This window comes from Balaenoptera acutorostrata, chromosome 7 (assembly GCF_949987535.1).
Source record: "Balaenoptera acutorostrata chromosome 7, mBalAcu1.1, whole genome shotgun sequence".
NCBI lineage: Eukaryota > Metazoa > Chordata > Mammalia > Artiodactyla > Balaenopteridae > Balaenoptera > Balaenoptera acutorostrata.
The window spans coordinates 40327152-40399240 of record NC_080070.1 but is presented as its reverse complement, the minus strand read 5'-3'; the positions used below and the strand labels follow the sequence as shown (position 1 = coordinate 40399240).

At 35.1% G+C, this 72089-nt stretch overlaps 1 pseudogene; it reads left to right on the top strand.

The window, feature by feature from the left end:
• Positions 1 to 41367: 41367 nt before the first annotated feature.
• LOC103007752 (akirin-1-like) lies at positions 41368 to 60860 on the top strand (annotated as a pseudogene).
• Positions 60861 to 72089: the final 11229 nt, after the last annotated feature.

Sequence of the window (72089 nt, the reverse complement as noted above, 5' to 3'; positions counted from 1 at the left end):
ACAGAATAAATGATGGCAAAGAAGGAAATCTAGGAGCTCTTGGAGAGGTCTGGTGATTACAATGAAAAAGTAGTGGGGACAATAGATGGGAGGTCTGAGAATTGCTGGAGCCATAATAAGTTGGCTAGAAAAATGGGAGGTGCTAGAAAGCACAGACTGGTTGAATTCAAGGTTTCAGAGGTAGTACTGTGTTTTTTTAATTTTCAAAGGCTTCATGTTTATTTATTGAACATGTAGGAGACACTTTCACCACTCCAAAGTTAAATTACATATGTCCTAATTAGAATATCCATAAACAGAGGTAGTAGTCTTATTGGTGATTGTATTAGTCAGGATTCTCCAGAAAAATGGAACCAATAGATGATTGATAGATAGACAGAGATAGAGACACAGTCATTTCTTGATATCCACAGGGGATTGGTTCCAGGACCTACCACAGATACCAAAATCTGTGGATACTTAAGTTCCTTATATAAAATGGTGTAGTATTTCCATATAATCTACACACATCCTTCTCTACACTTTAAATCATCTCTAGATTACTTAAAATAACTAATACAGTGTAAATACTATGTAAATAGTTGCTGGAGCACAGCAAATTCAAGTTTTGTTTTTTTGGAATTTTTTAAAAGATATTTTTGATCTGCAGTTTGTTTGCAGAACCCTCAGATAGGATAGCTGACTTTATAGATTTAGATATAGATAGATATATAGATATATATATAAAGACATAGATAAGAGATTTATTCTAGGAATTGGCTCACACAGTTGTGGAGACTGAGAAGTCCCACAATCTACTGCCTGCAAGCTGGAGAACCAGGAAATGTTGTGGTATAATTCAGTTTGAGTCTGTAGGTGTGAGAACCAGGGGAACCATGGGTTAAGTCCTGAAGTCTGGACCTCCAATGTCCTAGAGTAGAAGAAGATGGCTGTCCCAGCTCAAGAAGAGAGAAAGGATTTGACCTACATTCATCTTTTGCTCTGTTTGGGCCCTCAATGGATTAGATGATCCCCACTCGTATCAGTGAGGGCAGATCTTTTTTACTTGGTCTACCAAATTAAATGCTAATCTATTCCAGAAACACCCTCTCAGACACACCCAAAATAATGTTTTACAGTAAGTCCCCTACATACGAACGAGTTCCGTTCCGAGAGCACGTTCGTAAGTCCAATTTGTTTGTAAGTCCAACAAAGTTAGCCTAGGTACCCAAATAACACAATCAGCTATATAGTACTATACTGCAATAGGTTTATAATACTTTTCACACAAATGATACATAAAAAACAAATAAAAAATAAAAAAACATTTTTAATCTTACACTACAGTACCTTGAAAAGTACAGTAGTAAGTACAACAGCTGGCATACGGGGGCTGGCATTGAGTGAACAGGCAAGAAGAATTACTGACTGGAGGAGAGAGAGGAGGTAGGAGATGGTAGAGCTGAAGGATTGTCAGCAATAGGAGATGGAGGGCAAGCTGCAAGTTCACTCATACCTTAAGTGACTGGGCGTGCGAAGGCATGTTCACATCTTTGAAATTTCGCAACTTGAAGGTTCGTATACAGGGGACTTACTGTACTAGCTATTTGGGCATCCTTAGCCCAGTCAAGTTGACACATAAAGTTAACCACCACAGTAAAGCGGTAGGGACTACCTACAGTTCCCCCAAATCTACTGTCTCCTTCTTTCTTGTAGCAGTAGACTCACCCCAGTTTCACCTAGGCACATAGATACCAAACTACAGTCTATACTTCCCAGCCCTCTCTCAAGCTATCTGTGGCTACAGAATTGATGAGTGCTACCTCTAGATCATCTCTGTAAAAGAAAACTACCTTCCTGGACTCTACCCTGTCCATCTCAAAAAATAAACTCCTGTAGTCTATAATGCAGACATGTGAAATTCAGCTTCCACCTTGAGGATGAGGACACCCCTGCGGAGAATGGTATAATGGCACCATGGAAAAACCTGGGTCCCTGAGTGACCTAATGGGCAGAGCTGTCCCTCCAAACTAGATCATCTATCTCTTAATTGTTATGTGACAAAAAAATAAAAACTTCTCTAAGCACTGGCAGTTGTGGTTCTTTTATCAAGTCAACTGCTAGTAGTTACCCAGACACCATGCTTCTCAAACTATGGAGTTAGCAGCATTGGTGCTGCCTAAGATCTTGTTAGAACTATACACTCTAAGACCCTACTCCAAACTTACTAAATCGGGCTACATTTTAATCAGGTTCCCAGGTGATGATTATACACATTAAAGTTTGACAAGCATTGCCCTAACGCTTAAGATTTTGAACATAGAAATCTAATCCTTAGGATTTAGGCATGAACATGTCCAGAAAGTGTTAAAGTGGGATGGATAGAAAATTATTGTAATTAAGGAGATTAAGTAAATGAGAATCTAGGATGCTAACAATATATGTATGGGGTGGTTGAATAATCACCTAGACTGATCACATAGAATGATGAGAGGAAATGTTAGAAAAAGGGTGATCCAGATCTCAAATTTTTAGTTAGGAGAGTATGATCCTTAATTCTATGTGGCAACTTGACTGGGCCCCAGGGTGCCCAGAAATTTGGTGAAATATTATTCTACATGTGTCTGTGAGAGCATTCTAGATTAGATTAACATTTGAACTGGCAGACTGAGTAAAGAAGATTGTCCTCCCTATTGTGGGTGGGACTTACCTAATCAATTGAATGGAATAGGAAAAAAAAAATTTTAAAGGCTAAGGTGAAACTCCTCTTGTTTGACTACTTGAGATGGAACATCAGTATTTTCCTTTCTTTGGACTCAAATAGAAAAATCAATTCTCCTTGGTTCCCAAACATGCCGGCTTTCAGACTGGAACTTACCCCATCAGTTCTCCTGGATCTCCAGCTTGCTTACTGCAGATCTTGAGGACTTCTCAGCCTTTATAATCACAGAAGCCAATTTCTTATAATAAATCTTCATTGGTTCTGTTTCTCTAGAGAACGCCAACACAGGAAGGAAGTCACCAGGAAGACATTTGTAAATGATGACAAGGAAGGATAATTTAAAAAATCTGAATATATACTTTTTGGAAGAGCTGGGATTTTTGAAGTATTGAGGAAAAATTACTCAAAAGCAATAGTGAAGAACAAAGATTTTTACTACCACTAAATTATGTTTTGGAATAATTGTGCTGTGAGTGAAAAAAAGCAAATACCCCTTGAAATAATTGCAGTGGAGCCATATCTTTGGGATATAGTAATATTTTAACTAGAGCACACTGGTGAAGGGACTATTAATAGAACAGTTTAGGAAATAGGGCTGGTTGGTGATGAGAAATGGTGGGTTCCAAAGAAGACCATGGAAGTATTTGAGGGTGAGGGAAGAGAGGTAGGTGGAAGAAGAGTCTGGATTAGGGGCTATACAACTCAGTATAGTAATAAATGTTCATATGATGATGAATAATAAAAGAGAGGCTTCTGATAGTAGTTGAAGAGAACTTAGAGAGTAAGAATGACGCACCTCCAAGAAAACTCTTAGAGGAAATAAGAGATCAATTCAAATACAGATGTTTTAATTGGAGAAGAGGGACGATTATTTATTCCAGTAGTTCAAAGAGATTAAGTACACCTAGAGAAGGCAAGCTCTCTTAAGAGGCTTCTCAAAATACTATGTCAGCTTAGGAATGAGACCTAGGGTAACCAATATGACCCGCTGCAGGAGGCACTGAAGCTACAGGGGGTTATCAGTGATCAAAGTCTTGTGGTGACCCAGAAGCACTAGGAGAGTTGAAAACTTAAGGGAGGCTAAGAATTCTAATGTTGTTGGCAACTGGACTAACATATGCCAAATACTTGGAAACCATTTCTCTAAAACACTATATAAGTGTATTTGTGTTATCTATAAAGTATGTCAATCCAGAGTGATTTATTCCTGAATAATTCCTGAGAGTTGTTTTGCTCTATAATACGTCTATAGGCACATCTTCCTATAATCACTCAGCAAGTAAGTTTTCAGAATGTACTGTTACTTAAGGAACTTCATGAATTTATGAATGGATGGAGAAACATGTAAACACCCCAAATCACATTTTTATTTTGCCAATTATTTGAATTATGGATAGGTAGTTTGGCAAGTATTTTCTTATACCATAAAAGATATATTTTAATTGGAAGCTAAAAGCTATCACTCAACCTTGGCAAGTGGAAGATGCCAGATAATTTACTATTCAGTTAAACTAACTACTTTGAGATATTTATAATAATTGTGCCAAAGTACTGACAGAATAATTTTGCTCAAAACTTTCAGCCTTTATTTGTGTTTAATCTCATACAGGATTTCTGCAGCAGATGGATTTTTTAAATCATTATTATTGATTTCAGAATCTTCCTTAATATTTATGTGCTAACAGAAACATATTTCTGACTAAGGAAACTAAAAGCTTCATACTTAAGTTATAAGATTAGATGAATCTTTTCACTATCATTACTTATATATCTCTAGTCTTCTGAACCTCACCTATGCCTTGTCTTCATAATTTAGAATACTCAGCTTAATGACTAGTTGACAACACAAAACATTGAACAGTTTCAATTCATTTAAAAAAATTATCACAAGGTTATTGAATTAATTGCATGGCTTGAATTTGTAAAATACCACTCAAGGCAACAAAAAATGAATAACGATTCTAGTTTGTAACAAAATTTATTTTCAAATATTCCCTGTTTGTTTATGAAAAATGAAGCACTGAGGTATTCCCTCAAGTCTTCACTCTGATTATAATTTTATTGGCTCTCAATTTAGAAAATCCTTTGATCTTCCCCTTGACATCACCAAACACACCTTTATTTCAGTAAAAGATGTCTTCATAGTGAAATTGTCTATTTATTTTACTCTTTCCACTTCTCTTGCTACACACACACGCACACACATGCACAGAAACACAAACACATACTCAAAAACAGAGAAAACATAATTTCTGTCTGAAATAAGAAGAAAATTAAAATGAGGCTTGGGTTTATTTTCTCTGCCTTAAGGCCTTGTTGCCTTTCCCAGTATAAGTGTTGTTTGGCCAAACAAAACAAAAACATGGTCTTAAAAGTCTGATAGAGTTGGGTTCAACTTTTGGTTGTATTAATGACATACAGTTGGATAAGTTTTAAAACTACTTAGAATCTCAGTGTTTTCCTATGTAAAATGAGAATATATATGACTTCTTCTATTGATACCTGTGACAAGAAATTGTTTTGAGATTTTCAACTTTTCCACTATGGTCCTCCCAAAGGCAAAAGAGAGTAAATTCAGATAGACCTCTGAAAGGAAAGCTAAAATAAATTCAAAATTTATTTGAAGTTTACATCAATATGGAAGGATAAAACATTTATATATGGGAATACTTAGCTTCTTTCTTTCCCTTTTCCCACTGCATGATTATCTCATCCTCTGCTCCATAAAGCAATAAACGATCAGAAACTATGAGGCGCATTATACTTGAAAATCAATCAGAACAAAGACTACTATGTCATACCTTCACTTGGAGAGTTGCACAATAAAGTATAAAAATATTATAGGAAGCATATTGTGCATAACTCTGAATGGCAAGAAAGAGAGAGTTGATAGAAGTTCAGATTTGGGGGAACATAATGGCATGAACAAGAAGGTTCTTTGCTTTTGTAACTCCCTGGAGTTTTAAGATGCCAAGGAATAGGAAAGGAGCAAAGGTATTAAGAGTAGCAGTAAGAGTTGCATTAATGTTGTAGTGTTGTATTAAGAGTTGTAATGTTTGAAACATTACTGAACTACAGGTCTCATTACTTTCTAAGAACACTAAGATGATTATGTATATTGCAAAGTGCTCTATTATATATTCACTTTTATTTTAATATGAAGTTATTCATAAAAGTCTTTGTAGAAAATTGATATCACAGGAAGGTTATGATTTCAAGGGCCAGCATCTTTGTTGGTAAAAAATTTTAATGAATATCTTACCTGCTTAGCATATTGCTGGCCACACTATAGTGGATTATAAATATTAGCTCCTATTCTGAGTCTATATTTGTGATGATTAATGGTATGTGTCAACTTGGTTAGACAATTGTGTCCAGATAACTGATCAAACATTATTCTGGATGTTTCTGTGAGGGTGTTTTTGCATGAGATTAACATTTCAATCAGTGGACTTTGAGTAAAGTAGATTGGCCTTTATAATATGAATGAGCCTCATTCAGTCAGTTGAAGGTCAAACAGACTGACCTCCTCAAAGCAAGAAGGAATTCTGCAGCAGATGGCCTTTGGACTTGAACTGCAACATTGGCTCTTCCTGGGTCTCCAGTCTGCTGACCTACCTTACATATTTTGGACTTGCCAGTCTCCATAAACATCTGAGCCAATTCCTTAAAATATATTTATTTAATTATAATATATTTTAAATAATAAATATAAATAAATATATGTATTTATTTATATTTTAATAGATATATGAATACATATTCATATTTATGTATTTTAATATATTTATATACATATTTTTAAATAAATAAATGCATATATATATATACACACACAACCTATTGATTCTATTTCTCTGAACAAACCTAATATAATAGTCAATGACAAAATCATTTACAACCTATTAGAAGACACTGATCCAGTAATCTCTTGTAAGTTTCAAAGACTCCTGAACACATCTGAATTAAAATTAGGACCTTTTATGGACTGAATTATGTCTCTCCAAAATTCATATGTTGTAATCCTAACCCTTAGTACCTCAGAATGTGACTGTATTTGGAGATAGGACCTTTAAAGAGGTAACTAAGCTAAAATGAAGTCATATGTGAGGGACCTAATCCAATATGACTGGTGTCCTTATAAGAAGAGATTAGAACACCAACACACACAGAGGGAGGACCACGTGAAGACACGAGGAGAAGTCAGCCATCTAGAAGGCAAAGAGTGGCCCTAGAATTCAACCTTGCTAATACTTTGATCCCAGACTTCTGGCCTTCAGAACAGTGACAAAACAAATTTCTGTTGTTTAAGCCACCCTATCTGTGGTCTTTTGTTATGACAACCCTAGCAAACTAGTACAGGTCCCAAAATCATTTTGGGTAACAGGACAATTATTCCCTGACCCATATCACAGAGCTCCATACCAAATTTAATCAGCAAGAGATGTAGGTATTGAGTAGATCTGAGGCAGGAGACAGATGGGCCCCAAGGGCAAACGGTTTGAGTTGGTTCCTTGTGGACCGATACTCTGAGACAGAAATAACAGGACAATTGAGAGAGGAGGCTGGGCCCTGCTCAGACAGAAGATAAGACACCACACATTCCTCATTCTTGAAGTCAGGAGACCTCCCCGACTACACATGCGCAGAAAGGCACCTTGGAGGTCAAAAGGGGAGTGATGCCAAGTGATGGCAACTAATGCTCACTACCCATAGGCCTCTTCGGTAGACTCCATCTTGGCTAAGAGATGCATGTGCACACGTGGGAAAATTCTGAGCTATACCAAATACGGACTTTGAACCAGGAAAATCAAAATGATTGGCCAGAGGAAACCTGAAAGAAATGCCCCATAAAAGTTATTCCAACTGCCATGAGGGTGTGACTCTCTCTCTGAGCCCACCTGTCTGTCTATCCACATGTACTGTTTTCTTTTTTCTCCTAATAAATACGTTACTTGTTTCACTACTTTCCGTCTTTGTGGGAATTCTTTTTCTGCAAAGCCACAGGGCCAGGGCCTTGTCACTGACCACTGATCTAGTGGCTAGGATTCGGTGCTCTCACCACCGCGACCCGACCTCAATCACTGACTGGGAACTGAAACCCTGCTCCAAGCCACTGCAGGCCGAGGCCGCCTGAGATCAGATCCAGCAGTAAATAGTAGATTCTGAGGCTGTTTAAATATGCCATTTATTTAAGACATAATATATTTTAAAGCATACAGTTTTTAAGTTAAAGCCTTAGGTAACACACCAAAAATGTTCATGATAACCTCTGTAAGTACAAATTGCATGCAGATTTCATTGCCTTCTCCTTCAAAACGTGGTCTTGCAGTTGGACTGAGGTAGGCAGGCAAGGCTACTGAGAAAACGATAAAGGATGACCTGATCTTTATGATCTGCTATTTAAGGAATTGCTACTTATCATTTCTGAAGCAGCCAGTCCTTTTCCCTTTAAGATGAAACAGTAAACATTTGAATCACTCTCTTGACAGCCCTCCTAATATCAAAATATCTTTTATTTCCCCTGGTTACCAGTCATACTAAGGTTTATAAAATGTTTGAAGCATTTAAAGGTCTCACGTGGAACATACAAGTCGCTCTGTTTGTTGAATGTGCCTAAGAAGACAAGTGATGTATCACTGCAAAAATTTTATAGGAAGATTATTTATTTAATGAAACAGCCCTGAGTGTAAAAGTATCTCTCTCTCTCACACACACACACACACACACACACATAGAAATCTCAATATCACAAGCTGTAGTTCTAAATCAAATGATCTAAAATATATTTAGTGAAAACTTTTTTTTCATGAGTTTTGAGCTTTCATTTTACTTTACTATTGAGTATAACTTCAATCTTAGGAAATGTTTATCATTTAACTAGTAGCATTTTCAAATAAAGCCATACACAAAATACAGAATTGAACCTGACTTCTTCCAATAATCTTTCAATAAAACTTTTCTGTACTTCAATTTTGCAGGAAATCAAACTAGTTTGCAAATACTGACATAAGTAGCATTATGGAGTACATCCCATCAAAAAAATTTAAGATACCTTTGTGTATTAGAAAATGTACTATTTAACAACATCATAAAACTTTATCGTTCTACTAAACATTTTCATTTTAATTAACCTCTTCTGATTTTTCTAAAATTAAACTTTTCCTCAAGAAGTTTACTGCTTTTCAATATTTCTTTACCCTAAAACTATGTCTCCCACTACATTCTAGTCTATTAAGAATGTTAGTTCGCAACTCCCTCTTAGGGGTTTTTAAGGAAAAAATTGAAATACTTATTTTTGTTTAGATTTTGCATTTAAGTTAAAGACATTTTATATTGTTACAATAAATTTGAAACCTACAGTTCTTAATAGGCAGTCTGAAGTAGGTTTAGAAGTTATAACGTTTAACGTGTGGTATTTATTTGAGTGTATCCAAACCACTAGACTAGCTTATTCAAATCCTGTATGTAATCAGCAGCATTTTAAATGTAGTGCAGGAAATGACTAGCTTTACAATTTATTGTACTGTCCAGGTTATTGTATTATACAGAATTTCTTTCACTTTTTTTGTGACACTTGCAGATATTAATGACTAATTATTAGCTTTAAAAAATTAGATCCAATACTCAACATCTATGATATTTGCTCTTCTGTGAACTTACTGAATCATTTCGATTAAATCACTTAACTTCTCTGTGCATTTCATCTTACTTCCATAAGAAAACTCCTTAAATAGATTAAATAAATGTGGGTTCATCTGTTTTAAGACTGCCGAATAAAATGTACCAACTTATCCTATATAGAGTTTATAACTAAATTTAAGGTAATTTAATCATGTCTTGTATCAGTTCAAAGAAAATCCTATGAGCAAAAATCTATTATGGTTTTTACCTTTAGTTTAAAAAAATTACATTAAAGATTTATTTATGTAAGTGCTTTTTTTCAATTCCTATTGACTTCATAGAATCCAAACATTTAGTATCACTAGTTTTGAAAGTTGTTTCAAATCTGTTATATAAAGTAATTCTGCAAAATGCATACTAATAATGCAGACATTATAATCTTTGTTAAATAAATGATTAATAAATGAACTGACAGCTCAATAAATAAGAGGAAGAAAAAGTAAAACCACTATAGAAATGAAAGTTAAATTGAAAGGAGAATTAAGGAGAACAAACATTGCTGAAAACTGAAGTAAGGTAAACAGTGGATAGAAATGAAAGAGAAAGGAATAAAAGTTAAATTCACATGACTAATTTGGAATAATTTGAAAGATAACTATGATACATAAAAGACGTCAAGGAAAGAAAAGCCAATGTACTCATAATTGTTATTATGAGATAATCATATTGATGATGAAAAATATTTACAGTTATAATCAAAGAAAATATCCCAGAAATGAAAGAAAACATGAATCTATAGACTAAAAAAGAATATTCCATATGTCAGGAAAATCTGACCATAGGCCAGTCAGAGAGAAGCTACTAACAGGTTGAGAAAATAAGAGAAATAGTATGGCTTGTATGTTGCTGGGAGATGTTGAGATTTCAGTTTGGGAATGAGAAAGTTTTTTTTCTTGATCATAAAACATTGCAGTAGAAAAAGAAACATGACTCAATGAAATCTCCTTACAAATATGCTAATAATATTATTGCCTGGGAAACACGGAGTAGAAAAGTCATTATCTATAGAATGTATTTAGCAGAATGTACTTCGAATGAACTAGGATAGTTCATAAAATTTAACCCTGAAATCTATGGATTTATGGAAAATGACTTCTTGGAATAATGTTATTTAAGGTTTGTTAATTATCAGTGAATAAAATGGGGATGTTTTATGACCAAATTAGTTCTCCTTTGTTCTTCATGTGTAATTTAGAGTCCTCATACATTAAATCTGTGCCAGAATGCATCAAGAAAGACTCTAAAGAACAGCACTGGTGGTCCTGGATATCTCTATCTTGTTTTTTCAAGTACCTATATCCTTGAAATGATAGAGTTTAACACTGGGTAAGATCTCTGATCCATGTGAATATGATTCGACAATCCAGTCTTCATATTAACTCCAGTTGGCACCGGAAGCAGAATTTTCTTTCAGTCCCAGGAATCATAATGGCTAGGCATTTTTGATAAAGAAAAATAAAGGATTTAAAAATGAGGATTTGATGCCAAGATGGCTGTCTAGCTAATCTTTATTTAAAGTAGACAAATTCTTTGTTCAAAGCAGCAAAATCTTTGTTTAAAGAGGCAGAATATGGGGACAAGTCTTTCCAATGGGATTTTGAGGAAACTGACCTAGAAACATGAGACTGGCTTACTGGATAGTTAGAGTGTGTTAGGCAGAAGGAAAATTAGTGAAAATTTCTATTACCTGTCTTTTGCTAGCAGCCTTGATAAAACCTAAACCAAAGAAGTAGGAAGCTGAAGCAGTGGCAAAAATAACAGTAAAGGCAGTTTTTTCCTATTTCTGGAAAGTCTTTTCATGCTTCAGTGGATAGCTAGGCAGATGTGATTTTCACTCACAAAATAACTCAAGACCATTGATTAATTAAAAAAAAAAAAAAAAGCAATACCAAAAAACTATACAGTTTGTGGTAGCCCCAGCCAAATACCCTTGGAATTCTGAGAGTATACTGATAAATGTTAAGATACTTACAAAAGAGATCAACAGAAACTTGATTAATCATTATTGGTACAAGTTCTGAGAATTAATGATTAAAGAGACCATCACAAACTTTGGAGACTGATAAATGACAACAAACTTTTGTGAGCAGATGCTTCTGATGGTATGACAACAAACTTGCTAAAATGAGTGAAATAAGGAGTTTGGCAGACTTAACCTGAGAGAGTTAAGTCCCACCTCTTGTCAACTCTAGTGGAATATTCCTTCCTAAGCAGCAAGAATATCATGAACACAGTAGACCCTACCCTACACTACAACCAGATGGATGGATATACCTAATTTAGTGCCCTTGATGTTATGATATATACTGTGATAGTCACATCTCTAGAGCTACCTTAGCTACCTGAGTTCATCAAATCTGTGAAAGTCACATCCCCAGAGCTACTTAACTACCTGAGTTCATGAAATAAGCAAGCATGTGAGTGCTTTAGTTTATGCACTAATGGGAAAAGAGAGGGAACAACTAATGTGACAAAGAACTTTCCCAGTGTCAATGGAAAAATAATTGCTTGAAAATGGCCATGGGACGAATTTACCATGGTCAAGGGAACTGGCATATCTGGCAAGTGAATTTTGTTGGCCCTCTATTGCTAGGTTCAAATGACTGCAAAGTGTTAGCTAGGATTAACACTTTAATCTAGGCTTTCCTTACCATGTGTAACAGAAGCAATCTCAGAGAATATTGTCTAACTGCATATATCACTTTTGATGACAATACATAGTTAACTGCTATCAATTTATATAAATGGGCAAGGAAATACATTACACAACCTACCATTCATCATCAGAGCAGTGGTCTCACTGAAAATTGGAATGGGCAACTTTAAAACTAGTTATTAAAACTGGTGATAAAAAAGATCCGAAGGTTTGGCTTCATTGTTTAAAAAACTGTCATTAGGTTGAATATGAAGAGAAGTAAGATAGAGACTCCACTAATATGATTTCTAAAAATAAGTAGTAGAAATAAAGGGACTAGGGAGGAGGAAATTGCATATCTTTATTCTCAAGATTCACAAAATCTTTGGCTTTGTTACAGTATACCCAAGGAAGGTGATATAATGGCTAAGACACAATATTCATATCATAAAATTTGATATCAAATAATTAATGTATTTTAGGATGTGCCAAAATGTTACTCTTTTCACCAGATTAGGACAAATGTTGAATTTATTCTATCAGCAAGCAGTGAGAAATCATCTTGTGAATTTTCCCCAGTCAGATTTAATATCAGCCCAGTGGTGAGGCCAAGGAGAAATGATAGTGAGTCTGCTATAATTGTAAACCCTATTGTTAAGTATTATGTTAAGCTATGCAACCTGACCAAAAGAGAACTTTGTGGCTCAACTGAAAATATGCTGATATTATAGAAAACAGAAGAGGCGCTTATAAGTGGATCATATTTCCTGGGTAAAATGAACTCACACTATTTCTATAAGAATGTTCCAGAGCAAGAGAACAATACTTTTTGCTATATCTCAGATCTGGTACTGATTATTGGCTAAGGTGGGAAAAACAAACAACCTCTCCCCCCGAAGACACCTGTTTTCCTCAGAAAGGTACTGGACTCATACTAATTCATATATTTGCCCAAAAAACACATAGAGTATTGGAGAAAAGTAATAACTTAATGATTTCAATAACATTCAATAACTCAATTTACTGATAGCCAAATACAGTAATCATTGGACAAATATTTTATAGGCTATATTTATTATTATGAATATTTTTCCAGATGACCCAAGAGAAATTACCAGTGAATCATATAAGATGGTGGATGTTGAACAGCAGAGTTTCTGAACTTTATCAAGTCATAATTTATGATGATATGTTGCTAACACAGTAATGATAGGAAATGGATTGCTGCTGCATGGTCAATATATCAGAGCTTGACTTGCTCCTTTTCATATACCAAATGTACATAGGGATGGAATGCATTTAAGGAAGGTATAAATATCACCATGGCATTCCTAGAAAAATTACACATACAGTTAAATATCTACATCAACACATACTAAAAAGTTTGAATAACTACAGATGACGAAAGCAAAAGAATAATTGAGCTGGAATTCTTACTCCGCATTAGGAGTAAGTTGGATAGTTTAAATACTAGTGTTCAATGGAATGTTTGTAAGATTATTATTTTGCACAAAATGTTTCAGAAAAATGGTGTAAAAATTATTAAAATAAACCTGAGAAATATGTAGCAAGGAGATATTGGCCAAGATAAGAGTTTAGACTGGGAAAAATAAGAACAAGACTGCAATTTATTCTTTCCCTTCATTGGAAGACACCTGGGTAAGAAAGAAAGACAACTCAGACAGACCCCTGGTAAACACACTAATAACAGAAACCTCCTGGAAGACATGCTAATTGTACGGACTAGCAGGAGTGCCCTTATCTATGGAATACTTAAAGCAAAAAGTACCTGAGTCCCGGCTTTTGGTAAATGTCACATAAAATACATAACTCTAAAAAGAAGATTACTTAGTGACTGACAGTGCTCCCTTTTAGATAAGTGATGTCCAGCATAATACATTATGGAGAGACCTCATATGTTAAATCCAGGCCAGAGCAATTCTAATGTAGGAAAATGGATCCAAGAAACTCTGTTATGATCCCAGATATATCCATGTTTTATCGATGTCTCACCCTAGCAAATTTTGATACTTTGTGAGATCTCTTTTCTTGCGAGTCTGATTTGACCCTCTGATCATTCGTCTTGTGTAATGCTGTGTAATGGGCCAACCTTGTTCACATACCATGCATTCAACTGAGACAAGAAAGGCCATGCCTTGGATAGAAAGCTCATGCCCTTGAAGAAGGACTACTCTAGAGTCATTCTTCCAAAATGCCTACAAAACTTAGTTAAAAGGAGTCATTCGTTAGTTACAAGAATTTAAAAGATTCTTGCTTTATAGGCAGAGCCAGCTACATAATTTGCTGGCCTCAGTGCAAAATGAAAATGTGGGGCCCCTTATTCAAAAAGCAGGAAAAATGCCATTAAATGTAATAAAACATGAAACTTAAAAAAAAAAGAATTTAAAAGATTCTTGTTATTACAAAATCAGGTATTAGTAAGAGCCTTTTTACGCTACATGTTTTGCATCCTATTCAGGTGTTATGGCTAAATGACATTCAAAAAAAATAATTCAGTTCCCTTGTGTGTGTTTTATTTCTAAGTATTTAATAAAATTGTATTGAGATATAATGACACCACTATCATTTTAACTGAAAATCTGCTAAAGATATTTTATAGCATCTTTCTTTCTTCTAGACTTGCTCAGCATAAAACATTACATTTTTAAGCACCTTAAGGCTTTCAACAGCTCTACATCCTTTAGGAGGAAGAAGTGGCCCATTTAGCCTAATTCTATTGATTCACTGAAACCAAGAGAGCAGTGAATCTTGACTTACTTTATGCCATGGTATATATCCCTGCATTACATTGCCACCTTTCTGCCAGAGACATAATCCCTCCAACCCCCTGGCTCCTAGACAAAAAGTTCTACAAACACTTTTATCTAAGTAGCAGCTGCTCCCCATTTGAGGTTGTGGACCTCTGGAGTTTATATACGCTGCCACACTTCCTCCTACAGCATTACAAACAGAGCTGAAGTGCCTCAAAAGGCTCTCAGAACAAGGCAGAATGCAGCTGTTTAGAAACAAAGGGATAACTGCTGCTTTGAATGGGACAATTAATGATCTTCCACTGTTATGTAAATATTAATAAGCCCACTTGCCTAAATAAGTGTTAATTTAAAAACGACAGTCCACACCTCTTTTATTATCTGTCCCCATGCTTCTTATAACTCGGAACGCATGTCCTTCTTGTTATGGAGTATTCTCCACTTTAAGTGGCTTATTCTTGGTTTTAACATTTATGAAGTTCCTTTATACATACACAAAACAACCATAAGGAAATGCAATGGCAACAATTACACTGGGTATGGTGCTCTCTAGGTTTTGATCCCGAGTGATCCACTTTATTCATCTGGTATCTGAAAACTCCCCTCCTTTTTTCCAGAAATTTAATCATTAGGACTCAAATCTTAGTCTTTAGTTTAGTGTGTCTTGTGTTACAGACGCAAGTTAACTCTCCTCTGCACACCAATTTGGCTAACAAATTACTGGAAAACCAAGCCTTTGAATTATGGTTGACTTTTTTTCACAAGTACTTCCATGTTACCAAAAAAACTTAGCTGGGGATTTTTCAAACCAGCTTGATTCAACTTTAATTTTACACGTATTTTACACTTTAGACTCTAAACCTTTCTCAGATATTTAATGCTTTTCATCATGTGAATGGATGAGGTTTCCCTCGGAAGCATGTTACCATTTTCTCTATTTTTATATACTGTATCTGTATCTGAATCCTCCTCTCTGGAGGCAAAATCATGATTAACCATCTTCAATCTGAGTGTAGTTCTTTGTCTACAATTTTTCTGCTTGTTATTGGGACATTGGTGAACTGATCATTGAACAGATATATTTCGGAAAATTAACCTACAGCAAGACGTTTGATGATATTGCCAAGGGCATATATTTTAGTATTAGATTCCATTGTCAAAGAGGGCAGAAAGAACATTCATATATATATACACACAAACACATATATATACACACACATATAAATAGCTATTTCTGAAAGACAGAAGTCTTTATCACTAGAAAAAAATTTATTGGGGCATAATACACATACCATAAAATTCACCATTTGGAAGTGTACAATTCACTGTTTTTTAATACATTCACAAGATGAAACATCTCCACCATCTAATTTCTGAACATTTTCATTACTCTAGAAAGGAACCCTGTACCCATTAGTAGTCACTTCCCATTCCTCTGCTACTAACCCCTGACAACCACTGATCTAATTTCTATCTCTATGGATTTGCTATTCTGTACATTTCATGTAAATAGAATCATACGATACACGGCCCTTTATGACTGGCTTCTTTCATCCAGCATAATATTTATACGGTTCATCCGTGTTTTACCATGTATGAACGCTTCATTCCTTTTTATGGCTGAATAATATTTCATTGTACAGATGTATCACATTTGTTTATCTATTAATCAGTTGATGGACATTTGGATTAGACTGTTTCCACTTTTTGGTAATTATGAATAATGTTGCTATAAATATTTGCGTATAAGTTTTTGTTTGAACATCTGTTTCTAATTTGTTTGGATATATACTTAAGAGTGGAGTTGCTGTGTCATATGGTAATGCTAACCTTTTGAGGAATTTCCAAACTATTTTCCACAGTTTGCACCATTGTACATTCCACCAGCAATAATGAGGGTTCCAATTTCTCCACTTTCTCACCAACATTTGTTATTTTACTTTTAAAAATTTTTATAGCCATACTGGTGGGTATGAAGTGGTATCTCATTGTTGTTCTGATTTCCATTTCCCTAGTGACTACTGATGTTGAGTGTCTTCTCATGTGCTTATTGGACATTTGTATAACTTCTTTGGAGAAATGTTTATTCAAATCCTTTGCCTATTTTATACTTGGGTTATTTGTCTTTTTCTTAAGGTGTAAGAGGCCTTTATATAACTGGCTATTAAACCCTTATCAGATATATGATTTGCAAATACTTTCTCCCATTCTTTGGATTGTCTTTTCACTTTCTTGATAATGTCCTTTAACATGCAAAACTATTATTTGTTATTAAAGTCTAATTTACCTATAGTTTATTTGGTTGCTTGTGTTATTGCTCTCAAATCTAAGAAAGCTTTGGCTAATTCAGGATCATAAAGTTTACCCCTATATTTACCTTTAATAGATTTATAATTATAGCTTTTACAGTTAAGTCTTTGGTCCATTTTGAATTAATTTTTGCATATAATGTGAAATAGTAGTTCAAATTCATTCCTGTGCATGTGGATATCCCAGTACCATTGGCTGAAATACTATTCTCTCCTCATTGAATGGTATTAACACCCATGCCAAAAATCAATTAGGCACTGATGAGTTTACTTCTGGACTCTCAATTATATTCCATTGATCTATATGTCTATTCCATTACTATCATGGAACCATAGTAATTATGACAGTCATGGTAACTATAACTTTGTAGTAGACTTTAAAATTGACAAGTGTGAGTCTTCCAACTTTGTTCTTCATTTTCCAGATTGTTTTGGCTATCCTGGGACCCTGTTTATGGGTCAGACTTTCTTATTTCTTTTCATGTCTCATAATCTTGTTGAAAACTGAACATTTTAAATAGTACAATGTGGCAGCTCAGGAAATCAGATTATCCCTAGCCCAAGGTTGGTTTGTGTTGCTACTTGTTGTAATTGTTGTTGTTTGTTTAGTGGCATTTCTGAACCAATCCTGCAAAGACTGTATATTTGTCAAGTGTGCCACTAACATCTGTACTCAGCTTGCTTAGTAGTCAGTTAATAATTGGCCAGAGATTTCCTTACGTATCTAGAACCAATGAGTTTCTGAATCTTTGCCAAGGGGCTCTGGGTGGATGTTGGGATATGCTTTCCACACTCAACCAGGTAATTAACAATTCTTTCTTAGCCTCTACTTCCTGCTTATAAAGAGCACTTAGGTCAGTTAAAAGTAAGATCTTAGAACCTTCTCAGATCTTTCCTGAACATGTGTACAAACCTATACGTGGACATGGCCTTCTAGATTCTCAAGAATTTTGAAGCTTTCCAAGACACCTATGAACAGCCCATTCTCAGTTTAACCTTTTTGGTTAGTGTACTGTTTGCCCCACTCCCTTGAAGGGGTTAATGTCAAAACATTCAACAAACGCCGAAGTAGGAGAAGATTTTAACACAGAGTGAATCTGATAAAGTCAAATAAAGTCAGTTCTTTCATGTGGAAACTTTCAGGGAACTACAGAACAGGGCAAATAATGACTCCTTCCTCAGAATAAGGCTTTGAGAGAGCTCCAGCTGTGCTCTGCTCCTTCCAAGACTGGGAATGTGAGCTGTTATTTTTCAAGGCTGCTGCAGAGCTGAGGAGTGGGACATTGAACTAAGGCAAGTTAAAACACCACAAAGCTCTCTGTTTTAACCAAAATTCAGCCAGTTTTTTTGATTAAATGGTCCCCAGGCTGCTGCAAGCCTTTCATTAATTTCTAGAGTTCTCTAAAAGTTGATTCTGATCACTTTTGCCAGGTTTATTTTGTGTTGCATAAAGGAGTGAACTTTCTGGGGTCTTTGCCATTTTCACTGATGCCACCACCTATAACTTTTTATTCCTTAAAATAATGTATATATTATAATCTTTGAAGTCAAATATTCATCTCTTGGTTAAAGACCAACTCAAAAGATGTCAAAGTCTTTTTGAGGGTAGAGTATGCATAATTAAAAATAAATGTTTTTAGGAAATTTTATTCAGAATAAATTTAAAAACTAAAGATTTCTATTAGAATTGTCACCTGAAAAGATAATCTATATTCAGACGGAATTTGGATGATATAGTCAGTGACTCTCAGTAAGAGTCTTCATAAGATGTTTATTTAGTAATAAATATGTCATCAAAGCCAGGCATAGAATTTTTAAAAGAGTTGCAGTAGAGCTACATGATTTCCATAGGGGATTCAGAACCTTTTAAGGGTAATTTTGTCTGACATTTTCTCTGTCAAGTTATTATGTATGCCAGATAACTGAAATATTTTACATCCATATGGCCCTCGGATTTTTTTACAAGTTCTAAGTTATTACATGCTGAGTAAATCATCCTTTATGTTAAAGCCAATCATACAAAAAGCATAAAAACCCCATGTAGAACCTAGGGATTTTCATGCTTAAAACTGACACATTACAATATTTACTGGGAATCTTGAAAAAAATCCAGTTCAAATTTTTTGTCTCTTCCTCTAAATTTAGGCACTATGCTCTACGCTGAGTAAGTAAAGATGATTGATATAGTTGATACTTTCTGAGAGCTTCTAGATGGGAAGACAAAAAATAATGTCATTTAAATATAAATAATTTATTATAGGCATTCACTATATCCTAAGTGATCCCAGAAAAAGGAGTACGTGTCATGAAACCAGGAAAGGTTACACAAGGGAGAAGACATTTAAGCTAAATTTTGCAAAATGAATAGAAATGTGTAATCAAAAATCAAGCCAAGAGTATTCCAAAAACAGGGAACGGTATACATATGTAAAATATTATTGTTTTCTTATGCTGCAACCATTTATTTATTTTCCTCCTGAAAAACCTGATTTTGCTTTCAGATACTTACCCCACTTCCATATTGTCTCATGGGAATCTGAACTAACATGTACCTAGAGAAGTGGGCCTGACTGATCTAAGTTTAATGAAATGGAAAATGTGGCCCAAGTCTGACCAAAGAGATGCAAAAGAAAGTTTAATGAGGGGCTTCTCAAAAAAGTTTGGTAGTTCCTAAGTGAAAATCAAGGGAATGATAATCATTTTTATTCCTCTAGAAATTGTCATATCTGAATATAATGTTTAGAATTTATGCAGCATCTTGCCATGCATCTAAAATTATAGCCAACACTGAAATTGATGAAACTGAGAACAGAAAAAATACTAGATCCTCAATGATATCTTTGAAGCCTGAATCAATCAACACTGAAGGAACCCTATCTCTGGACCTCTATATCTACTACTTGATATCCTCCTAACTCATATATGCTCTGAAATACACACACACACAAGGATATATATATATATACACATAAATAGGGATATATATGCATATATTTAGGGATATATTATGTATATCCATAAGTAGGTATGTCCACTGGTATGCTAAATGAGGCAAAAGTTAATTATAATATTTTTTACAAAGATAATTTGATTTCACATTGAGCAGAAGTCATAATTAATTTCAATATCCAATGACAATACCCTATTTCTTTTTGAATCAGTATTGGAAAATCTCAGCTGATAACCATCCCCTCTGTCACCTGCTCCCAGCATCATGCTATGACATATCACATGACATATCAGAAAACTGAAGATTTCGACCATCATGTGAGTGACTGAAAGAAGGAAATGCATTATGTAGGTTCTGCATGAGTAATTATTTGATAGAAAATCAAAGATATGTAAAACCCTTTGACTCATACCTCCAAATATCCTAAAACTTCTTCCTCAAAAATTTTAAATAACCAGGTAGAGACTAGCCCAGGAAGTGAGAGGCATTTCCAAATCTGTCTGACTTCGGCATTATTTTTTAGAGATATGGTGATAAAATACATGCAGATAATGGCTCATGTGTTACAACTTCACAAAATGTCACGTTACTCATCAGCCTAATTGATTAATTAAATACTTTCTGTGCTTCTACCAGATATGTGGTATTTTTGCTAAGCATTGGTAATAGAGGTTTCAATAAAATAGTAAAATTCCTGTGATTATGGATTTTAAGATCTAATGAGTAAGACAACCATTAAACAGATAATCACAATTATTTAATTATGATAGTCATGAGTGGCAAAAAAATACTTTCAGAGCTTGCTTGTGGTCTTGTAACTAGAAAGGTAAACTAGTTGAAGAAGAAGAGAAAGAGAAGACATTTTCTACTCCCCAGAGTCCTTCAGAATTACATAGCCTGAAGCATAGTGTAATGAGAGCTACAACATCTTCAGTCACTTGAGGATACTTCTGTTAAGCTATTTTTAATATTTTCCTAGCTTATGAATCGTTTATGGAGAAATAGATGGAAGTATTCTCCTGGACTCAGGAGGTATCATAAGTCTTAGTAAAATTATCATTTATAAAAGTGAAAAATGATTTATTATACTCTTGGAGATAAGTAGCAAAAAATTACCACCTGGCATCCTTCTGATTTTCCAACTAAGTAGTAAAATTAAATAAAATGAGTCTCTCCATTAGTAATTTTAAATAAATCACTTCTCACTGCAGTCCAGGTATAGTATACTATTTACAAGACAGCTCGGATAAAGAACTGATTAAAATTTACAAAGGAAATGAATGAGAAAACAAAGGGTTGTTTTGTTTCTTTCTCTGTTTTTAACAATGAAGATTTTTCAGAAAATGTATCTGATACCAAAATTTTAATCAGATCTTTTTGAAGTAGGACTAATGAACTGAAATGAGAGTCTACACACACACACACACACACACACACACACACACACAAACATATGGACACACAAATCCATGGTGTTAATTCTTCTGTGTTCTAAGAGGTAATTAACATAACCATTATTCTATCTTTTAGTGTTATTATCAAGGCTACCCTAAACTCAGAGATAAATAAAGGCAAGTAGAGACTGTGAAAGATCTCCTAGTAGATCTTTCTTGCTTCAAAAGGTCCTATGACATTTCTCATTTATTCTTTAGTGAAACTACCAAACTACTTAAGACAAAATATTTTGCACTTTTAAGACTTTTCAATGTCTACTTCTAGAAATCAGGGTGAAAAATGTTTAGCCATTTCAAATGGGCATAGTGTAAAGCCATATACTACTACTCTTGTATGCATTTACTGTTACCTCCAAATTCCTCTTTCCATCTGATAACTAGATGTGGTGGTTTAAGTAGCCTTCAATAGAACTAAATAATTATGCCATTAGGTCATACGATCTAGAATGATTATCACCACTTCTCAAGTGAATACCAAATCCTAGGCATTATTCCACGAATTTTTATAAAATATCTTTAATCCTCCAAATTACACTAGAAAACAAATAATATTTGTCTTCTTTATGTAAATGACAAATTCAAATATTCCAAAAAGCTAACTTACTCATGGCAACACAGTATAGACCAGAGAAGGAAAAGCCATACTTCAAACGCAGGACTCCCCAAGCAAACTCTCCAAAAGTGAAAAGAGGTAACAGTTTCATGGGAAAAAAATTAAGGATGGATTTCTATTTTTAAAAAAGCACATATGTCTCTAACTCTTTAATCACATTTTTGATATAATGGAACTTTTTAAATGTATCAGAAGTGATTTTCCAAGAAAGAATATAGACAATTTTTCAAAAGTCTCTGAAGTAATAAATAATAGAGAATGTAATATTTAGGATTAAAATGAGGCTAAAAGGTGAAGGAGAAAGTTTTGTTTGATTTGATTTAGAATGAGGATAGTGGCAATTTAGAATGAGACTGGGAAAGCTGGAGGAAACGTTTTAGGTATTTGGATGAAATTGAGAATAGTTATTAAAGAATGTGGAGAAAACTAAAAGGTAGTTTTTAATAATTAGAAATATAAAGCAGTTATATTTTAGATAGAGGGGCAACAGCAACAATACTTTGTGTGGTAAGAAATAGATACATAGTGCCGAATGAGAGAATTCCAAGAGCAAGGGAAAGAGACTAGTGAATAGCTAACATATGACAGAAGCTAGAGTAGCTAACTTTATTGATACACTAGAATGTAGTCATGTATACTTCTGAAGCTTCAGCAGGAAAAAAAGGGCAGAAACTTGGAAGCAAATAGAATGTTTAAATTCAAAGGCTGACTGCTGTCCAGGCAGAACTTGTAAATCCACTACTAATTCTCTCAGTCCCATGTAAACTAGTTACAAAACGACTATAAATTGCTGCTAAATATTCCCCTTAAAATTCCTAATGAACCTCTAGGCACCTTGACAAAAGGGCCGTCACGGCACACAGCGATAACACAGAGCTGTTGAATAGCTACATGACAGGGAAAACAGCAGTGATGACTATTCTGAAAGCTTATATCCATCAAGATTTAGACGGAGCTCTGTAAACTATACTGCCATTTCAAGAGCAATGTGACACTGAAAACCCTCATATTAAAATGCTAGGCATTTAGCAGCAATTATCTAATGGATTTTCACTTCCATGGATTTATTCCAAATTTCTTATTTCTAAATGAGAATTGTGTAGCCGGATTTTTCTTTGGGAACTTGTGTGAAGGAGGGGCCCTGCTGTTCTGCTTCTCTGAGCAGAGCTTAGAGGAAAGCATTTCACAGGATGATACAGAAGAGAAGGTGGAAGTGTGCGTGACTATCACTTGTTGTCATCCAAGTTGTATTTTATGTATTAGCTGTGCTGAATAATACACGGTTGGAATAATACACACTAAAATTCTTATAAAAGGCCCTCACTCTGCATATGTACTGGCTGCATTTCAAGATAAATTAACTGCCCCTCTTTTTTTATTCCCAAGTAGAACGCCTACAAACTGAAATTTGTATTAATGTGGTATATAAACCATACATTCAATTCCATGGAGATTTTTTTCCTTATTAATACTAGAAGCCTTCTCAGATGACTAAATAATTTGGTTTTCTATTTTTAAGAGAAATAGAAAGTAGAAAAATCATAAACTCTTACTAGTCCTGTCTCTGGGTAAGAAAAAGATGAAGCTTTAAATTTAAAAATTTCTTAGTTTGGATTCCAGGGAAAACAGAGCTGGAATGGAGAACAGATGCACTGACACTTTATTTGGAAAGTGTAAAGCCAGGGCAGCAAGAGTGTGGAAATGGGGAAATGAGGTAAGGGAAGATATGAAGCAATGTGTAGTTATGTGCTACCATGCTGGCTACTGCTTAGCAGGTCACCCAGCAGAGATACACACTTGGCCTCAAGAGTCATCTATGAAAGGAGAAAAGAAATGCATTGTATCTTCCCCTCCCATTCTCCTGTTTCCCACTGGCTGAAGTTGCACCATTGGGAAGTAATTCCCCTACACTTCCATGTTACATCATTGGGCCCTTTCAGCTGCTATTTCAGATGTCAGATATCATGTTCTACAATGTGTTTTTTCATCCAAATCCAAAAGAAGGGGAAGGTGATAGAATCTCAGGGCATGTGGCTGGCCACTGTGCTCCATGGGAGCGGCTAAGAAGAACAGTCAAGCACCCCTAGGGGAGTGAGTGGTCAGCACCACATGGTAGAAACTTTGGGGTTCAAAGGAGTTGGTTAGGCACTTGAAGCAGAGCAAATAACTGAGGAGATGCCAAGGAATCCCAGAAGATGCATAAAATTTGAGTCTGATACTAATAAATTACACACACAAAAATTCATTGATAATAATGAGGATTTATATTTGGCGAATAATAAGTAAAACAGAGCCCAGTATTGCTACTTTTTAAGGATTTGTTGAATAAATGACCAGAGTGAGCAGACACAAGGAAAATTGCTTCCTGAATCAGCAATGAAAATAGGACGTGATTTGCTAACTCTTGTTTTGATTTGGAGGAGTGACTGGTTTGGGGTTTATATTTGTTTTATCTTTTGGAGTACAGGAGTTTGATTGAAATGTTTACTGTAAGGAATCATAAGAAAGGATGGAAGGTAACTGTCACTTTACGGAAAATAATAGTTATAAGTAATGCAACTACAGCACAACTGGATTATACTTGATAGCATATAGTGAAAATAAAAAGTGGAAAGTCACCAGAGGAAACCTCTGTTATAAAAATTCTTTCATTTTTATCATTCAACGAAACTGTTTTGAAATAAAAAACCTGCCAGGTTAAATACCTCACAAAATTCTTTTAAGTTTTGGCACTGTGTTGGGATTTTACTTCCACATATAAGTTAGTTTTGTTTTCTCTAGTTGTGTATTTCTCCAGAGATAAAGTTAGAGACAGAAAATTTTATAAAGGCCCTCACGTGACTGGCTGCTATGTTGAGCTAAAATATTAAGCATTTTCAAAACATGTATTTGTAATTCTATTAGAATATTTGGGAGGTAGGCAAAATAACTCTCAGAAAGTAGATAATATATCATTAGGAGTTCTGCCTAACATACACTAGAGCCTTATTATTCAGACTCCATATTTGTGAATTCACCAACTCACTAAAATGTATTTATAACTCCAAAAGCAATACTCAGAGCAGTTTCATGGACATTCATGGACATAACACATAGTGGCAAAAATTTTGAATTGCCCGGTGTGTATTTTCCCAGCTGAGGTCAAACAAGGCAACACTCTGCCTTCTTGTTCCAGCTCATTCTGTAAACAAGTGTCCTTCTCACAGTCTATTTAGTGTCACATTTTCCACATTTTTGTGCATGCTGTTGGTGATTTCACTGCTTTAAACGGCCCTGAAGCATACTGGTGACCTACCACCTAGTGCTACTAAGCCCAAGAATGCTGTGACGTGCCTACTGGAGAAAATGTGCGTGTTAGATAAGCTTCATCCAGGCATGACTGTAGTGCTATTGGCCTTGAGCTTAACCTTAATAAATCAGCAGTATATATTAAATAAGGTGCCTTTAAACAGAACCACACATAAAATAAAGTTATGTACTGATCAGTTGAAGAACATGTTGCAACCAGAGGCTCACAGGAACTTAACTCTGAATTTCCTCTAGGAGCAATGATTCAATATTTGATAATTCAGTGTTCTTGGTGATGTAATAGAAAAAAACTCCCAGGAATAATGAAAACTGACTGTATTTGGAAAAGAGAAACAATTGAAAATCTATTAAGATTATTCCACACTCTATTTGAAGACTTGATTTGGGGTGAGATCTGACAGTGACAGGTTGCAGAATGGTAGGGAGCAAACTTTCTGTCAATTCCATTCTTCCTTTGCTCTCTTCTCTACAAAGAGTTCATAAGTTAATCAGTAGAAAATACTTAGGATAATGATAGGGTAGAGAAGGTCCAGTAAATGGCATTCTTCTTCTCAAGTTCAAAACTAATTTTGAGACGTAAACACAGGCATCAGATAAACAGAATTCAAAATGTGAGCTTTACTTCTGACAAAACTTATATGAAAGGACACACATTAGATGCTCAGCTAAATGGCTTTCTAATTCTGAAGTCCCAGATTTAGATGCACACACACATCTAGGCATAGGCAGTGCTAACAAATTTCAGGGACCCCTTAAACAGGGTCAGAATCTCTTCTGCAAATTTATAGGCTGAAAGAGAAGAGACGAGAAATGCTCCTCTAAAATAAAATGAGAGAAGAGTAAAAGTCAGAGGAAGGCTGAGCTAATACTGCACTCATCAAACAGATAATTCACCCCTTCTGCCCTGGGGACGAATAACTGCTGCAAGGTTCTAGAAATGTCTTCCTCCACATGGAATCAGGAAATGAGGGAGAGGAGGGCTCTTACCACATCAGAAGACATTTCGCTGCACTGTAAAAACAAGTCACTTAATAAAATTCTGACTGCATGATGGTACCATACAGGTCTACTGACCTCTACAGAAAAAGCTGGAAATCGTCATGAAAAGAATGATCATTTAGAACTTTAAGTGTCTTAAAATGCCAAGTCACAAATCCATCTAGATAAATCAGATTTACAGGTTAGCTTTAATTATTATAGGATGAAGAATTCCTCCATGTTATAAAAATTAATATTACTGTAGTCTAAATATGCACTATGCACCATGAGAATGCACGGTGCAACATCAGTAACTATCATCTAAACTAGATGAGGTTTCGTCCATTCAAATTGACTGGAAACACATCCTAGAAGGAATTTATTCTGTCCCAATTACTGAATTTTTTTAAGGTCGCAACATTAAAAAATAAAGTATAGTTAGGCACTCATGGTTTTTAAACCACAGTTATAATTACTACCCCCAATACTTTAAGGCTAAATTTTAAGTAATACTTCATAAATGTAATTAACTAATTAATTAAGTAAGTAATAGAGTATGGCTTTACTAATGAGTCAGATAGATAAGTGCCTTTTGTACAAGAGTGTAATTGCACTCCTACCTTTTTTTTAAGTGCCTCAGCCACGTCCTGATTTAGGACTTCCTAAACCCATCCACAAGCGAGTTGCTGATTTATATAACCATATCTAAATTAGATGTTACATAGAGGTTTTTTTTTAGAGTTCTGTTTGCAATATCTCATATTAAGTTAAATATTAAGTATGTTTTGGTTTACAATGGAATATGCTGTGAAACAGAGATAATTCTATAACAATACTCCAGAATTCATTAGAAGAATATTTTTATTTACTAACTTACCTTTCAGAGTACAATGAAGTGATTGAGCCATAGTATTAATTAAGCTCCTACTCCTTTAACTCTATGTAGAAATAATAATAAGGCCATAAAACATAAGCCTTCTCCTCGTGATATAACAGAGTTGAGAAAAGAGGACCACAATATAGCTGGAGAACAAAAGGAGCAGTTTACTCTACACACAGACTGGAGCCGCTGGATTTCAATTGACTTCCACCACGTTTATATGATATTCATGAGACATACAGTTCACCTCTATCTTTAATATGGCAGCCAACATCACAGAGACTATATGATAATATCGTCCTCTGAGTACAGGGTTTGAAGAATCGGGAAATTAGTAGTAATTGTTACTTTCTCTTTATCCACATTATCTCAATATAAAATTTTGTCTTCCTTTCTTAAGTGTCATGTGCATTAAAACAAAACAAACAGATAGAAATACAAAAAAAATCCTCAATTCCATTTGAAATACCTAACAGGTCCAGAAAGGAGTTGGATACTTTAGCCCAGAAACCATTTGTGATGCTCATTCTTTGATGTAGAGTTTAGTACAGATTGGAGCAACTTCTCAAATGAAGGAAATGATTGTATTGATCAGAAAGAAATCTATCCAACTATTATTCTTTTTGATTCAGATAGGAACTTTGATATTAGGAGAATCTCAGAAGACCATGAAAATTTATAAAGAAATCTCAGTTTATTAAATCTATTAAAATATTATTAATAAGAATGAGTTAAATTATATATTTTAAGTTTTATACATATTCAATGGAAAAGTCTATTTTTATATTATTTTGAGATTTTTTGCAAAATTTAATGGAAATATTGAATTGAGTGCAGACATAATTTCCTCACTGCACTGTAGTGAGGACTTTGTCATAAGGCAAGTGATCTTAAAACTGTGGAATTATTTCTGTATTATCCATTCAGTTCCACTGGTATATTTGCTTATACTTACACCATGCAGTTTTAATTTTTACATCTGAGTACATAAGTATTCTAATTTTGTTCTACTTTATCAAGATGGTCATTTTGGCACCTACCATTTGCATACTAATTTTAAAATTGACTTTTCAATATAAGCATGTATAAGTAATCTGAAAACTTGACTAAAATTGTTTGAAATTTATATTTTAATTTTGTAAGATTTGACACATTTAAACTATTGAGTGTTCTTATCTATGAAAACGATATATTCTGATATTTTTGATAATATAAATGATGTTTCTAAGTTTTCATTTTCTATTTGTTTGTTGCAGCGTAGAGGATACATTTGATTTTTTACATTGATCTTATATCCATAAATCTTGTAAAATTCACTTTTTAATCTATAAACTCTCTCTGTAGCTTCTTTTAGTTTTCTTTATACATACAATCATATTTTCTGCAAAGAATAAGTATATTTAATTCTTTCTAATCTTAATGTCTTATAATGCAATGACTAGAACATCCAATATAATTCTGAATAAAAATAACAATAGTGGACATTCCCATCAAATTTATATCTTAGGAAAAACTTTTACTATCTCACTGCTGTAAAATTTGTACTACGGGGACTTCCCTGATGGCACAGTGTTTAAGAATCCACCTGCCAGTGCATGGGACATGGGTTCGATCCCTGGTCCAGGAAGATCTCACAGCAGGCGGAGCAACTAAGCCCCTGTGCCACAACTACTCAGCCTGTGCTCTAGAGCCTGCAAGCCACAACTACTGAGCCCACATGCCACAACTACTGAAGCACGTGCGCCTCGAGCCCATGGTCCAAAACAAAGAGAAGCCACCGCAATGAGAAGCCCACGCACGGCAACGAAGAATAGCCCCCGCTCGCCACAACTAGAGAAAGCCCGTGCCCAGCAATGAAGACCCAACACAGCCAATAAATAAATAAATAAATATTTGTATGACAAACAAGTTAGAAGAGCTCTTTTGTGATTCATTTTTCTCCACATTCCCTGGAGGGCAGGTAATGCAGGATAAACAATGTTACAATAAGTAAAGATAAAGATTAAAATATCCTGTAAAGACAAGACATCCCTGGTTCCATATTGTTTATGGCAAACTAAACTATTATTTCTAGACTTCTGAGTCATGGATTCCTGTATAATATCATGTAAGCTCTAGATCTCTGGGCTATAAAATAGACATGTATTATAATCTAAATGATCCCTTCTCTGAGGAGTGCCCCATTAAAATTACTTAGTATATGAAAATACTAATATACTGGGCCAAGAGGAACACTGCTCGATGTCCCAGATCTCTCTCTCTCTCTCTCTCTGCTTCATCTGAACCTCCTCATTGCCTGTATCCTTGAAATGTTTAGTAAGGTTGGTACCTTATAACATTTCTGATTCATCTGAGTATGATTTGAAAATCTGATCCTGCTTAATGTTAAAATGGCCAGAAAGAAGGAAAATGGCTGTCATAATGTGATGCATTTTATCATAAATTACTTTTTCTACCTCTTTTGGGATAATCATGTGGGTTTCCTACTGTATTCTGTTAATGAGGTGATTTACACTAAATCGTTCTCAAATGTTAAACTGACCTTACATTCCTGGGATAAGCCACATCAGTTGTAATATGTGTGTGTTTGTGTGTTTCACTGCAATCTGATCACTCTGTGTCTCAACTGACATAGTTAATCTGTTAACATTTAATGTAATAACTGATATATTTGGATATATGTTGGGATTTAAATTTATCATCTCATCATTTGTTTTCTATGTCTATATTTTCTGTTATTTATTTATTTTGGACTAATCAAGTTATTATCATTGTTATCATTACTATTATTATTTCATTTTGTCTCCCCTTTAGCTTCTTAGTTTTACAACCTTTCATTATTCCTCTGGTGATTGCTGTAGATATTTTAGAACACAACCTTTAACTTATTACAGTTTACCTTAAATTAATAATCTTAAACTTCTCAAATAATGCAAAAGTATTACAGCATTTAACTCCATTTACATGATTGCTGCCTTATTGCTATTGTCACCATATATTTTAATTAAATGTGTATTTTAAAATCAGAAAAGACCTTATATTGTCATTGTTTTAAATAGCCAATACCCATTTTGAGTTAACCCTATATTTAATTTTCCTGTTTCTCTTTATTACATTTCTGTTTCTCTTACTACATTTTTGTGTTTCCTGCAAGGCTCATTTTCTTGATTGAAAAAAAAATCCCTTTAATATTTAATACAAACAGCTTTTCTGATTACATATTCTCTTAGTGTTTCTTTGTGTGAAAATAGAATTCAGGGTTGGATGTTATTTAAGTGCTTTATAAATATGTGATTTCATTGTCTTCCAGATTTTGTTGTTTATGTGAAATAGTCTTTCATTAGTCTTATTTTACTTCTTTGAAAGTAATATGTCAGTTTTTCTCTGACTGCTTTAAAATTTTTCTCATGGTATTTGGTTGTCAGATAATAAATTTTGGATGCCTAAGTATGGTTTTCTCCATATATATCCTGCTTAGAGTTTAGACCATAGCATATCTATGGATTTGTTTGTTAGTATTAAAAGCTTATGTTTCAGTGCTTATTAAATATTAATTCTGTCAAATTCTGTCTCTTCTGCTTCTAGGCTCTCAAATATACGTACATCAGAAATATTCACCATGTCCCATATGTGTCATATTTTATTTTAAGTTTTTTTCCTCCACATTTTTTTTTCTTGCTTTCCTTCAACCTGGATATTCTTTACTGACTGAACTTCCTCTTCTCTACTCTCTTCTGTCACATCTAATATTCTTTGAAGTACTTTTGTAAAATGCTTAATTATATTTATTGTATATTTTAGTATTGAATTTCCATCTGATTCACTTTTTTAGGAGATTATAGATCTTTGGTAAAATTTTCCCTATTTTTTTATGCCAGATCATCATAGTTTTATTTTCTGTGAAATAACTTCAATATCTAGATTTCTTAGAGATTTTATTTCTTTTTTTTCTCTTGGTTTTGTATCCTTTGGTCTTGTTTATTGTTAAGGTTGGTAACTTTTTTATTGAATTGACAATATTTTGCAGGAAAAATATTATAGAGACTTGATGATATTATCTTCCTTTAGATAGTATTAAATTTACTTTTAGCAGAAGATAAAAAAAAGTAGGCAGATCACTTTGATCTAGCTGTGTTGGATTTTAGCCTTTCATTGGGCTGCACTATTTCCAGTTTGCACTATTCTCAATGCTTACTCTTACTCCTAAAACACGGTAGTTACTCTGAGCAAAATTCTCTGTGGTCTAAGCTAAAAGCTTGAAGTATTTAGCAAGACCCCTGCATTTCTGAAGGGTTCTTAAACTCAAACTACATATTACCAACATTGTGAGATTATTTATATATGTGATCATGCACCTGGTGATTTCTACTTGTTTTCATACAGTGTTCTTTGCACCTGCAGTATTCCTTGCATATACAAGAAACAACAAACACGCCAGGGAAAATTGTGAACAGTATTTTCCCTCTCTTTGAGATCTCAGCCCCTGAAAATCCTAAATGCCTTGACTGCCTGGAGATCCATGCTCTGTCTCCTCTGGTAAGAATGCTTCAGACCCTAAGCAACATGCTTTTGGATTGACCTTTAGGCCATGCATTAAGAATTATCATTTTCCTGAGGGAAAAGATTATGCGAACGTGAGAATCTGTGAGAAATACATCAGTGTATTTCTCATCTCTCTAGCAGAAAAGAAACCAAACCCCACCCCCTTCAAGTTCTGTGTGCCTTAGTCAATCTCTTATGCTTTGAAACATTTCTTTTATATTTTGTGTCCTATTGTTCTGTTTTACATTCATGAAAGACCTAATCGGATATAAACTGTTCTGTCATGGCTAGATGCAGAAGCTATCATTATGACATTTTTATTGTCAAATTTCTCCTAAATAATAATACAACCAATGACCTCAGATTTGTTAAGTAAATTAAATAACACAGTAGATTCATTTACCCAAAGGGAAAGCTATAAAAGTCAAAAGTCAATTTTTATTTTTATTTTCATTATTTTTATACTCTCTGATTTCCCAAATATCTATAAACTGATGCCTCTGATTTTTGTGAGGGATGTAGAAATAAAAGAGACCTAATTTTCATCAATCTAATATCACGTCTATTTCAAAAAAAAAAGGTCATATGTTGTATGATTCCATTTGCTTGAAATATTCAGAATAGGTAAATATGTAAAGACGGAATGCAGACTGGTGGTTGTCAGGGACTGAGGGAAGGGTGAAGTGAAGAGTAAATGCTTAATGGATATGAAGTTTTATTTAGGAATGATAGAAATGTTTTGAACTAGATAGATGTGATGGTTGCATAACATTGTAAATGTACTTAATGCTCCTGAATTGCTCACTTTAAAATGGTTAATTGTAGCCAGGTCATGGAAGCAACCTAAATGCCCATTGACAGACGAATGGATAAAGATGTGGTACATATATACAATGGAATATTACTCAGCCATAAGAAGGAACGAAACTGGGTCATTTGTAGAGACGTGGATGAATCTAGAGACTGTCATACAGAATGAAGTCAGAAAGAGAAAAACAAATATCGTATATTAACACATATATGTGGAACCTAGAAAAATGGTACAGATGAACCAGTTTGCAGGGCAGAAATTTAGACACAGATGTAGAGAACAAACGTACGGACACCAAGGGGGGAAAGCAGCGGGGGGGGGGGGGGGGGCGTGGGGGGTGGTGGTGGTGTGATGAATTGGGAGATTGGGATTGACATATATACACTAATATGTATAAAATGGATAACTAATAAGAACCTACTGTATAAAAAATAAATAAAATAACATTCAAAAATTCAATAAAATAAAATGATTAATTGCATGTTATGTAAATTTTATCTCAAACACATTTTATATATGGACATATATTAAAGCTGTTATTACTTTCAAAAAATAAATAAAAGTGAGTTCTTTTAGAAGCAATAATAATAAATTACCAAAATCTGAAAACCTACAGTAATCCTAGAACCATAAAGAAAATATAGAGAAAAAAAATTTTAATGCATTTTGTTTGAGGAAAAAGGCGAAGACTATCAAGGGCAAGGTACATAAGGAAAGACTTCTTGTGAAGAAAATAACAAAAGGAATATTAGCTTTCAGTAGGACCTTGCATTGCTATTGTGGGAAACAAAGAAAAATATCAGTATTTAATATAATTCTGAGCCTTCTTATCAGTACTAATAACTCATTATAATAGGACAGTTAAGCTTTCTCATGATCCCCTGGTTAATACACAAAATTTCCAGAGAGAAAGGACATGGCATGTATGACTTTATCCATATGTAAAATGTCTTAGTACAAAATGACTATAGAAAAAAAGCCATGATTGAAAATATTCAATCAACAACTTCCACCACTTCCATATTCCATTATCTATCCCCAAATTATCCTCAGAAACTCACAATTTAGGCTTCCCAAATAACCTACACTTTATGAATACTAACATGATTTTTATATGTATGTGCATACCTGATCCCACAGACACAATCAGAAAGCGGCAACATTCATTCCTATTTAAGAACCTTCTAAGCACTATACAAATTGGCTACTTCACTACTTTTATCCAAGAAAAATTATTAAGTCAAACTAGAAATTGGCACAGATGCAGATATAACAGTCAATCCAGAGACAATATATGAGAAGACTTAGGTTAACTCCCTAGAGAGTTTAATAAGCAAGATAAGTTACAGGCTTCCACAGAATGCATTAGAGATATGTCATCCATTGGCAGATGCTTTTAAAATGAAAGCCTTGTTCGAAATGAGGGATCTCTGTGATACTAAAAGGATGCCAAGTAACACCAGAATGTCCTGGAATTGCAGAAACTACTTTTATCTCAACAGTGGGAGCATTTGACTTCTTGGAAGAGCAGTGGTTCTATCAAAAACATTGTTTGAAAATTATGGGAAAAAAAGAGAACAGTACAACATATTAATGCTCACCATATGACAAACCACATGCCATCTACATTCCTCAAGCCATATTTCCAAAGAACACTGATAGAACTAATGTAGAATATTGCAGCATATTTTATTTAGGAAAACTCATAGAACCAAATTTTTAGGTTATTTGTCACTATGGTTAGGATATTCCAGCAAGGCAGAGCAACTTGTCTGGTATAATCTATATACTAAGCATCTAAATATTTCTCATCACAAAAACCAGACCTTATCATGAATTTTAAGCTATAAAAGTGAGGTTTAAAACTAAAGAAAAAGATCACCAGGAATCAAGTCATCTTCCTCAAGTCCTCATTTATTTCAGATTCTCACGGAAGTAATTAAAGAAATAAAAATATCAGGGAAAAGTCCGTATGGGCATTCTAAGCTTAAAAAGGGAATTATCCACTTTTCAAACACAGTATTGTATTAGTTTCCCACTGCTGTGTAACAACTTACCACCAACTTAGTGGCTTAAAATAGCACCCATTTGGTAGCATATATCTACAGTCCAAGCCTGGCTTAATGGGAGTCTCTGCTTTAAATCTTGCAAAGCTAAAAATAAGGTGTCAGCCTGTCTTAATTCCTTTCTGGAGCTTGTGTTTTTGTTTTCCCAAGCTTATTCAGCTTACACCCTTCCTTTTCTATATACTTGACCTTCTCTGTAGGAAGTTCAAAAAAGTTCTCAACATAGCTGCCCCTTTCTTCTAGGTTAGCAGGATAGTGTCTCTCTCATGCTTCAACTTCTTTTAAAGGGCTTGCCTGATTCGTCAGTCTCACCCAGGTTAATCTCACTTTTGATTAACTCAGAGTCAACTGACCAGTAACGTTGTAATAGGAGTGATATCCCATCATATACATAGGTCTTGCCCACTTTAAAGGGGAGACAATTTTATAGGGTGTGTTCTCCAAAGTATGGGAATCCTGGAAGCCATCTTAGAATTCTACCTACCATAAGATCTTAAAGAAGAGTGCCCGGCAAGTAAGACAACATTTAGGGAGGAAGTAACTAGTCTTGGATCCATTGTATTTGAAATAAGTAGAAAGAATAAGTAGTGGCACCCATTATGAAATTCAGTTTGGTATGTAAAGGGACCACATATGAGAATGTTTTAGGGGGCCACTAAAAAGTACACCATGTGATAGAGCTCAGAGCTTGAATACAGAGCAAGACAGGATCTCCCAGCAGAGTTTACAGTTTTTCAAGACACTGGGATTCCCTAAAGAGGACAGGACTGATGAAGCTGGATTACTTTAACACATTCTTCTTCCTTTGCTTAAGAACTGGTCACCATCACTTTTCCCATAATTCTAAGAACCCTAGAATTTTATGGCTTAACTTTATCACTAATTTCCTTGCTTTAACTTGTGCAATTACTCTTGCAGAGGGATGGTTAAAAGTGATTTTCCATCTATTACTCATATATTCACTGGTATATTATGCTGAGACTGAATGGGTGAATGAGGATGATTGCTTATTAAGGTTAACTCTAAAATTCCCTTACTTAACATCTCTATATAAACGTTTTATGACTTTAAATTTAGAAAGATTCACTTTCATTCTAAGTCTTTCAAATTTGCCTTGCCCTTGAACAAGCTAGGATCAAATTTGCTATTTTAACTATCTAAATAAATAAGTAGAATATTGGATTCCAATATAAATGTATTATTAGGGTTTAATTTGAGAGATAATTAAGATTTATAGGTAAATCTTTTAAAAATTAAAACCCTTTCATCATTTCCGCTGGAGAGAAAAGAAGAATTATTTTTTCTATCATCTTAAAAATCCCCTTTTAGACAGCAAATATTTGAATTGCTAATCGTTTCATTTTTGTTTACAAATACTTCTGTACAAAAGTTAAAATAATAGAAGGATAATAGAATAATCTATTGTTTACATCATCACATTACAGAAACAGAACTAAAGTTTAGAATTATTAAAAATAATCTACCTCACATTTCTTATTTGCTATCAGAAAATTTAACATTCAAATAATAATAAGCTCTTCAAGTGAAGACACTGAGACAAGATCAGTGCACATATGTAGAAATTATCCACATCTAACTTGTCTAAAGAAAGGATCCTCAGGTACAATAAATTACTTAATATCAATAAAATATCTTGAAAAATGTTGATTCCATCTTATCCTACAAGAGTTATGATTTTCTAATTCCATTTGGATCTGGTTTTCAGAAAACCAGAAATCCTGCCCGGTGGAATGTTCAGATGAGTCAAGAGCAACCTAGCTTTCCATAAGTCTCTACCAGTTTGGTCTTAGCATTTAAGAGCTCTGATGAGCAAAAAGAAAGTAAGAATAACTAGAGGAGCTTCCCTGGTGGCGCAATGGTTGGGAATCTGCCTGCCAGTGCGGGGGACGCGGGTTCGAGCCCTGGTCTGGGAAGATCCCACATGCCGCGGAGCGACTAAGCCCGTGAGCCACAACCACTGAGCCTGCGCATCTGGAGCCTGTGCTCCGCAACAAGAGAGGCCGCGACAGTGAGAGGCCCGCGCACAGCGATGAAGAGTGGCCCCCACTTGCCCCAACTAGAGAAAGCCCTCGCACAGAAACGAAGACCCAACACAGCCAAAAAATAAATATAAATAAATTAATTAATTAAAAAAAAAAAAAGAATAACTAGAAACATTAAAAATCAGCATAATTCCAGCCTCTAAGTAGTGGCAGAAGTGTATATTCTGGGCCAACAAGCAAAATTTTGCCAAAGCTCCCCACCCTCTGGCTCCAGTTAATCCTGCTAATACCATTGGGAAAAGAGGGGTAGGGGTGGGGGTAGGCTGCGTCCTCAAATACTCTGGACTTTGATGAAGGAGTTGGGCCATGAATGGTCCTCTCATGAAATAATTTTTCGTGTAGTAATTGGATTGTACTTTGTAGAATGACAATTCTGTAAGACAGAGATAGGATCCCAGGCAATAATTCCTTTAATCCTCAAAGGTTATCTGATGTCCTTCAGAGATGCCACTGAAAGGTCATCAGTAGTAATCAAGCTGGAAAGATTACTCTTGACTTTATAGGAAGGATGAATTTCATTTTCATTTCATTTTCTAAATAAGAATCTACAGGACTTAGAAAAAGTCAACTCTTCTGAAGGATTAGATTCTTTTCGTGGTTCTTTATTGACCTCATTTTCAAAAGGCTGTTTGATTTCTAAGCCACAGTTTCTGTATGGTTGTTTTTACGTGCAATGATTCATCAACTGCCATGTGCCCCAGATAAATTTAACAACTGTTCACTATAACAGGCAGAGCCTTATTTTTAACAGAAATAACTGAAAAGGCACCAGGGGCTTCTTGAGAGCTCTGACTATGCCATTGCAAGAACACCATTTCCTGAATCAAGTCAATAATAGAGCAGCATGAGAAATAGGTTCTGAGCAACATAATTTTTCAGGGGAACAAGAGATACCATGTAATATTTGCAGTATACTTTGTGATCTTCAAAAAAAGGGGAAGTATATAAAATGTCCTTCCCAACCAAGTCCAGTTGTTTACCAGGAACATTTCAGGGCTCCATCTGCCTGTTCATGATTCCAATTATTGTAGGAAAATAACTCATGCCCTGCTCATTGAAATTCCTTGTTTTATTATATAGTGACAATATTATCTACTCTGAGCAATCTACTATTAACCCATACTGATCTGTGGGGCAATGATAATTACCACGGTATGAGAACTAGGTTTTAAAAGGCTTTGCTATTACTTTAAAATACATGCATGTGCTTTTTGTGACTCCTTTATTTCAGCTATTCAAGCAGGCAAGCATATACTCTAAATATGATAAGGGGAATGAGTTTATTTGAATGAAAATGTAATATTTTGTAACAAACAAAGCAAAAGAATAAGTTTGTTCTTGCACATTTAGTTATTTATGTGAAGAAAAATGCACTCCTGAGAAAACTGGTAATGGGGACAGGCACAAGCAAAACATAATTCCAAAGCTGCAGTTTGAACAGCAGTTATTTTTATTGACTCTTGTGCGTAAAAATATGTAGTTCTTGATTTGTTGAAGATTGTGCCTTGAACCACTTGTTTTGTCACTTCAGGTCTTCATTTCTCTTGCTTTGCTTATACCTTCCTTTTCTCCTTTTTTTTTTTTTTTTTTTTTTTCCCCTACCTAACTCACTGTAAAGACTTATTACTGGGAGAGAAGATTGTAAAATGAAAAGTGGTATTGGTGAGAACAGGATTATTTTTCCTTCCTAAGGCTGAACTGTGACTTCACAGTGGCATAGTAGAAAAACGTAGGAATACCCTGTCCTAGTTTTCTAAGAAAATTGCTTTGGAACATTTTCTAAGATCAATTCATTAATAGTAGAGCTTATTAAGAAACACTTTGCTACCCTTAGCCCATGTTCTTTTAAAAATACAAATGAAATGGCCTGTCAGACTTTCCAGTCTGTTTTCTGACCAGATAAAACTGTTAAATTATAAAGTTTCTTTTCATGGTTAACCTGTTTTTGCATGAACAACCTCAGTAAAATGGTTTACCAAGGATATCATAGTTATAACATGTCCATGGGGGTTGTGAAAATAAAAATACCCCAACTATCTCATAGTAGTCACCTCTGAAATTATACTATTTTATCCTGTTAAAACTGTTGCAAATGGGACAAATACACATTTTATTTTAAATAGCATTTTGCATTTTATTTTAAATAGCATTTTGCATTTTATTTTGCTTCTTTATCAATAATTGATAAATTTTGAGTGTTTATTTAATTCCTTATAATGATGCCATGGACACGCTATCATTCCTAAATTGTTAGTGCATGCTTATATAGAAACAAGAAATAAAATGGATGACGCGAAGCATATTGAAAAGACTGCAAGTGACTTCTTGGATATGTAAATAGATGGCTGAATTAATTTCTGACCATCACAATGATAAATTATGTTCTTATTTCAAAGGCTTATGTCAAGTAAACAAAATTCTGTTTGCTCCCTTTCTTCTTACACTTTGGCTTCTTTCTCATAAGTTCTATGTCCTATTATTAGAAGAAAAATTAAATCCCTTGAATCTAAATTAGTCAAGTTATAAATTGTATTTTGTCATGAGTTTTCCAGGACTCCTAAATAGATCTAAAAGTAAGTATATTTTTACGTGTCATTTTATCAGTTATATATATACATATTAACTTTTTGTTGGTAGTTCTCTTTACTATAGCAACAACAGAATCCCTTCTCTTTTTCTTACCAAGTTAACTGTCTGCCTATGCTATTTTTCTAGAAATCTGTGCTTAAGCTCAAGTTCTTAATAATTTGTTAATAGTTAAAACAACACAATAAAACAACCAATATATGAATATTTCATGTAGTATATAGGCATACCTTGTCTTACTGCACTTTGCTTAACTGTGCTTCACAGATATTGAATGTTGTGCAAATTGAAGGTTTCTGGCAAGCCTGCATTGAGCAAGTCTATCTGCATCATTTTTCCAACAGCATTTGCTCACTTCATGTCTTTGTGTCACATTTTGGTAATTCTCATAATATTTCAAAATTTTTTGTTATTGTTATATTTGTTATGGTGATCTGTGGCCACTGATCTTTGATGTTACTATTGTAATTGTTCTGGGGCACCATAAACTGTGCCCATAATAAGACAGCAAACTTAATCGATAAATGTGTGTGTTCTGACTGCTCTACCAACGGGCCGTTCCCCCATCTCTCTCCCTCTGCTCAGGCCTTCCTATTCCCTGAGACACAACAATACTGAAATTAGGCCAATTAATAAACATACAATGTCCTCTAAGTAGTCAAGTGGAAGGATGAGGTGCATGACTCTCACTTTAAATCAAAGCTAAAAAGGATTAAGCCTAGTGAGGAAGGTATGTCAAAAGCTCAGATAGGCTGAAAGCTAGGCCTCCCTCGTGCCAAACAGTTAGCCAAGTTGTGACTGCAAAGGAAACATTCTTGAAGGCAATTAAAAGTGCTACTCCAGCGAATGCACAAATGATAAGAAAGCAAAACAGCCTCATTGCTGGTAGAAGAAAGTTTTAGTGGTCTGTATAGAAGATCAAACCAGCCACAACATTCTCTTAAGCTGAACCATGATCCAGAGCAAGGCCCTAACTTCTCTCCAGTTCTATCAAGGCTGCAAAAGGTAAGGAAGCTGCAGAAGAAAAGTCTGAAGCTAGCAAAGTTTGGTTTATGAGCTTGACGGAAAGAAGCTGTTTTTGTAACATCAAAGTGCAAGGTGAAGCAGCAAGTGCTTATACAGAAGCTGCACCAAGTTATTCAGAAGATCTAACTAAGATAATGAATGAAGGTGGCTAGACTAAGCAACAGCCTTACATTGGAAGAAGATGCTATCTAGGACTTCCATAGCTAGAGAGTAGAAGTTAATGCCTGGCTTTGAAGGTGACTCTCCTATTAGTGGCTAATGCAGCTGGTGACTTTAAGTTGAAGCCAATGCTCATTCACCATTCCTGAAAATCCCAGGGTCCTTAAGAATTATGCTATATCTACTCTGCCTGTGCTCTATAAATGGAACAACAAAGCCTGAATGACAGCACATCTGTTTAAAACATGGTTTCCTGAATATTTTAGGCCCACTGTTTACTGCTCAGGAAAAAAAATCCTTTAAAAACATTACTGCTCACTGACAATGCACCTGGTCACCCAAGAGCTCTGATGGAGATGTACAATGAGCCTTATGTTGTTTTAATGCCTGCTAACACATCATCCATTCTGCAGCCCACGGATCAAGAAGTCATTTCTACTTTCAAGTCTTATTACTTAATAAATACATTTCATAAGGCTATAGCTGCCATAGATAGTGATTCCTCTGATGGATCTCGCAAAATAAATTGAAAACCTTCTGGAAAGGATTCACAGTTCTAGATACCATTAAGAATATTTGTGATTCATTGGACGAGTTCAAAATATCAACATTAACAGGAACTTGGAAGAAGTTGAAACCAATGCACATGGATGACTTTGAAGGGTTCAAGACTTCAGTGGAGGAAGTAACTGCAGATGTGGTGGGAAAAGCAAGAGAACTAGAATTAGACATGGAGCCTGAAGATGTGACTGAATTGATACAATCTTATGATAAAACTAACAGATGAGGAGGCACTTTTTATGGATGAGCAAACAAAGTGGTTTCTTGAAATGGAATCTACTTTTGGTGAAGCTGCTGTGAATATTGCTGAAATGACAATAAAGGATGAAGAATATTATATAAACTTAGTTGATAAAGTGGAAGCAGGGTTTGAAATGATTGACTCCAATTTTAAAAGAAGTTCTATTGTGGGTAAAATGCTACCAAACAGCGTTACATGCTACTGAGAGATCCTTCGTGAAAGGGAGAGCCAACTGATGCCACAAATTTCATTGCTGTCTTGTTTTAAGAAGTCACCACAGGGCTTCCCTGGTGGCGCAGTGGTTGAGAATCCTCCTGCCAATGCAGGGGACACGGGTTCGAGCCCTGGTCTGGGAGGATCCCACATGCCGCGGAGCAACTGGGCCCGTGAGCCACAATTACTGAGCCTGCGCGTCTGGAGCCTGTGCTCCGCAACGAGAGAGGCCGCGATAGTGAGAGGCCCGCGCAACGCGATGAAGAGTGGTCCCCACTTGCCACAACTAGAGAAAGCCCTCGCACAGAAACGAAGACCCAACACAGCAATCAATCAATAAATAAGAACGTGAATTTCTAAAAAAAAAAAGAAGTCACCACAGCCACCTCCGCCTCCTTCAGCAACCACCGCCCCGACCAGTCAGCAGCCAGCAAAAAGATTATGACTCCCTGAAGGTTCAGATGACAGCACTTTTTAGCACTAAGGTATTCTTTAATTAAGGTAGGTACATTGGTTTTTTTAGACATAACACTATTGCACACGATAGACTACAGTACAATGTAAACATAACTTTTACATGCACTGGAAAACCGAAAATTTGTGTGACTGGCTTTATTTTGATATTCCCGTTATGACATATACCTATAAACATCTCATTTGAACCTCATAACAACCACAAAAGTTAAGTACATATTATTATTAAACCATTTGATAGATAAGAAAAGTGAGGTTATAAGAGGTAAATGTTATTTTTCTTAATGTCACTTAGCTGATAAATATCAGAAGAAGAACACAAGTGCAGGTATTCAGACTCAAAATTTCAGTATGCACTAGTCTCTGATAGGATTTGCAAATATAAAGATGAATGAAATATGTCCTGTCCTTCAGGAGCACACAATCTGTTGGCATATAATTATGCTTAGTGTTCTGTGGGTGGGGGAAATGGTGGAAGCTTTTAATTCAGTTTGACCTAGTCTGAAAGAATTACTGAAAACTGTCATCCTGAACTGAGCCTTTAAGACTGAATAGGAGTTTGCCAGATAAAGACTATTGGAATGGGATAGGGATATTCTTTCCCAAATAACAAAACAACATGAGGCAGGAAGGAGAGTAGACTCAATTTCAGAAAGGTAGAAGAGGAATGAAATAGCAAGTGTCAGTAGATGAGCTGGAGAGTTAAGGTAACTGAGGAATTTGAATGAAAGGGTTTTTATCCGGTATGTTATAAGTAACTATTAAAGGGCTTTAAGAAAGTAAGGATGACATTGCATTTTTTCAATAGATTTCTGGTAAGTGTGAATATATTTGAGGAAATGAGCCTAGGGGCAGGAGGTCCAGTTAGTTGTCTATAAAAATTACCCAGTAAGGGATGTTAAAGGCCTGGATTAGGATAACAGGAGTAGGATTGGACAGGAAAAGATATTTGAACAAGATTAAGTGGGTAGGAGTTTACAAATGATTGGATCTGGGAATGAGTGATTCTAGGTTGATAGAGTGAATGGAAGATAATGGGATCCCCAACTGAATAAAGGAGTACATGAAAAGCCAGTTTTAGAAAAGAAAAAGTGCTTAATTTGGGACAGAATTAGTGATGTTAAACATGTTCTTATGAATCTAGACCTTCAGAACAGCAGGTGAAAAACTTGGTACTACATAAATTTGGAAGTCCCCTAAATATTTGTGAACATTAAAAATGAGAGTAAATTATATCTTCCAACAATTGCATATCACGTGAGAAGGGCAATGAGCAGAAAAAATAAATCTGAAGAACACTAAGAATTAAGTATCAGAGCAAAAAAAAAATCGGAAAATATGAGGAATAAATGGCACGGTATCAGTAGAGTTTCAAGAAGAAAGGGATGGTCAACAACTTCAAATATAGATAGTTTCAGTAACTGAAGGTGATATTTGGATTTGGCAAAGGTTACAACTTTTTTGATAAAAAATCATCTTCAGGGGTTTCCCTGGTGGCGCAGTGGTTGAGAATCCGCCTGCCAATGCAGGGGACACGGGTTCGAGCCCTGGTCTGGGAAGATCCCACATGTCACGGAGCAACTAAGCCCATGAGCCACAACTACCGAGCCTGCGCGTCTGGAGCTTGTGCTCTGCAACAAGAGAGGCCGCGACAGTGAGAGGCCTGCGCACCGTGATGAAGAGTGGCCCCCGCTCGCCACAACTAGAGAAAGCCCTCGCACAGAAACGAAGACCCAACACAGCCAAAAATAAATAAAATTTTAAAAAAAAATGGGACCTGGAAGGCATATTTAAAAAAAAAAAAAATCATCTTCAGAGGTTTGTTCTTCCTTTGAATCCTCTGGGGAAATTCTTCTTTCCCTAGCACTACAGAATGGTGATTGTTTTTCTTGCTTTATGAATTCTGCAATGAGGTGCAGAGAATGACGTCAGTAAGATAAGGATTCCCTGGCCCCCTCACTGTCTACTTCCATCTTGGCAGTTTCCACTCTCAGTTTGAATCCCTGAATGGAAATATAATGCTCAATAAACAACTTCTGACTGTGGGATTCTTAAACCAAGCTAGTAAGTCAGATGCAGTCTGTAATTCAGCTCTGTATGAATGGAGGACTACATATCCCAGAACACTGCTGCACGTAATCCACACACTCCTCTTGACTTTTTGCTTGTCGACAATGTTCTCTCTGCGTAGACTTTTCCTCCTAGGAGGTACTGCCATTATATTAACACCTATTTCTGTTCCTGGTGGTTAGTGCAGTGAATATACACTATTTTTTTTTTTATTGCCTGGCACCTAAAGCCCCTCTTTAAAATGGAAACTTCGTCACCTTTTGAATCCTGGTGAGAGGAAGAGTTCAGAACTTCTACTGAAGTTGACGGTTTCAGCTACTTGCTCTCCCAGTGTTCAGATGACTTGCCTGATTTCTCTCAGATCCATTTCCTTCCTTCCTCTGCTCAGCTACCTCTGTATCACAAGAAACTACAACAAACTTCTGGAGAGGTTAGGCCAATGGAAGGCACTGATGGATGCTTGGAACTTGGAAGGCATGCAGAAGCTAGGCAGGGTAATTGTGTCTCTATTATTCTGTCACAGGCAGCATCTCTGTCACATCTCGTCCATAGCTCAGTCTCCCGGGACAATTTATCCCTCAGGGTCTCAACTTTCTCCAGGCATTCCTTAATTTCTTTTTAGTTCCAATCAAATCTCCCTCTCTTCTGAGCTCTGGTAACACCCATTTTTCCTCTAGCCCCAGGAGTGTTACTAGCTTCCTTTTGTTCCTTAATTTCTGGATGGGCTCACTGTCTTCCGTTTGGCTACTCAGCTCTTCCAACCCTGCATTACAGATCCAATATATTTGTAAGACTAAATGGTTTCTTGGTCTTATAACTAGACTAGACCCTGACTACCTCACTCAGCCTCCTCTGTAGCTGGGGTGCAGGTCTGTGTCTCAGAACCCATCAATCATACGCATTTACTCTGGACTTTGGAAAGGTTGCTGTTGCCATGATAAAGAGACAGCTAGACAGAGAACCCTCTCTGGCTGTTACATGAGTTTCAATGTTGGCTGCAGTGTTAGTGATGCTAGTGATGGTGTCCACTGCCCCATTCCATTATTTTCAGGGGTACAAGCTGCAGTGTCCTGTGGCTTGGAGCATTGTTACCTCCTCACAGAGTTTCTCAGCCTTCTAGGAAATTCTATACACTATGCTTCTAATAAATTCTTTGCCTAAGACAAGAGAATTAGTTTCTCTTGCTTGCCACTAAGAACACTGACTGATACTATTGAATCCTAGGAGTTACAGTCTTAAAACCAATATAGAATAAGAAAATGTAGGCAATTCCCTGGTGGTCCAGTGGTTAGTACTCTGCACTTTCACTGCCCGGGTTCGCTGGGGAACTAAGATCCCGCAAGACGCACGGCGCGTCTAAAAAAAACAAAATGTGAGAGAAATAGTTTTAAGAAATGAGCCTGATTCTGGCCAGCTCTGACAGTTCCAGTGCAATTCTACCTGACAACATCCTTGAGTCCCAGATTTAGGGACAGCAATTTGGGATGTTCTGGGTCAGAAGGCAGAGCAGGTATAGTACAGAGGTATCTGTAAATCTCTCCAGACACCAACTTAGTTCTTCTCTTTAGTTTGTAGCATTGTTGCCCAGATTTGTGTATCTACATTCAGGGCTATTTCAGTGGAAATTTAGGAGATGACTTGGCATTGCTCATTAGCCAAAATGTCACCGCAGTGCCCAGTCCCTATAAGTCATGCTGCAATTGATTGTTTATTTGGCTGTCTCTCTAATGGGACAATGAGCTCCTTAGCAACAAACACTGTGTCACTTTGCTCCACATTCTAAGACCTAGCAGAGAACAGGAAAGATATTCAGCAAATATTTACTGAACAAATGAATGGATTCTGGAAAACCAGACTGAGAAACTAAAATTTTGTTCTGTTTTGTTTCTGAAAATACAGTCACTGAATTTAGAACATTGTGTTTGGAAAGAGTACACAATGCTTTTTAGTTCAGCTATTCTCCAGACTCCTCCAGGCTTCCTCCCTCATATTTCTTTACAATACCCCTCTTGTGATTGTTCAATAAAACGTCATCTCCACGAAAACCTCCTTGTAAAGTGTCAGTTATTCCTTCCTCTGTGGTACAATATCACTTTGTACTTATGCTGATTATAAGAATTGTTGTATCAAACTGTGTAATTTGTCTAATTGTCTGTATCCTCTATTAGACTTAGAATATTTCAATGACCAGAACCATGGTGCAGAACCTGCATCAATCCTTTGCACAATCTCAGGCATATTTTATTTTATTTTATTTTTTTTTTTTTATTTTTTTTTTATTTTTTTTTTCAGGCATATTTTAGGACCAAGGTTCTTCATAGATTAGTTGGAGGGATTCAATGAGACTGATTTTCTTTTTAATGCATGCAAAATTTCATGCAGACACATGCTCTTTTTTGAAGAAAAGGTCCATTTAGTGTTTTTAAATGTTTGTTGTATTTAATGTAATCAATCTACATATCAAATATGTTTTTGTTTGATTATATTTTAATTTTTTCAATACAAACTGCAATACAACACTAAATCTGATACAGTGTTGTTTTCATGGGCATTCTTTCCATAGTAAAATGTAAAATGTTGGGATAAAAGAAGAGAAAGAAAAACAAGGAGAAAATAATCTGTTCTCTAGATTATTGTTCTACAGATTATTACTTTTATTATAATGTTCTACCCCATCTCCTTTCTCTCCACTAGGCAAGGGATTTCTCCACACTGTGCTAAGATGTTACCTATTATGAAATGAGATGGAAAGAAAAGCACTGAAGTAATAGTTCTGACTTGACTCCATTGAGGCATTAAAGTCATTTCAACTAAATACTCAATTTAAAAATATATTGCTGATTTTTCTCACCAGAGTTTTTCAGTCCACAGTTCTTTATTTGAACTACTTGAGGTCAGATGGGTTTTCAAATGCTGTATTTTTTCTAAATACTAAAAAGGTAATAAAACGCATTTACTGCCTATTAAGCAGCACCCTAGCAGAATCTGGGACAGCATCCCAAGATCCAACACACTAAAAATGCTGTAGAAAACTGTATGGATATTCAGACTGAGAAAGATAAGTAAAGACTATAAATAAACCAATGTCATTCTTTGAAGTCAAATTTTGAAGCCAAATTAGGTCAGGTTTTGCAGCCAAAAAAAAATTAGTTTTCAGACTTATTTGGATCTTGGAAATCAAGGTTTGTATTCAACTTGCACTACTGGGCTCCTTATCATGAATTTTTCAATTGAATTATTTTTCTTAAACTGTATCAACTTCAAACTCATAATGGAGCTTATGGAATGCTATCACTGCCAAAAGAATAGTAGGTGAAAAATAATGAGTTATAGGGAGTGTGGAGAGAAGAAAACTCAGCATCTTAAAATGTTAACTACTACAAAAATAATTCAGAGTTTTAGAATTTATGTATGTCACATACCTAAATACACAAACATGCACACACACACCCGATAAGCAACAGCAAACATAGAGCACTAAATGGCATACAGGCATGATCAAGGTTACTTTGGATGCTGTATGTTAGAGGTTGAATGAGAAAGTATGGGGGAAAAAATGGGATATGCAACAAGGAGACTGTCATGGTCCCTATAAACTTACCATAAGGATATCAGACTCACCAAGCAGTTTAAAAAAAAGAAAGGGCCAAAACCTTCTGAATATTCACAAATGTTCAGAACAGAGATATTCACAAAACTTCTGCTTATTGTGGACTTGGTGGTTAAATAGTCTTTAGCAGAAAGTTAAGGTGCAGTTTCTGGGTCAGTCATTCTAGGTAAAGTATCTCTTTTCCCTTGATTTTCACAGAAGGACCCACTCTGAATGATGTTTTTAAAAACTATTGGGAAAAATTTCGCTGAGAAATTAAGAGATAAGCAAAATAAGCATCCTATTAAAAAGTAATTTCAGATGACTAGAAGCAAAATATACAAAGACGAGGATGTGAAAAACGAAAGTGTTCTTTCATGCCTATCATGAACATTTTAAGTTAAATGCTTTTTTAAAAAAAATTTAATTGTACTGTCAACAATAAGGAGCTTCTCAAGAGCATATTAATCAAAACATGAGGACCTAGTGCACTCATTAAAATGTTTCATTATTCAGACAACGTGTGTCACCTATTGATTATTATCAGTTACAATTCCTAACACAAATAAAACTTAGTCACATTTAAAAATCAGGTTTAGCAAAGTCATTTTTGGTAATAATGTCCTTAAAAAAGTATTTCAAAATCATAAATTTTATACATATATATATATATATCCCTTCAATGGTATTATTTGCCTGAACTCAAATTATCAGGTGGATGTAACCAAACTAGCAAGGGACATAACCAAATTCTACTTGCTCCTTACAGAGAGGTGAATCATACCGCTGGGATCTGGGATGCTGGAGACCATATTCTCCACTGATACAATTTTCCCCCAAATATCCATTCTTTTCCTTGGAATATCCCGCCATATTCTTTCATCATGAGTTATTAAAAGAAACCCCTCTGAGGAAAGAGCAGTACCTATCAGATCACTGATGTGACGGCTTGAGCAGAGTGACAGATGGCACATGTGCTTTACACATTCTCAGAGTAACATAATTATAATCGATGATTGTCCTATCTGCCACATTTCCCCCAGGGAATACTTCTTTCCTTGTTTGACTTCTTGTTTGCTCAGCCTCTCTCTGAAATTTTTACTTTTTCAATTCCCTGACTTCATATTGTTCCTTAATTCCATACCCCTTGTTCTTCTGCCTCCTTAGGAGTCCAGTCTAAAGCAAGCATATTAGAACAGGAAATTTAAATACAATGGCATTAGAAGATAAATAAATAAATGAATATAGCCTTTTTAAATGACAGGATTCTTGACTGAGAAACATTCTAAGATAAAATGCAACTTAGTAATTACCATAATTATGTTGTTTATATACATTAATACATGTATACAATGCGTGAAAGACTTTACTTGAACTAGCGTTCACCGTAAGCAAATATTAGTCAACACTTATTTTAAAAAGAGCTATATTAAAATTTAAAATGAAAATTAATACAAAACAGAAATAGAAAGAGACTCAGAAAAGTAAGAGAAAGAATGTGGATGGCATTTATAGAGAAAACAGTATCAATGAAATGGTTACTATATTGTATCATTTTGAAATCATAGTAGAAGATGCCACTGATGACTCCACCCCCACAAGTCTGGGAAACAGAAATAACACAGACGTTTTTCAAGTAAACTGATGAAACACCGAAGCTTCTGAAAATTTCTGGATAGGAATGGTTTGTGGAAGTGGTTGCTCTCACCCTTTCCCCACCACTCTCAACACACACATCCACACACATATATACAACATGAAGTGTCATCACACCATATTACAGCATATCAAGAAGCCACTCTATGTTTGTTAGCTTAAACAAATGTATCATTGAACTCATCATTTTTATTATAAAATAATTCATCTCTCTTCATAGAGTTTCTACAGACGTCCATGAAATTTCTATGGCAAGAATTCAAGAATTTAATAGGCAACTCAATGATAAAAAAAAAATGAAAAGAGAAGATAAACTTTTTTTGAGAAGCATAAAAAAGTACTAGTCTAAATTAATAGAGAAATTTCTACCTGCTGTGATCAGATTCATCTATTTAAATATTACTTAAGAATTCATTTTTAAATTTCTATTATCAGGATTAGTTTCATTATGTAAACGCATAGTTCTTCTCCTAAGAAAAGGTTTGACATTAGTGTATACAGTTCACAAAAGTGTTTGCTAATGATTCAGAATTTGCATATAAATATGCATAGTGTTATAATGCTTGGGGAAAGGAAAAAGTGAAAATAAGAATACAGCTACCAGGGACTCCCCTGGTGGTGCAGTGGTTAAGAATCCACCTGCCAGTGTAGGGGACACAGGTTCGAACCCTGGTCCAGGAAGATCCCACGTGCCATGGAGCAACTAAGACCGTGCACCACAACTACTGAGCCTGTGCTCTACAGCCCACAAGACACAACTACTGAGCCCGTGTGCCACAACTCCTGAAGCCCACACACCTAGAGCCCATGCTCTGCAACAAAGAGAAGCCACCGCAATGAGAAGCCCGCAAACCACAAGGAAGAGTAGCCCTCGCTCACCACAACTAAAGAAAGCACACGTGCAGCAATGAAAACCCAATGCAGCCAAAATTAATTAATTAATCAATCAGTTAATTAAAAATAATACAACTACACATATTCTACTTGATATAAATCTCTGTAGATTCAACATTGTCTTATCAACTGATAGATGATAATGCCTTTGAACATTTGACAAAGTCTATAGGCAATTGAGGGGGGCACACTGCAGAAAGTTAAAAATTGGTCTAATCCTAATTATTTTGATAGTTCAGTTGTAACCAATGCTATGTAGATTCCAGACAAGCACATGAAAATGAAGTGATGTGGAATATGTAGATAAATTGTCATGAAAAACCCATTAGGGAAAAAAAATAAGATTACAGTCTCACCAAACACTGGCCCAAAAGGAGGGAATTTAAAAGAAGCTATAAACCTCCAAGTATTTAGACAAGTTATAAGTAAAAGTTTATGGTGTGTTGGGTGAGTATCAAATAGGGATCACCACAGTAAGCAAGTCGTCCATTTAGCACAGAACTTTGAAGTCATGAAAAATGGATATTATGTACTATCATTCCTGGTTGAAATTATTCCTGATAATCTGGAAGGTGAAATGAGTTTTTTCCAATTAGAATTTGTTGAAGCACATTTGACTGTGACAGATAAACTAGTATCTTTTCTTTTAATCTCTCAGCTGAACTCAAAATTCATCCACTTGAAAATTATCTTCCACTAAAAATCTATGCCTCTTCCTCCATCTTTCTATCCACCTCTAATGTTCTCCACGTCAGATTTCAGCACTATCTTCAGACAAGTCACTGTAACCCCACATCACTCTCTTTTAACAAGCTCTGCTCTGTCTTATCTATCTATACCAAATGTTTGAGGTTTTTCTGTAGGTTTATATTCTAGTAATTAGAGAAGAATATTAAAGATTGAGCATCTAAAAAAGTTATACAGTTGCTAAAAATAATAAAGTTCATAAATGAAGTTAGCTCATTATTTCCTTCCTTCTCCAACAGCATCTTAATTTACGTTGGAGCTACTCCTACATAGCACATTTCTCTGTCTTCACTCACAGATATTGCATAGTTTTCCCTACATTCGTAGGTAGGTTCTCACCCACTTCTCATATTCTCTCTTTCAGAACCAGTACACACTGAGGTTTATTAATAATTGTCATAGATATAAAGTATAAAAGGCCTCAAATGAATTTCAGCATCACCTTTTTGCAAGAAGGACAGACATCTGAGGTCATTCCAGCAGAGATCCTAATTTACTTCATAAAGAAGAGTAGAACAACTGTCCTCTGGCATAATATTGTAATCTAATCACTGGAAATTCTGTTTTCCTCAGTTTCATCAGAAAGACCATTTAACAAACCTGAGCTTAGCTCACTTTTTTAAAATATGGAAAGGAACAAATATAAAGTTGGAAGCAACAAAACTATAAGCATTGTTAACTTATAAACTTCAAATGAAAAAAAGAATGTAAAAAGATTTCAGATTCTGAAATGTTTCACATTCAAAAAGCAATATATATTTCTACCATAATTAACATTTTTATTGTTGAAATTTTTAGACTTTAAAAAATCAGATACTCCAGTATAGTTTAACTGTCATTGTTTTTGCTTATAACTAGATATTAATCACTATAAAGTCTTTAAATTTTTCCATTTAGTGGTATGATTTTAGATTACTAAGTTAAAGTGGCTCTTTTACATGAAATCCTTAAGAGAGGAGATTATTAAAATATGGGTTAACTCATGTTCTTCATAAGTCTAAGAAGCAAGCAGAAAGAAGAGCAGGATAAAGTACACTTACAACATGAAAGAGCTGGAAATTATGAAGTGACTTGTAAGGGATTTTAAATCATACTATAAAAGGGACCCTTGACTTAAGAAAAAAATTCAAACTAGTTATCCTATTAGAGATACAGCACAGGAAAAGACTGCAGATAGGGCAAATATTTTATTCATAACATGCTAACTAAAATTTTAAAAGCTGAAGTAATATCCTATACATATGCCTCAAAGATAAATATTAATGAATAAAAGAAATGTCCATACTGGTGAATGGGGAAAAAATCTATAGTAGCATATCAGCCTATGGGTTTTTTTTGGTTTGTTTCCTTTTCTTTTGTCTGCTATGTGATTTCAATAAAATTAAAACTCTTTGAGCATTTTTCCTACGCTCATATTTTATGACAATGTCTAAGTGAAGCGCAGCTGGCATGCTCCAAGTTCGCACCCACCACTGATCACACCAATGGATCTAAACAGTCTTTCCTCTTCTCACACATGAGTAGACTCTCACTCTTTAGTGGACCAATACAACAACTGATTAACACATTTCTAATGAAATTTATATACCATTTTTATGTATTTATCTCATATCCTATCCCTGTGTATTCCCTACTGCCAAGAACAATAAGTTTAATTTAGTAACACTAAACTCAAGTAAATTAGTATGTCTAATTGACTCTAAGTTCTGATTTATAAAAAAAGCCTCTTCACTAACTGAATGTGTTTGTGTGTAGAACTTTTTGGGACCTCGTGCAAACTAAAGTCACAATGCTATTTCCTATTACATATTCCTGAAAGGAAGCAACCTCAGTGATAAGAACAGAAGGGTCTATAAAGAACATGCATAATGCTTGAGCAATGCAAATGAAAAAAAGTCAGTGTCACAATCCCTAAGTATTTATAATTTTGTGTGGAAATTATATTACTGTTAAGAAAACATTTTAAAATACACTGCCTGGTATCAAAGTATGTTTGATTAAGTGTTCATATTTTAGACTCAGAATGATGGATTCAAAAAGCATTTTATGAAGCACAATTTTTTTTTATTTAAAAGAATAAGTAAAACATAAATGTTTAAGATATATGTTTGTTACCACACTGCTGCTTTTTATAGGGGATGAGTTGTGAGCTATTTGGATTAAGCTATGGAATGAATTAAAATTTAAAATGTCATTTTCAACCAATATCTTATTTATCTTTACAGTCCTTCTTGCCCAGTACATAGCATAGTGTTTCTTTTTCTTTTTTTCTTTGCCATAATCGGTACCTCTAAATATTTTAAAATTAAACTCTGTTTAGGGAGTAAGAAAAGTTCATTTATTATAAATGATCAGAGATGGAGAAGTTTTAAAGATAGCTCTGTATCTGTGTGACTGGGAAACAGAATCATCTGAAAAAAATAAACAAAAAAGTTTCTGGTGGACTGATTATTGACTGAAAGGCAACTTTATGTACTCTGCTCTGTGACTCCAGGGTTGAGAATTTGCAAACTGTATTTCCCAAATTCTCTGAAAATAGGAACCACTAGAAGGTATGTTGACTTTCTCCCCATGGTTTAAGATGCTCAACAAAACTGTTTATATTCCATCCCACTTAGAGAAAAAAACTTCCTTTTAGGGATGTCAACGAAATATTTTGCCTATTTTTGAACTTTATATAAATGTTTTATGGTTTGCTTCTTTAGCTCAACATTATGTTTGAATGATTCACCTATCTTGTTTTACACATAGCACTAGATTATTACTTTTCACATCTTTAAAAGATGTCATTATATAAACACATCACTAGTTTTTTTATTCAATGTAATGTTTATAGTCATTTGGGTTGTCACCAGTATTAAAGTATTCCAAACATTACGTCTATGACCATTTGTGTTCACTGTTTAGCAGACTCTTCTACAAAGTGATTGTACAAATTTGCACACCAACTCAGCAACATATGAAAATTCTAATAGCTCTATATCCTCTATAAGACTTTTTAAATGTTGGTCAAATTTGTAAGTGTGTAGAGTTATCATATGATAGTTTTAATCTGCATTTCCAAAAATATTAATAAGATTGAGAACTTTTTAATCATCTATAAGAAGTAAGTTACAAGTTCAAGGGGACTAAATACATTAAACATGTTTAAAATTCTTGAGCTGCCCAGGAAGAGATAAAAGTACTAACTCACATATGAAAATTCAAGAATGCATACTGTAATTTGTACATATAGTAAAAGCACATACAATTACTTGGCTGCTAGAAGAAAAATAGAATAATAAAAATAATCAATTCGAAATACGTTAAGAAAGGTGAGAAAAAGGAACACAGCACAGGTGGGAAAAATTCAAAAAATTGTACAATGGCAAATTTAGATATTAAATACCAATTATTCTACTAAATATAAAATTCTATATATTCTAATTAAAATGCAAACATGTTAATAAAAATTTATTAACAATTAATGAAAAATAGTTTCCACAAGACATATAAAATGCATGGATTTAAAATTTGAGAATAAAAAGATAGAAAAACATATACCAGGTATAAACTAACCAAATGAAAGCTGAAATAGCTATATTAGTATCAGTGAAAAATAATTTCAAGTAACAGTGTAATAATATAAAGTCCTAAAAATAAATTTTATAATATAAAAATTTAGGGCTTCCCTGGTGGCGCAGTGGTTGAGAATCTGCCTGCCAATGCAGGGGACACGGGTTCGAGCCCTGGTCTGGGAAGATCCCACATGCCGCGGAGCAACCCGGCCCGTGAGCCACAACTACTGAGCCTGCGCATCTGGAGCCTGTGCTCCACAACAAGAGAGGCTGTGACAGTGAGAGGCCTGCGCACCGTGATGAAGAGTGGCCCCTGCTCGCCACAACTAGAGAAAGCCCTCGCACAGAAACAAAGACCTAACACAGCCAAAAATAAATAAATAAATAAATAAAAATTTTTTTAAAAAATTTAATTCACCAAATATATGTAATATCCATAAATTTGTATGCAACTAATAGCAAAGCCTCAAAACATATAAAGTAACAAAACAGAACTTTTAAAAATGGCATAAATAATTCCACAATTACACAAGATATTTTTAACCCATGTTTCTCAATAATTGAAAGGATAACCAGACAAATAGTAGTAAACATATAAAAGATTTGAAAAGTACTATTAACAAACTTCTTCATCTAATCGACATAATATAGAACACTATTGGTAACAACTGCAGAACAAAATTTTTTGCAGAACAGAAATTCTTGCCAAACAAAATTCTCAAGTGAACATTAAATACTGATCAGATCTGAGCACATGCCTCACCAAAACCAAGTATCAATAAAAACGAAAGTACTGAAATCATCTGGAATATGTTCTCTGGCCAAGTGCAAAGTTAGATAACTTTTAATTCCTCATAAGTTTGGATATTAAGAAATGCACTTCTAAGTAATCAACTGGGTCAAAGAAAACATGACAAGAAAGAATTAGGAAATAATTTAAATCACATTTTACCATTTTCCAATGTATGCAGGTATGTGAAAAAATAGGGTATTAGATTAAAAAAATTAAAACAACCATAATAAATATGTCTGGACCCTTAGGGAATTAAAAAAATAATATTATATTCAACAATACTATTACATAAATAAATTTTAAAAATTATTTCATGGATATGATGATGTTTCAGTTAAATAGGAAAATATTCTTATTATTAGAGTAACATAGCTTTAATTTTTTTCAGAGGGTACTGTCATAAAATTTAAAGTTATTTTCAAATAGTTCAGAAAATAATAGACCTATCTACTGATGAGAAAGAGAGGACAAATAAGACAAAAAGTTAACAATTTGTAAAAGGATACCTCTACTTCTTGTATTATTCTTTTAGTTTGCCTCCATCTTCACAATTTTTCTTTTTTTTTTTAAAGATTTTCTTTTTGATGTGGACCATTTTTAAAGTCTTTATTGAATTTGTTACAATATTGCTTCTGTTTTATGTTTTGGTTTTTTGACCTTGAAGCATGTGGTATCTTAGCTTCCCAACCAGGGATCAAACCTGCACCCCCTGCATTGGAAAGCAAAGTTTTAACCACTGGACTGCCAGGGAAGTCCCCACAATTTTTCAAGTAAAATTTTAGTGAAATTTTTGAGGGATAAAGCTCAGGCTGTGGTCAGAGGCAAATTTATAACCTTCAAATAGAACTAGTGATGAAGAATAAAATGTAAAAATCTCAAGAATCTAACCAAGAAGTTAGAGAAAGAAAAGCAAATTATACATAAGACACAAGCAGAGATGAATAACTTAGAAAGCAAATATCCAAGAGAGGGTATAAACAAAGTCAAAATATGATTCTCTGAAAAGATTAATAAAACTGAAAAACCTCTGACAATATAAATAATATAAATGTAAAATGTAAATGTAAAACATAAAAAACCACCTTAGGAATAAAAAAGGTATAACTGTACATTCTACAAATATTAAAAACTAATTATTAAGGATAATTACAGATATTAATTCTACAGATATTAAAAAGTAATACTGTTATGGATTGAACTGTGTCCCCCAAACTTGATATGTTGAAGTCCTCTTTGCAGGTATAGTCAAGTTAAGATGAGGTTATTAGGGAAAGACCTAATAGAGTATGACTGGTGTCCTAATATAAGGGGAAGTTTGGACATAGAGACAGACATTCACAGAGGGAAAATAATGTGAAGAAACAGAGGGGATACCACTTACAAGGAAGAACTGAGCTACCAGAAGCTACTAGAGAGGCATGAAACAGATTTTTTTCTTACAGCCTTCAGGAGAAGCCGATCCTGATAATGCCTTGACTTCAGACTCCTAGCATCCAGAACTGAGACAATAAATTTCTAAGACACCAAGTTTGCAGTACTTTGTTATAGCATCCCTAGCAAACTAATACAGGTTGTATAAACATATTGTGCCAATAAATTTAAAATGTTGATAAAGTTGACAAATTCCAAGAAAGAAACAATAAAAATTAAAACAAAAATAAATATAAAATTAGAATAGTTTAATAATTTTAAGGAAGTGAAACCCAAAAATAAAACCTTCCCACAGAGACATTTTAGGGCTTAATCAGTAGATGGATTCAGTAATAAATCCCAGGAAATATTTCTGGAAAAAAACTATACAAATTTTTGTATTTTCAAATGTGATATGTTTTTTGCTCCCTAATATGTTGATATTGTGAATTACATCATTTGTTTTTCAAATGTATATCAGGCTTGAATTACCAGGATATATCCCTCTTTGTCATGATATATTATCCTTTTATATATTGTGGGGTTTGATTTGCTAATATTGCACAAAGGATTTTTTACATCTAAGTTTGTGAGGGACATTGTTCTATTAATCTTTCTTTGTAATGTCTTTGTTTGGTTTGGGTTTTGGCCTGATAAAAATGAATTGCAAAACGTTTTCTCTCTTCCTTTTCTTGGAAAAGTTAATGTAGAAATAGTAATATTTCTTTTTTGAATGTTAATTAGAATTTTCCAGTGAAGCCATTTGGTCCTGGAGATTTATTTCTTGAAAAGCTTTATTTATTAATTTGGTTTCTCTAATAGACATACAATAATTCACATTATTTAATCTTGAGTAAGGTTGGTTAGTTTGTGTCTTTTAAGGAATTTGTCCATTTCATCTAAATTGTTAAATTTATGAGCATAAAGTTGGCTATAATATTTTCTTATCTTTTTAACATCTGTAGGATCTATAATAATATCCTTTTTTCATTTCTCATTTAATAATTTGTGCCTTCTCTTTTTTTCATGGTTATTCTTTCTAGAATTTTATTAATTTTTAATATTTTCAAAGAACCAGCTTTTGTTTTTTTTTAAATATCTCTTTTTTTTTCTGTCTTCAATTTCATTAATTTTTATTTTGTTATTTCTTTCCTTCAGCTTGCTTTAGGATTAATTTTTACCTTCATTCTTCTCATTCTCCAAAATTGTGGGCCCATCTTCCTTTCATGCACTACTGTAGGTAAGGCAAGATTCAAATAACATCTTCTCTTATAAGAACCTGTATTTTCTTATACATCAGGGTAGTTGCCTGCCTAAGACCTCAGTTTTCTGATGGGTTCTAAAGTAATGACTTTGTAGATTATCTGGAGTGATGATGCTCTTTCCAGCTTTCTACATCCTGGGAAAAAGTCAGAAACTCTTTTAAAAAGTATTGTTCTCACTCCTTTTCAAATTAGATAATTTCTATTCATCTATCTTCAGGTTCACTGACACTTTTCTTTGTTACCTCTATTCTTCCATTAAGTTCATCCAGGGAATTTTGAAAATTTTAAATATTATTATATTTTTAAATTCTAAAATGTCCATTTGTTTCTTCTTTATAATTTCTACTTTTCAGCTGAGATTTCCTATCCTTTAATTTATCACAAGCACATGCCATATTAAGCACAGTTAATTTATATTCTTTTATGATAATTCCACCATTTGGGATATTGCAGTTGATTTTCTTCTCCTTTGAGAATAATACCATTTTCCTGGTTCTTCTTATGTTAATTAATTTGGAATTTATCTTGGACATTGTGAAAATTGTGTGAGAATCTTGATTTTGTTATATTCTTCTGACAAGCTCTGATCTATTTTTTAGCAAGCAATTACCTTAAGCTCCAATTGCAATCTCTGTCTCACTTGAAATAGGTAGCAACTCAATTTAAAGTATAATTTTTTTTTTTTTTTTTTTACCTTTTAGCCAGGATGCCTGCATGTGCTATTTTTAGACCAGGTAGAGACTTAGGTAGTGATTGTACACAGAACACAGGCTTCTCCTTCTATACTCTCTCCTTTCCAGGACACTCTTCTCATTCTCCAGCACAGGAAATGCACTTTTTATTACAAGTTCAGCTGTCTTTCTCTGTGCTGTGAACATGGCCTACCCTCAGGCCAAATCCACAAAAATGGACTAACCTATGTCAGGACTTTTCTTCAAGTATCAACTTCCCTCCAAAATCTGCCTTTTTTGTTCACTCTCTGGAGTCCTCAGAGTGGTTGGTTTTTTGTATTAGTCCAGAGTTGATTCATATCATTTTGGAACAATTAGAATGGTAGAGGTTTACTCTGACAAATGTCAGAGAACTCCACAAATTCTCTTTTTAATGCAATCTTCTATTTAGCCCATTAATGCATCCTAAAATTTGATGATAATCTCTTTCATTTCCAAATCTTTTGTTGCTTTTTCTTGTTATTCTTGTTGTTCTTGTTATTCTTTTATGATTGGGCTGATAATTTTTGATGGTTTCTTATTCCTTTTTATGTTTATGGTTTATGGTTTTTAAATCTATATTTTATTTCTTGAAGCAATTTTAAAACAATTATTTTATATTTTGTATTAAGTAATTCCAATATCAAGAGTTCTTAGAAATATACGTATGCTGTTTTGTTAATTTTGTTCACTCTTACTCATAGGGGCTTTATTCCTTGCACATTTGGTTAACTTTATTATGTGCTCATATTAGGCTTTTTAAAGGGAGATCATTTGCATTTGTTTCTGTCGCATGTCTTCCAGTTTTATAAACTCAGGGCCACTTCAATTTTTCAGCTTAGGATTCTCTGGACCTTGAAATTAGAGTAAATTTAATTTACAATTAATGTAAGGAAGTCCTATGGTTACAAATTCTCAGAGTTTTTTACTTTCCCATTCTGAATCTGTGTAAAATAGACAAGTTATCTTGTCATTTTCCTTTGCTGGCAAGTTAGATTTTCTATCACCCTTTCATTGGCATTACAGCCATTTGAGAGTTCTTGCTTTATATGTGGGTCTCGATTCCAACTCGTCACTTTGTAAGAGTCCCAGACATTGTATTAATTTCATCAGAGTCTATAAAAATCAAGTCTAGTTCTTAGCAAAAGTAAATGTCCCAAAGCAGCCACAGATTCTATGTGTCCTTACTATTTTGGTTATGTTTCTCAACTTTTTAATCTCAGCTATCAATTTTATAGCCTATTTGCATTAATTTTTCTGCACCTAAATGTTTTATGATGACAGTGTTTTTCAGAATATCTAGTCACCCACCATATTGGTAGAAAAAGAAATTCTATACTTGGCTGCCGGTGCTGGAGCCGCCATTGTAGCCGGCTTGGCTTGCGAGCTCCGCTGAGGAGTGGGAGGTTGGGCCGCAGTTACAGCGGCGTCGGCTCCCGGTGCCTGGTCCTTCGGCGGCACAGCGTGCGAGGCGACGTGGAAGCGGCCCATGGAGTTCGAGGCGGCGCTGCTGAGCCCCGGCTCCCCGAAGCGGCGGCGCTGCGCCCCTCTGCCGGCCGCAATCCGGGCCTCAGGCCCCCGGACGCCGAGCCGCCGCCGCTGCTTCAGGCGCAGCCCGCCCTGCCCGGCAGCGAGCGGCGCCTTCCAACTGCGGGGCAAATTTGTCAGAACATAAAACAAGAACATAGTCGTTATCAGAGTTGGAGACGTTTAGAAGTTGTTCTTAATCAGAGTGACTGACGCTTGTACTTCGGAAAGTCAGCCTCACTCAGCGCTCACAGCACCTAGTTCTCCAGGTTCCTCTTGGATGAAGAAGGACCAGCCCACCTTTACCCTCCGACAAGTTGGAATAATACGTGAGCGTCTCTTAAAAGACTATGAAGATAAAATTCGGGAGGAGTATGAGCAAATCCTCAATACCAAACCAGCAGAACAACATGAATCTTTTGTGAAATTCACACATGATCAGATTATGTGACGATATGGGACAAGGCCAACAAGCTATGTGTCCTGAAGCTTTCTCGCATATCTGGGTACCAGGTTTGACCTCAAGAGATGGCTGCTGTACACTTTTTGCAACTGGTTTGATATCACATTTCAGCTCCAACTTTGCATCCTGAGAACACTTAAATGTTTCTGCAGGTCCATTTTATACAACTTGAAAGACCTTAAAACTTTCCGGTTGCCACAAGCATATCTTTCTTTTCTGCTCATCCAATAAACAGCTGTGCCCTACTGTGATAGATTTTCCAAACAAAAATACCTGGAGCAGCAGTTTAGCAAAATATGCCCTCAGTGGCATTCAACAAATGGAGTTTCCCCAAGTACAGTTCTGTAAGAAGTGTGTGTGAGAGTGTGTGTATGTGTATTTTAAGTTATTATTTGTATTGTGCAAATTTTTTTGATTTTGGGGATTCTGGCTGTGAATTTGATGCACGACAATTATGGTTAAAAACATTTCCTTGGTCTACAGAAGATCATTAATGTTTTGTGACCATGTAAGTTGTAACAGTGGATTGTTTTATGTGTAGGTATTATTGTTAAATACAGGGACTGTTTCCAGGCACGGAATTTGAGTCATAAGTTAGGATGGACATTAGATGTGATTATGACGACATAGCAAAGGTCTGTGGTCCTAGGTCTACAAATGAGTGGTGAGGAATTAGAACAAACCCTAGACAGGCCATTTGACACATGACTCTGCCTAGCTGTGTTAGAACATTACTTTGACTCCAAGCCTTAAAATACCCACGTGGAGTCTGTGCTCACCTCATTCACACAAGGAGCTCCCTGGACACTGAACTTCTAAGAAGGAAAGGAGTCTCCTCTGGAGCAGGAGAATCAGGGTTTGCTTGGGATCTTGACAAAGGTGAGCATGGGGCTGGGCCATGCCCCGGAAGCACTGCTACTTGGGAGGCGCCACTTCACCTTTGTATCAGTTATTAAAAATAGAATTTGGATCCTTTGGTCAGGTTCCCCCAGATTCTTTTAAGAGATGTCCAGGTTCAATTGCTTGAGCTTTGTTTGGGCAACCCCCTGCCCGAAGTTGCTTACAGACTGTTCTTCACCTTATTTCCAAGGCTGAGGAACAGAAAGTAGCCTCTGGGGCTTCCCTGGTGGCGCAGTGGTTGAGGATCTGCCTGCAAATGTAGGGCACACGGGTTCGAGCCCTGGTCTGGGAAGATCCCACATGCCGCGGAGCAACTAAGCCCGTGAGCCACAACTACTGAGCCTGCGCGTCTGGAGCCTGTGCCCCGCGACAAGAGAGACAGTGAAAGACCCGCGCACCGCAATGAAGAGTGGCCCCCGCTTGCTGCAACTAGAGAAAGCCCTTGCACAGAAACGAAGACCCAACACAGCCAAAAATAAATAAATTAAAAAAAAAAAAAAAGAAAGTAGCCTCTGTTTTGAGCAGGTGGAAGTTAAGTACACATTTATTTTTTACTGTGACTTGTTCAAGACCATGTTTTACAAAATGCCTTGTTTCCTTTATTATTTTTTCTGGAAAGGAAAGTTCTATTAAAATTGTTTTAGTTTGAATATAGAATAGTTTTTTTAATTAAGGCTTATTTTGAAAACAACTGAGTTTAATTCAAATGTATGCCAGTATCTTCCAAAGTAAGGTAATATTCAGAGACAGTTGTCCTGATCAGATGGCTTAGAGAAGTTCCTGGAATATTCACATTCGAAGATTCCTTATTAATGAAAATCTTTGACTTACATCTAGTCAAAAACTGGAACATTATTCTTTGTACATTTTTATTATATAGTGTTAACAAGCTTAGTTGCAAACAAATAAAATACTTAAGCTATTAAAAAAAATTCTATACTTAAAAGAATTCATGATTCTCTGCCTACTCTTTCAATTTAGTATTTTCCTTATTCCCTTTAAATTAATAGAAAACATTGTGAAACTAGACAAATTGGTCTTACTACAAACTCTTGCTAACTCATCAATGATTTATTCATATCTACCTGATTGCCTTTTCTACTTTCTTTAAGTTCCCTATTCTTTTCAGCAAATACTCTAGTCTATTATTGTCTGAGGCCATTCAGTATTGTTTATTCTTCCAATTTTCCTGCCTCAAGATATCTGTATTTTGACACATTCTCTTTTCTTTACCTTCACTCTACAAGATTGACACTTGTGCCCTACTTTCACCCTCCCTATCATCTTCATAACCATTATGCTTTAAAGAGTATTTTTGCCATGCTTTTGAATATTCAGTATTTCCAAGGTATTTCACTATACAATATAATCCTTTTTTAAATTAATTAGTTTATTTATTTATTTATTTATTTACGTTTGGCTGTGTTGTATCTTTGTTGCTGCGCGTGGGCTTTCTCTAGTTGTGGCGAGCAGGGGGGCTACTCTTCGTTGTGGTGCGCAGGCTTCTCACTGTGGTGGCTTCTCTTGCTGCAGAGCACAGGCTCTAGGCGCGCGGGCTTCAGTAGTTGTGGCACGCAGGCTCAGTAGTTGTGGCTTGCGGGCTCTAGAGCACAGGCTCAGTAGTTGTGGCGCACAGGCTTAGTTGCTCCGCGGCATGTGGGATCTTCCAGGGGACCCATGTCCCCTGCATTGGCAGGCGGATTCTTAACCACTGCACCACCAGGGAAGTTCTACAATATAGTCTTCACTCTTCTAAATCTCTTCTTGAACTTACTACCCCTTCAAGCAATACATTCCCCTTTCTCTACTTCAAATGTTTTGAGAAAGTAGTCTTCCCTTCATAATCACCCACTTCATTTGAAATTGTATTGACACAACTTCACCAATGATTCACTCCATCCAAGTCCTTTGGCCTTTTTTCTCATATCCTTAGTCTTGCTGCAAATTATCGTACATAAACCTCATGTCACTAACTCTTCTACATTTTAGAAATCTCCATACTAATCTAGTTTCTCATTCTCGACCTTATCTAAAGTGTAGGCATTTCTCAAGGTTCCAGGTTTTTTTGTCAAGCCCCTATCCCCATAACTGTCTATACTACATCACTTATTGATCTCTTATCATCCCATACTTCAAGGTATTACCTCCATGAAATCAATTTCTAAATTTATAGCCCAAGGTGCCCCCTTTTCTGGTAGTCATTTAAGCAGAAACTGCCTAAGACATTCTTTATTTCTCCCTCTTTTAACATTGCCATCCAAGCAGTTGCCCCACTGAGACAATTCTACTTACACAAAACATTTTTCATTCCTACTGTCATCACTTTACACCACAATCACATCACCTAATCAGTCTCTCGTCTACTTCACTCTCTTCCCTCAATCCATTCTGCATATTAAACCTGAGTTAACTTTTCAAGGATATAGTGCTGATGTCACCATCATCATGCTCAGAAAAATTCTTGCATTGTTCCCAAAGTAGAAAAACTGATTGGCATCAGGGAATTCTATAATCTGAGCCCCATTTATCTCAAAAACAGTTTGTACTGATTCACTTTAGGCACTCTGGGCACCAATCAATCTAGACTCACCATTTGATCATAATATGTTTGTCAAGACTCTGATTTCAAGGAACAAAAACCCACTCAAGTAGTTCAAATAAAGGAGCATCTATTGAAAGGGCATAGTGTCTTTAAATAGTACCAGAACAGAGTTAAATCACATGAAACCTGGAGATGAGACTTGGGAAACTACTCAGGATTGAGGCAACCTCTTGAAACTTTCTTTGCTTCTCAGCAGCAAATATACCAAACATAGCTTTCACTCTCCTGACTCCACATGATATTTTTATGAACTCATCTCTATCATCCTACCTCAGTACCTTTGTTTCTTAGTTTTAAGTTCTGCAGGACAGACTCCAGTTGGCAGTTGGCCAGCCAGCAGCATGACTCTAGATAGGTACTATGTCCAGAGAAGGAGTCTTAAACTGTGCAGGCAATCAAAAATATGTTAATTCAAGAACATACACTGTGTTTCCTGTTCCTGAGCTATTTTTATATATGCCTTCTACTTGTGACTCTATGTACTCCCCCCAACCCCATCTTTCCAAATACCCAAAATTACTCATCCTCCAAGACTTCATACAAATACTACATCCTCCTTGAAGTTTTTCCTGATTTCTCAACTGAAAGTAATCGCTCCCTCCTCTGAACTCCCATAGCTCTTCCTCTGACTCTCTGTTGTGGCAAGTCTCATCTCCCAAATTCAGCTGAAAGCAGAAGCTATAGTATTCCCCAACGATGCTTAGATCAATACAAGAAACACAGTAACCACTCGATAAGTGTTTGCTGAACAGCAAAGAGTATTCTAAAGGATAATTAAAGGCAAGAAGTACTTCTAAACCTTAAACTGAAGTCTTTTTCAGAAAGTAGGTCATGTACTGTCATAAATATTCTTACAAGAGAGGAAATATTGATGGACATTAGAACATATCCAAAACCAATTCAATCTTAGTTAAAAGAAGATGAGACTGCATTTATGTCCTAGGTGGGAGACCCAAATGATAGATTTATTTTTAAGAAGAAAAACAAGAACAAACAAACAAAAAACTATCCAATCATTCAATAAGTAGTCGCTGTATACTTAGAGGACACTACTCTTGTGTTGACACCTTACTTGTGGTAGTAACGTTCTTTGTTTCCCAGCAACAAGCCTATCATTAGTTAACCATTCTAATTACCTTCCCCTAAATAGAACAGTTGTTAAACTCTGTTGGATTGCTAATCAGTATATTATCTTCTTCAGAGAGGCAAACTGAAGCAACAAGATATATATTGCAATTCTTTAGTCTCTGCTAGTCTTTTAAACTCTAAAGTATACACTTACTACTCAAATTATCTAAGGAGAGAGATCCTGTGCTAGCTAGGGACTGCAATATATCATTAAGCAAAGGCTATGGAGCTACTAAAGCATCTCTGTACCAAAATGCTAAGATTCATTAAAATATTAAAGTATTAGCTATTATTGCACATGAGAATGGGGATAGAAAACCTCTCTGCTTCAGAAGAGTTGCTCAGTTCCTCTATAGGCTAAGAGTTTGGTGGAGTATTCTGTTAGCTTTTAGGATTAATAGTTCAACATGACTTGATCTCTGCAAAGTTCATTCTGCTCATTCTGCTATTTTTACTCAATATTTTACCTCCTTATCCAGGTCCCTCTCTGGCTTATTAAAGCAGTTCATCTTTCTCACATATTTTGAATGATAATTTTGAACTGTACACAATGAAATGTATTTCTGGTTTCTGTACTCAAGGGCTTTAACTGTGAGACATCTTCTCTATGATTCTTAGGTAAATAAAGATAAATAACCTCTCAGGGCATCATTCATTTATAAATTATAGTAGCCCTTCTGTTTCTAGGAATTCTCAAATAAATTGATATTGACGTCTATTCTTGCAATACTTCTGCTGCATATTTGTGTTTCCCTATCCAGACTAGAGTACTGTTTAGCATTATTATTTAAGGTGTTTGTATTTTGCCTAGCCAATATTTCATCATGGGATCCTTTTAATTGGATTTGTCCTAGGCTTATTGAATAAAATTCCAATGTAATTTTTCTTTGATTTTTTTTCCCCCGAAGTAAATGTTTTGATTATAGTCAATGATGTCACCAAAGAATGACTTTAACCCCATAAACCTCCATCAGCCTCTCCAAAGTTCCCTCTCCCAAAATAAGTATACAATATAAGTATAAATGACAGTTTTACTATGCAGGTGCAGCTTCCAGAAACAACTCCTCAGGATGCGCCCTTTCCAACTAGATTATCCTTATCCCCTTCATACATATGCATCCTCTTCTAATACAGCTTTATATGCACTCTTTCTTTTGAAGAATATGAAGAGACAGCATTTTATCCAAGTTCATGCCTATCCTTTAGCATCACTCAGTGTCAAGCACATACACCAGATACTCAATAACTGTATGTTTAACAAAATTATTTTTGAGTTCATTTTTCCCCCCTGGGCTGAAAAATTTTGTATATGGAATGGTCTGTGTATATGTTGTCAATCTGACCACTGAATTGTACAATTAGATGTAATTACAATTTGATTCTATTACAATTTGATGTAATTAAACATAGAACAAAATTTTAAACTTTTCCTTTAAAATAATGCTGAAATTAATTGTTTTCCCTAAGTGTAGCATACATAGGTCTTGGCCAGATGTAACATCTTTTCCACCATTAATATGTAAAGGTACTAGTGAATCTTTAAGAAATGTAAAAAAGCATATCTTGCTTCAGGATTAATTTAATTACATTGCTTCTAGTGACTTGGTGTTATTAGTCCTTTAATTTTTCAGGTTAGGTCATGATATAAACCTAAATGAATGCCAAATAGAACCTTAGGATCCTGAAAATTCCCCTCAAAAAATAAGAGTTCCATTGTCATTGGTTGACCCTCTTGTTACATGTATAATACCCTGTTTCTTCCTGCCTGCAGTGCTCTCTGCTTGCCCTTTTCTTTGTGAGGAATAATTTAGCCATCCCATTCTTAAATAGTTTGAGATCCTGTTTAAAGAAGACCTACCCTAATGAGCTTTTCTTAACTCATTATTTTCATCTTCCCTTGTCTTACCCTCACCAATTTCTGACAACATATATATTTTATTAAAGTTGTTTTAGATATCTGTCTCATTAAACCAGAAACTTATTGGGGTTAGTGACTTAGTTTTATTTTCTTTGTATTCCGAAAGCCTTGACTAATGGCTGGACAACAAAATGAACTCAATAAATCTATGCTGTAGGCATATCATTTTACATGTGTGAATATTTTAGAAGGTTGAGCTAATACTATGTCTATATTTAAAGCATATGCATATATTATAACATTGATCTTTTCAAATGTCATTTTAGAAGCACCATGACAATAAGTGTCAATGGTGAATTGCTAGTTCAGGAGTAATTTCTGATCTAAAAATAAGATCACTCATCCTTGTCATCATTGTAAGGTAATTAATGTAAATTTCATTTGCATATTCTTGGCTCATTTCTTTTCACTCTTTAATCTTGTAATCACTCCTAGTAATACTCTGAAAAGGTGACCTTAGGAAGCAATTAACATATTTGTTTAGAATAACAGAATAATTGCTTGTTTATTAGTGTAGTGTTTGAACAAATAAACAATAGATTAACTGAGGAAGAATGGTTCTCAAACTAGAAAATTGGTGGACAATGCTAATACATGTCATCTTTTTAAAGAACAGGTAATAAATTTATTAAAATACTAAAGGAATATAAGCTTTTGGTAGAAACTGACAAATATTTAACGGTTAGACTTCAATACAGCATTTCTTTATCAACTTTTGTTTCTTTATATTTTTCCCTTCATTTTCTTCCTTGATATTTGTACCATATATTTCTGAAAATACTCATTTATACCTTAGGCTCACTCCTGTGACTTTTCAATGTTTTCTGCTATAATACTTCCTGTTTCCATAGATTCTAAAGTCTCTCTTCCATCATTTTCCTCTTTCTCATTTCTTCTTGGTCTAGTTCTTATAAACTTCTTCCTCATTTTCACTTCCTATAACACTTTTCATTTTTCTTGCATCTTCCATACCACTTATATTTTCTTTTTCTCCTTTCTCTTGTATCACACTCTTCGTTGTAACTTGCAGTTATTTTCCTCTGTGTTGCATGCTTTTCTGATTCATCTGAGCCTATTATTCCTCATACTCAAAAACTCTACTACTTTTTAGGAATGACCCTAATTCAGTTTCCCATTCTTCAAGAGGCCACATCTAATTGCACCTGTTATTGACATCAGAAGAGATTCCTTTACAAAGGAATCTTTCACATATTTCACAGACTTGAGTTTTTTTTCCATTTCTAGTGAAAATTCAGTTAATGAATTTAAGAAGATTCATCTGGAATTGATGATACATATCCTATCTTCAACAACCCCCATCCTATCTCAATCATTTCCATTTTAATGCCCAGAATATAACAATCCCAATTAGAAAGTTGATTTTTTTTGTTTATTTTAAATTCAACAATAAAATACTACTTAACACAAACAATTAAAAACATCCCAGACATTTTTTTATTCACAGCTTATCCACTTTTATGAAAATCAAAATATTGGTATTAAAAACACATGTGGTGGGGCTTCCCTGGTGGCGCAGTGGTTGGGAATCCGCCTGCCAATGCAGGGGACACGGGTTCGAGCCCTGGTCCCGGAAGATCCCACATGCCGCGGAGCGGCTGGGCCCGTGAGCCACAATTGCTGAGCCTGCGTGTCTGGGGCCTGTGCTCCGCAACAAGAGAGGCCGCAATAGCGAGAGGCCCGCGCACTGCGATGAAGAGTGGCCCCCACTTGCCACAACTGGAGAAAGCCCTCGCACAGAAACGAAGACCCAACACAGCCATAAATAAATAAAAATAAATTTAAAAAAAAAACCAAACACGTGGTCAGGTACACACTTCAATGTCCAAACGGATGCCACTTAATTCTTCTCAATGGGCTATAAAATGGCAATAGTTATTTTCAAAAATAGCTTACTTTAACAGAACATTTGCTATTTGCCAGGTGCTATCCTAAAAGTTTTAAATGTAGGAACTAAGTCTTCACTACAACACTATGAGGTGTATGTTATTTTTATCCTTGTTTGTACATATGAGAAAACTGAGATACAAAGAGCCTGAGTAACTTCTTCTGGGTCTCAGCCCAGGGTCATCCCAGACCCAGACAGCTTGCATTCAAGGCTGAATACATGAGACGCTCAAATACATGCCTGGCCTCCCATGTAGTCTATAGAGGTTGACAGGTACTCTTCGTTCAGTGAATACTCACTATGAGTAGACACATAAGTGACTAAAGTTAAGACTGTAGGTGAACATAAAGAGGCAGGATTGGTTGGTTTAGCTTTTCTCATCATGGTTCACAATGGCCAATTGTTGAATGCTGCTGAGGATCTCTCACAGTACTAGAACAAAAATATTTGCATGCTTTGTGGGAAATTGTTGACACAAATCATGTAAACACATATATAAATTAAATAATCCAAGATAATCAATACATATCTAAGCCTGAGTCATATACTGATTCAATGAAAATGTTAACAAAATTACAATTTTGCATCGATTGTAATGTTAAATGTTCGATTATATACACACATATTTACACAGAGGATTTTTCTGCATTAATATTTGTTTACATAAAGTTAAAAAAATAAATCAATTGTAAATATTTATAATTTTGTGTGTTGTTTTTTATTTTGGATTTCATGCAATTCAATGCATAGCCAATTCAAAATCAAATATATTATTCCTTATTGATGAAATATAACTGAAGATATCAAATAGAGAAGCCTGTGTTTACCACAACATATTTGTAAAACTGGTATATTTAAGTGTTTACTTATACAAATACACAGATTTTTAAATTGTTCCTTGCATGCATTATATAATCTCATTCCTAAAACAACCCTTTGGGATAGGTTCTATTTTTATCACTGCTAGGAAGAATATTCACAATATTAAATAATAGCTATAGCAAGAGTATGGACCATTTAGAATGCAAGCCAACCATGATGGAGCAGGATTCTGAAGGATTCTTACTGAGTCCAGTTCTGTGTTGGGGAGGACCAGGGGAGGGCATTCTTGAGGAGAACTTAGGTAGCCAGAGAAGTGGTGGGGGGAGGAGGCACTTAGAGGACTCAGGGCATTAATTGTAACCGGTATGCCTCATAAAATGATTTTAATTTGTTCATAAAAACCTTGCCATTAGTTGTAAAGCTATTAAAATGTATATATTTCCATTAATTTTAATGGGAAAAATTATGATGCATTTCATCCCAACCCAAGACACTCAAACAACTTTCAAAGATAGAAAAATACGAACAATTTAAATAACACAAAATATTATTGTACTAAACAAGGAGGAAAATATGACTCAATAGTAGGTGGAGCTAAGTGGAAAAGGATACAAAGAAATCATACTGTGGAAGGAATGAAGAAATGAAGAGCCAGGTGATTGACTTTGACCCAGCTAAGCCTTTTGGGAGGTACATGGTTATTCTGCACTCAAATACAATTAAAAATAGTTACAGTACAGAAAAACAACAACAATAAGAAGCACAAAATAAAAATAAAACCTGAGAGCATTTCAAAATAAATCAAATTTGTGTGGGCTCACAACAGAGAGACTGAGGTGTCAGAGAAGCATCTACCTCTTCATATCTCTCACTTGTGCTAATTATACAAAGCAAACATGCTAACACAGTGACTGGATATTATTTTGTACTATGTTCTCTAACCAAAAGCTGCTGTTTTTTTTAAAAATTAGTACATGTGTCTTTGCCTGAAACTAATGTGTCAATATGGTAATATATTTATTTAGTAAAGTGTGGGATGGAAAAAGTATTATACTGAAATAAAGAGGTCATCTGAACAGTGGTGTAACTTTTTAAGAATCATTAAGACTCTTAAATGATTGAAGAGTTAGCAATCAATACAGCCATATGGGGCATAAAAGCTGAGTATTAGACCTGATCATTTCCATTTTCCATTGCAGCAAATGAGACTGAATTAGCCAAACCTCCGTCACAAAGGTAGTAAAATATAGAGTCAGAACTTCATCCCAATTCTGTCTCATATCAAAGCCTATGTCCTAAATAATTGTGTTACGTATGAAGAATTTCCTTGTTGATGTCTATTGCCAACATTTGAATGATAAAAAAGAATTATACAATTTTTTATCAAAAAGTGGAGTAAGAAAATGATCAGATTTGCAAGGGTCTGCTTTGCAAATCTGATCATTTACAGGTGACGTCAGTAGATTTTTCCTAAAATATTTCCACTGCTAAAACTCTGTTGCTAGTGACTAAAACTCTACCATTTGATAGTCTTTCAACTGGGCTTAGAAATTGTCCCTAACACAATGTATTCTGGGATAAAAGCTAAAGGAAGCTTTTATCATACATAAATACCACATGAGATTTAACTAATAAGTGTCTTTCCAGAGTAGTGCCATGTAAAGAATGCTGACGTACGGTTTTAGTTCTCTCTTGGCCACTTACTAACTGACTGGCATTGGTGATGTCACTTGACCTTTCTGAAGTGAGTTTGTTTATGTACTGGAGGTAACAATGCCTTCCTAATTATACTGCAGCTTTGCTGCAGAATATTCCATGTAATAAGGCAAGTAAATGTATTCTTAAAGCTACTTATCCCATCAACACGTAAGCTCTCAGTTCTGTTGGATGGAAAGGGGATAGATTCATATTCCACAGACAAAAGCTTTATTTGAAATAGTGAAATAAGAAGAAGCTGAAAACGGTCTCTGGGTACCTGGTGTCAGGGTGGGGAGTGGAGAAATAGAGAGAGAGGTGCTAAAAAACAGAGAGAAGAAGGCAAACTTCATCTATTTTACAATTTTGTTTCTAGATGGCCATGAGATTTAATGTACAAGAAAACAGAAG